The 72,089-nt window shown below is 32.5% G+C and overlaps 3 protein-coding genes across 3 annotated transcripts; 2 read left to right on the forward strand and 1 right to left on the reverse strand.

Moving 5' to 3' along the window:
- Nucleotides 1-22,591: 22,591 nt before the first annotated feature.
- Nucleotides 22,592-29,829, forward strand: LOC18036685 (probable LRR receptor-like serine/threonine-protein kinase At3g47570). The gene is made up of 9 exons (XM_006427014.2): nt 22,592-22,601; nt 22,713-22,784; nt 22,884-22,955; nt 23,353-23,424; nt 24,863-24,934; nt 25,034-25,105; nt 27,114-29,105; nt 29,236-29,534; nt 29,791-29,829. Exons 1-9 carry the CDS (start codon nt 22,592-22,594, stop codon nt 29,827-29,829), a joined length of 2,700 nt encoding a protein of 899 aa, XP_006427077.2.
- A 153-nt stretch (nt 29,830-29,982) lies between these two features.
- Nucleotides 29,983-32,865, reverse strand: LOC112096891 (sericin-1-like). The gene is made up of 2 exons (XM_024181098.1): nt 32,568-32,865; nt 29,983-30,008 (listed from the first exon to the last, which is right to left on the reverse strand). Exons 1-2 carry the CDS (start codon nt 32,863-32,865, stop codon nt 29,983-29,985), a joined length of 324 nt encoding a protein of 107 aa, XP_024036866.1.
- Nucleotides 32,866-63,146: 30,281 nt separating this feature from the next.
- Nucleotides 63,147-70,610, forward strand: LOC18036579 (probable LRR receptor-like serine/threonine-protein kinase At3g47570). Its single transcript, XM_024181100.1, has 7 exons — nt 63,147-63,714; nt 63,865-63,921; nt 64,333-64,404; nt 65,839-65,910; nt 66,010-66,081; nt 68,110-70,101; nt 70,231-70,610. The coding sequence occupies exons 1-7, from the start codon at nt 63,147-63,149 to the stop codon at nt 70,608-70,610; spliced, it is 3,213 nt and encodes a 1,070-aa protein (XP_024036868.1).
- Nucleotides 70,611-72,089: the final 1,479 nt, after the last annotated feature.

The following is a 72,089-nucleotide window of genomic DNA, read 5'->3' on the forward strand; positions in this document are numbered from 1 at the left end:
GTTTTGTTGTTGTTCTTACTCATGTTTGTTTCTCTATTTCTTTAATTTGCATGCATGTATTTTTCGTTCTCTTTTATGTTTTTGTTGGTTTGTATGTAGTTTGCTTTTAGGGGTAAGGTTGATTATGTCCTCCCCTAATTAGACGTATCTTTTTTATGTTTATTCAATAAAGCTTCTATAATACTATCAAGGTTCATCAAAAGAAAATTTTTAATTAATTTTCTTTTCTTTGACAGGTGATGAAATTCTAATCTTCATAGTGAATAACTTCAATAATAGAGTGTAAGAGTATTAGTAGTTATGGTTGTTTTTTGAACCTGGAGTCAAGAGCAATTTAACAGCAACAAACAAGTCTCTTGTATTGTAGGCAAAATTCTTTTCATTAATCTTATTTGTCTACATGTTCTCCTATTTTCTCCATTAATCTTCGCTCAAGGTTTCATGCTTCCTCTTTGATAAAGGAAAATATTACTTGCGAATATTTCAATTTGACATAAGAGACTGTTTTGCCAACCATTTGATAAAATGGATATGAGTGGAGCTTTCAATCATTACCTCCACCAAAATACTTACAACGCCAGTTTTAAATTTTATTTTTTAAAATACATTCAGTTTAATTTACAAAAAATAAATCCATTTGTTAAAATTAATTTTTTTCTCAGAAATTTCAACCTAAAAATATATTTCTTTTAAATTTTTAATTATAAAATACATACAAGTTCTAAACTATTATATTATTTTCTTCTTATTATATAGTTTATATCTCCATAACTCTAAACTCCTATAATTTTTTTTAAAATGTGTTTAATTTAAAATATAAATATAAAATATAAAATGGAGTGGGTATAAAAAAACTTGTTAAAAGAATAATTCATTTAAGTATTTAACTGAATTGAAATTAAAATAAGAAATAAATTAATTTATTTTTTATTAGTTAAGTAATTTTCAATTGAAAAAGAGCTGTATGAGTAATATTATTGAAATATGATTAAAATTCTTATGAATTAAATATTTTCGTATAAATACTAGTGATGATTACAGAGAAAGGGCGAGGAACCAAAGAAAACTTGAATATAAATACGTCAGGTAATGTGGCTTTTATTTGGAATGAAGAAGCCAATACTTGGACCGAGTTTAGCATCACTGATTTTTATAATTTTCAGGACTAAGTAAATTATCTCAATTTTAAAAAAATATAATTACAATTATTGATCGAACACCACTAATTCCAACAATTTATCCAAAAATATCTTCGACTTTCAAGGAATTAATGTAGAACGAATGGCCAAGTTTTTCAACTTTTTAGATATTTAATATATGTCATGTTTTAACTTAGTACGAGAAGAAAATTATAGAATATTTTTTTTTTGAATTAGTGGAATTATTTTACAATAAAACTATCACAATCACACTTAAAAATATTCTTTAAATTTTCACTATTTCTACTGTTATTCTTTAAACTATTTTCTAAACAAAGCATGGAGGGTCACTTATCTAAATATGTTTTTTGTGCTTTCACTTCACTTGATTCATCTTGTCCCTCTTTTATAGCTTCTATTAAAAAAAAAAATACGGTCAACAGTACACACGGTTTGTACACGGTGAACAGTAAAGCGATTTGAACAGTAACGCAATTTGAACAGTAATGAGGTTTGAATAGTAACACGATTTGAACAATGCTATACGGTTGGCTATAAATAGAGATAAGAGTTTAGAGCTTGATGCTTCCCAATTTGAGAGAAGTAGAGAGCATTGTAAGTGAGCTCTTTGAGAAATTTGAGAGAGCTTCCATTTGAGTGTTCTAGTGAGGTTTCATTTAGGTGTATTGGGGTTGTAGGTTTTGTGAGTTTTTCCCACTTTGTAAATTCCCATTTGTTAGTGAAATTATCTTCCAGTCTTTGCCCGTGGACGTAGGCATTATGCAGAACCACGTAAATTATTGTGTCCTATTTTCTTTGCATTTGTTTACACCATATTTATATTTCTCCAAAAGTCACAGTTACCAAAATATTGGTAATTGCTCAACCCCACGCTTCCGTAACAATTGGTATCAGAGCCGAAGGTTCATGTTTGGGGCATACGACTGTTCACGTATAAGGAATTATTCACAGATATAGTATTGTTCAAGTATATGAAGAAAAGCCTTGAAAATAGGCTTTATATGAAGAAGAAACTCTTTCGATTCACATATGCACTTGGCATGTCAATGAATGACCATGTAAACTCATTCAATAAGATATTAGCATATTTGCTAAATCTGGATGAGAGATTTGAAGATGAAGATAAGGCACTGTTGTTGTTAAATTCCCTACCTGATGAATATGATCATCTCACCACCACTTTACTTCATGGAAAGGACAGTGTCACATTTGATGTTGTATGCAGTGCATTGTACAACTCTGAGACAAGAAAGAAAGACAGAAAGGATCACAGAGATACAGTTGCAAAAGCATTGACAGCGAAAGGTCGTTCACAAAGCCGTAAACCTAGAAAAAGAAGCAAGTCTAAAGGGAGGCCTGCTAAAGATGAATGTGCTTTTTGTTGCGAGAAAGAGCATTGGAAAAAGAATTGTCCTAAGTTACAAAAGGTCAAGGCTAATTCCGATGCATGTGTAGTAGAGCATGGTGAAGATTCAGACTTTAGTCTAGTTGGCATGACGTTGATATGTCATTCAAATGAGTGGATTTTGGATTCTGGTTGTACCTATCATATGTGTCCTAACGAGGGCTGGTTTCTAACTTCAAAGAGTTGGACGGTGGAGTTGTTTTTACGGGCAATGACAATGCTTGTAAAACCATGGGAATAGATACAATCCAATTAAAGAATTATGATGGTTCAATCCAAGTCTTGACGGATGTTCGCTACGTACCAAGTTTGAATAAAAATCTTATCTCATTAGGAGTCCTAGAATCTAAAGGGCTCACAATTACTTTGAGCGATGGATTGTTGAAGGTAGTAGCTAGTGCACTGACAGTGATGAAAGGCACAAGAAGAAATAACTTGTACTATTTTCAAGGGAGTATAGTTATTGGATCAGCATCAACAGTTTCTGGAAAAGATGCATATTCAGAAGCAACCAAGTTATGGCATATGCGTTTGGGACATGTTGGTGAAAAAGCTTTGCAGACTCTGGTGAAGCAAGGCTTATTGAAAGGTGCAAATTCTTGCAAATTGAAATTTTGTGAACATTGTGTTCTAGGCAAGCAGACAAGGGAAAAGTTTGGTTCGGTAATTCATGATATAAAAAGAATTCTGAACTATGTTGACAGTGATGTATGTGGACCTACCAAAACAGCTTCTTTAGGAGGTATGCATTATTTTGTTACTTTTGTTGATGATTATTCAAGAAAATGTGGGTGTATTTGATGAAGAATAAGAATGAAGTTTTGGGCATATTTCTAAAATGAAAGAATATGATCGAGACTCAGACTGGTCGAAAGGTCAAAAGACTTCGGTCAGATAATGGTGGTGAGTACAAGAATGATCAATTTCTACAAATATGCCAAGATGAGGGCATTGTGCGACACTTTACTGTTCGAGATACATCACAACAGAATGGGGTGGCAGAAAGCATGAACTGAACTATACTGGAGAATGTTCAGTGTACGTTGTCCAATGCTGGATTGGGCAAAGAGTTTTGGGCTGAGACAGTTGTATATGCGTGCCATTTGATCAATCGTTTGCCATCAACTGCAATTGAGGGCAAAACACCCATAGAGATGTGGATTGGTAATCCTGCTACTGATTATGATTCTTTACATGTTTTTAGTTCCACTGCTTATTATCATTTAAAGGAATCTAAGTTAGACCCAAGAGCAAAGAAAGTATTGTTCGTGGGTATAACTGGTAGAGTAAAAGGATACCGTCTTTGGTGTCCTATTAGGAAAAATATTATCTTCAGCAAAGATGTAACTTTTACTGAATCAGCCATGTTGAAACAAAAAGATTCTCAAGAAGATGACAAGACCAGTAGCACTTTGCAGCAGGTGGAGTTTGAAAAAATTAAATCCGATCCAGCTGATGTCGATGAGACGAATAGTGATTCCCCATCGACTGAAGATGATGAAGAGGTTCTGACCCAGGAACCTTCACAACAACAAGAGTTAATTGCATATAGAAGGTCACACACAGAGATTTGCAGACCTGCTCGCTTTGTTGATATGGTGGCCTATGCACTTCCAATTATAGATGATGATGTTCCTTCCACTTACAGAGAAGCAGTAAGTAACCTAGAAAGTATACAGTGGAAGAAAGCAATGAATGAAGAAATGCAGTCTCTTTACAAAAATGAAACTTGGGAGTTAGATGCACTGCCCAAGGAAAAGAAGGCAATTGGGTGCAAATGGGTATATGCGAAAAAGGAAGGATTTCCTTGTAAAAATGAAATTCGATACAAGGCTAGATTGGTAGCGAATGGTTATGCTCAGAAGGAAGGAATAAACTACAATGAAGTATTTTCTCTAGTTGTGAAACACTCGTTTATTTGAATTTTGGTAGCCATGGTTGCGTAATTTGATCTTGAACTAGTTCAGCTTGATGTAATAACTACATTTTTACAGGGTGATTTGGAAGAGAAAATTTACATGACTCAGCCAGATGGATTCAAGGTTGCTGGAAAAGAAAATTGGGTTTGCAAATTAACCAAGTTAGTGGCAGCAATCAAGTTTGAGCATTGTCTAAACTTAACCAATATCTTATAAGTTTGAAAGCAGACGGAGAAGGCAGAGACTGGAGGATGGTTTGTTGATAGTCGGCTCAGATTTTAAAAAAATTTCGCCGAGGTAGAGAATTGTTAAAAATAAAAAATAAAAAAAATACAATCAACAGTACACACAGTTTGTACACGGTGAACAGTAACGCGGTTTGAATAGTTTTTTTTTTTAAATTAGTGGAATTATTTTACAATAAAACTATCACAATCACACTTAAAAATATTCTTTAAATTTTCACTATTTCTACTATTATTCTTTAAACTCTTTTATGAATAGAGCATGGAGGGTCACTTATCTAAATATGTTTTATACGCTTTCACTTCACTTGATTCATCTTGTCCCTCTTTTATAGCTTCTGTTAAAAATAAAAAATAAAAAAAATAGGGTCAACAGTGAAGGACAACATTTGTCCATGAGGTTCCTAATAACGCAACTTTTGCACAGTAAAATTAAAACAGATGGCGGAAGCTCTAGAAACCTCAGATCGACTTCATTCAAAAACGAAAATCAAGAGGAAAGATTGAAGTTTAATTAACTCACTTGTAGTTTAAAAAAAGACTTCGTGAAGTAGGAGAAAATGACTGAAAACAGTAAGCTACGAACACTGTCCAGAAAATAGAGCTCTGCACGAACAGCTTCTGTTTTGCCACGATCTGAGATCCTTTAAGCACCCCAATTGTGATGCCTCTAGTCATTCCACACATAGAAATGTTCTAGGAGTTCATAGGATTTGGAATCTCGAAATTTCGTTTAGAAATGAGAGAGATAATGAAGAAACATGAATGCTAGTTCATGATGATTCATTCCACCAAATAAAGCCACCATTATCTCCAATAATGGCACCAAACATTATCATGTGCTAGACCCACCCACTTAGCCATTATTTATTGAAAGTGATCTTATCATTTCAATATTTTATTTAATCAAATAAATAAATAGCTAAATTAATTAATTTCGTAATTAATTAATTAATCTCATTTTGATCAAATCAAATGGTTGAATGTGGGCTTCTTTTGTGACATGTTCTAATGCTTTCTCTTAATCCATATTAGATCCAATAAAAGCCCAAAATTCTAAACCCAAAATTGGTCTAGAAGTCCATAATCATATATGAACCAGAACATCATTTTACGTGCTCGATATTACATAATGTTTAATTGAGGATTTATGAAATTTATTTTGTTCCTTAAACTATTTATGGAACATCTAAATTTCTATCTTAAATCATATTTAAGATATATTTATATATATATTCATTCTCAATGAATTATAATATAAATATTAATTTTCCTAAAATTAGGAAATTTAACTTCTCATTTTCTAGTAACTCCTTTTTCATTTCTATTTGGTGTGTGACCTTTTAGGTTCTTAGTTATAAGGTAGTAGAACTATTTTAATGATAACTCTTTATTCATTAAATGATGCTAAACTCTTTAGTCATCAATTAGAAATTTTCTAATGACCTTAAGATGCATTGCTAATACGCTTTACCAATATTAATCTTAAGGTTTCTACAAGTCATGAGTGACACCTAGCAGTATATCACAACTATCCAAATAACAAGAATTGTTGGATCTATAGAACCTATTCCATTGTATCTCTATGTCTTGGTCTCTTCATCATCCATGTCCAAAGAAAAACACGGCATATGGTTTATTATGTTAAGCAGTTATGCTTTATCTCAAAATAAATCTAAATGAACTTGGCATGAAAATATAATTTGAACTCCTTCAAATATATTTCACCTTGGCCAAGGATTTCTCATGCCAATTCATATTATCTCATAGGGACATCCTTTTTGTATATTACAAAGTGATGAATTCCATATTGGCCATACACTTGTCTTCATACATAGCCAACCATGACAGCTATTGCTAGATCTCTTCCTTGATTAGGAATCAATCATTATGCTTTCACATATAAGAGATGTCTATGTATAAGACATCTGTTATGCCTCAGGTCTAAAGACCATTACTAAACATAGTGTCTATTACAATGTATAATAAGCCATTAACACTCAAAACCATATGGCTTACTATATTTGGTCAAGTTCAGTAAACTCGTTCTCTCAACAAGTACCTATGTATTTGACTTGACATCTCATGTCAATGATATGAAACTCACCATCTATTTTAGTATCACATACCATAAGGAGTCATAACACAAACTGGTGTTTATAGGAATTTATAATGTCCAATCATAAATCCACCACTAGGAACTATTTTAGAAGTATAGTACAAAGGATGCACGTTTCATATTCTCAACAAACTCGAGAATGTGTTCCTTAACTATTTTACTTCTTGGACTATATTCATTAAATTAAATTTATGAATGTTGATAACTTTGCCATTTTATAAATATCAAAATGCTATTCAAATACAATAATTCCCTAAACAAACAAACACCATTCGATTGGCCTTTAGGGCATATTACTAAGAAACAGTACACACGGTTTGTACACAGTGAACAGTAATGCGGTTTGAATAGTAACGTGGTTTGAACAGTGCTATACGGTTGGCTATAAATAGAAATGAGAGTTTAGAGCTTGATGCATCCCAATTTGAGAGAAGTAGAGACCATTGTAAGTGATCTCTTTGAGAAATTTGAGAGAGCTTCCATTTGAGTGTTCTAGTGAGGTTTCATTTGGGTGTATTGGGGTTGTGGGTTTTGTGAGTTTTTTCCACTTTGTAAATTCCCATTTGTTAGTGAAATTATCTTCCAGTCTTTGCCCGTGGACGTAGGCATTATGCAGAACCACGTAAATTATTGTGTCCTATTTTCTTTATATTTGTTTACACCACATTTATATTTCTCTAAAAGTCGCAGTTACCAGAATATTGGTAATTGCTCAACCCCGCGCTTCCGCAACAACTTCTAGCTCGTGTAGGCTGATAGAACCTGCAACTCGTATTGTACGTTTCTATTACTTTCTCTTCCATTTTCCCAACTCCCAAACACCATCAATCCTTGATGTTATAGAGTATTAGCTCTCTATTTCTACAAACATAGAGCTACTGTTCGTACTTTAGATCTTCATATGGTTGGTTAACTATTGTTTGAATATTAAAATTAATTTGTTAAATAAATAAAGAAAACAAGAGACAATTGCCATATATATTCCATATTAATCAATCACCGTTCGATTGTCTCCACTTCCATTGACTCTAATGATTCATGCTTTCATGAAGTGAAGCTCTTAACACTCTGTTATGATCCGCAAGAGAGAGGAAAAACATAATTTTATTTTTTGATTCCTGACACGCGCAAATAGGGATGGCAACCAAACCCGGACTCGGATCGGACCCGGACTGAACCCAGAAAATCTGATCCGGGTTCAAACCGCGCCGGAAAAATTTTTATGTGGAATCCGGATAGATTTTTCAGAACTCGCATACTTCTGGGTCTGAATCCGGTTTCAGGTGAACCCGCAAATCCGGAACCCGAATCCGGATATTATTTATTTTAATATTAATTTTTTTAAAATTATTAAATATAAATAGAAAAATTAAAAAAAAAACCCTAGCCCTCTCAATCTCTCATTCGTTCATTCCTCTCTCAAATCTCAATCTCTCTCACTCGTTCCTCTCTCGATCTCTCACTCTCTTCAACTTCTCCTCTCAATCTCTCATCTATTCGACTGTTCCTCTCTCAATCTCTCTCACCCGTTTCTCACTCAATCTCTCTCACTCTCTCTTCAACTCTCTTGTAATTTCTCTTCTTCAAATCAGATCCTTCACGGCGTGGCTGTCATCACCTTCACGGTCTGCCTGTGTTTGTTTCATCACTCATCAGCATCAGCATCAGCATCACTCGTCTCATCTCTCACTCTGTCGCGGCCAGCAAAAGGGGGTGGATTTCGCGGCTGTGTTCTGTGGCATGTGGGGGTGGATTTCGCAGCTTTTGTATTTGTTTTAGAACCTGGAGTTGAAGTTATATGTTTTGTATTTGAAATTTTGTTGAACTAAACTAAAGCAATCTGGATTCTAGAAGCAATTTGGTTCTGGTTTGTGTAACTGTGTTCTTTTTTTTTCCCTTTTTTCCAGCAACTAAAAAATACTAATTTTTGAAGCGAATCTTCGACAATCAAAGAACAGGGTTGTGGATTTGCTTGTCTCGTATCCTTTAATTATTGTTCGGTTCTGAAAATAATTGTAATTTTAAGGATTTTCGATTATCTGGTTTTTTTTTAAGTGCAATTTCCCCTAGTTACAGTTTCAGAGTGAAGGGTTAATTGCAATTTCGAATTTTTTTATAAAATCTAAATTAAAAATGATTGATGGACCGTTTTCTTTGGAGAACTCACTGAAGTGCGGAGAGAGAATGAAAAGTGGGTGCATGGAGTGTGTGGGAAGGCTTGGGTGTAATTGAGATTTTGGTATGAGATAAAATAATCTAAGAATATGGTTGTAATAATTTTTCATACAGTGAAATTATTTTATCTTCTTGTCCTTGACGGCTGTAGCTTTTTACTTTAGAGTTTTTTAAATAAATCTTATTTTGTGTGATTGGTGTATTATCTATCTTTTTTATTTATTTATTATGTTTGACATATTGCTAGCAAAGGTATTGGGTGGGAACAAAAAAATTCCCAACAATTACCAATTGTTTTATAACTTTGTTATGAACAGAGCATGAAGGGACTCACTTATCTAGTAATTTTTTTTTTTTATGCTTTCGCTTCATTTGATTTCGTCTTGTCCTTCTCCTTTATAAAAGTTGTAAATGTTGTAGTATCGAGCTCATCACAAATATCATATTATGGCTAAGGAAGGAAGACAGTTCATTGGCTGCACTCAAGTGTATCAGTGTATTTGGATTCTAGACTGTTAGATGGTTGTTACAGATGTAAGGCCGTTGCTGTGTAAAGTATCCCATGCTGGCAAGTGCGCTATAACAGATTGCGGAGCTGGCACTAATTATTTTAAACTAATATTAGTAATTGGTCTAGAGTGATATGATTTATTCTATTAATAGCTCATTTGAGCTTTGAACCGGTAACGTGTATTGTACTTTTCTGTTACTTCGAATAAAGACAACCTGTAAGTGTGCTGTAACGTGCATTGTTCTTTTTTCTTTCACTTTCTCTTCCATTTTCCCGACTCTCAAACACCGTCAATCCTTGATTTTCTAGAGTATTAGCTGTCTATTTCTACAAACATAGAACTGCTGTTTGTTTGTTTCCAGAAACAATATGCTCCATCCCGTGGTCTCTTCATTTATTGGCTTGTTACTTGTGAACAGGAGGGCTAAATAAAGGGCAAATAAGATGCTGGGCCAATAGGCCCGACGTCACAGATCTTGAATTGATTGTCTCTTCTTTTCTCCACAAATCTTTGCTTAATTTTTATGTTCCCTCAACTTTATTTTCCCCTATTGTGCTAAAATTATTTTTTTTGATACTCTATGCAAAAATTATGATAAAAATGAATTAGTTTAGAACATCAATAAATTTTGATTACGCTATAGATAAGGACAATTACACTTACATCACTCTTATTTAGTTGAATTACTAATAAAATAATAAAATATGATTCTTAACCCTTGCAATTAAATGCTGGTGTTATTTGGTTTAGTTATAACGCCATGCAACAGGTCGTCTTGGTGGGTTCAAATTAATGTACGATCATTCTCAATTTTTAATAATTCGTAATTAAAAATTCCTATATCACAATTAGAATTTGCAAACATGCCAAAGTGAGTTAAATCAAACCTATAAATTCGAGGTCTACCACATGATGAATGCAATTAAAACATCCTCACTGGTCGCTAATTGATTAGTTGTTATTTTTTCAATTTCATTTTATATATCTTTGAAACTTCTAGTTTCCTAACATGTTATTCGCAATTCGTGTAAATTATTATTTTTTAGATATTAGAGCAACAACCAGTATAAAAATAAAATGCACTCTTCTAATGGAAATTTTTCTAGATGCTTCAATGGCAGAATCTCATTGGTCTATAACTTTCACACCTTAGATTCAAGATTCAATTTCAAACCAACGCCGAACAAACAGTATAAACCTTAATAAGTCTGTGGGTGTAGCCCAACAAACTTACTTCCGGCTCACCGAATAATCATCTCTTACGTTACGGCCATGGGACATTGGAATTGGATCAAACCACCGGAATGCACAGCAAAATTAACCCGAATAAACTAAATTAGATCCAACCAATTGAATAGGTTTGGTGTCACTCAGAAAACAAATAAATATATAAAACAACACAATTATCACACAGCTAAATAACACATTTAACATCAATTATCATCACTGAAAAGCACTAATGATATTTGATCTGTCTTTACTCAAACAGTTTCACTGGCACTATTATTGTAATGATTATTTAATGCCGTTCATTCCAGCTCGGTTTGGCTGTTAACTTTATTTAGTTATTTATGAGGGGATTCATTTCTCACCTGAAGCTAGAAATTTACGGATCCCTGGTGTTTGTTGATAGTGCCTTACATGATTACAAAAATGAACAATTTTTTTTTTTTTTTTTGGGGCCAATTGCAGTTTTGATAACAACTAAAATCTGTGTGGTCCGGTTACCACAAAGCCTTGCCCCAGATCTCTGCCATTTTCTCCTCCGCCTCCATTTGGGGAAATTACGACTTACTTTTTGCAAGTTTTTCTTGAAATATTTATTTTGAGAAGAAAACCAACAATACATTTTATGATTTGGGCTGTTTCAAAGATCTTCGCTTGATGTCTCTGCTACTGGTTTTCAGCAGAGTGCCCAAAAATAATCAGTGCACGCACTGTAGGCTCTATTATTATCAGTAAAAAGCATTAGTGATATTTTGGGATCGACTTTTTTATTTGGGAGTGGAAGGATGCTTGAGAGAGTAGAGTGGTGCATCTTGTTCAAACATGCACCGTAGAGAAATTAGTTTAGGCTCTAACCATTGTAATAGTAGAGAAAAAAAATTAATTAAGAGTAATTTTATGACCTTTTAGAAATGAGTGAATTAAAATAATAAATTATAATTTGATAATTATCTTAATTAAAAAATGGGTGTTGAAATAAAATTAGTGAATTTAAATAGCCTGCCCAAAATCCAAACTCGCATACCAATAATTTTCTAATTTTACATAAAGTTTTTCTATATGTTTGATAAAATTTGATTCTCAATTGGTCTAATGGAGAAACAACCAGCCAAAAAATAAAATGAATGCGATTACATGGAAATTTGAAAAGAGCAGTAGATGACATTTATGTGCAAGCAAAATGCAACATTGCATTCTGTTTGTGGGATCCTGGAAAAAATAAAAGAAAGAAAACAGAGTAATATTTTTCTTTACGCCTGGCAGATTCTCGTTGGTTCATTTTTCTTTACGCCTTAGATTCTATGATTCAATTTCAATCAAATACGACAAACAAAAGAAGCCTTTAAGCCTGCAGCTGAAATAGATGGTACTTTAATTTTCAGCTGAACATATACATGGTAAGATTATTATTATTGAGCTTGATGAGGCTATAGAAAATTCAATATCGAGATCAGATAAGGGTCCAATAAATTATAAAAATATTGCAGCTCAAAGCCCATATGATCATGGGCCAGGCCACTACTTGCTCATACTTTGAATCAAAATTAGTGACGTTGGAAGCTGAAAGGGGCAAATGATGAAATGGGGTTCATCATATACTATGCCCAACGGGATAAGATCATCATTTAATTGCCTCCTCCTCTTGTCGATAGATATTTGCCGAATTTTTCTATTTAAAAAATATTATATTGGTTAATATAATTAGAAGTTTTACAAAATATAAGTATAATTTAAAAAAAAATTATATTTGTTAATCTAAATTTTCCATTTGGTGGTTGTGTTTGAAAAATTTTTTAGGTATATTCGGATATACTTTCTCATTATTTATTGATTTTGGACATTTAGACATACTAGTATTCAGTAGTCTTAGGTAATTAGCTAAGAAGTATACGTGACAAAGTATAACACGTGAAAAAATACACAACAAAATTATCAACAATTTCCCATTGACTTAGTCAACTCTCCATTGATTTCATTGACTTGGTCAACTTATGATCTAACTCAACAACTTGAAAATTAAATTATGCTAGTAATTCCGTAAAATTAAAATTTATCTCCCAAAATTGATAAATACTATGTCACTTTGTCAAATTACTTAGGATAAAAGTTATGTGGCTAAAAACTTTTTAAGATGAGTTGTATGCTAATTGAGAAGGACAAGACACAAAAGAATTCAATGAATGCTATATCACGCAACAATACTTGACTTTTTGTCTAAAAAAGGACTAAAGAAACATGCCAAGCAACAAATAAAAAGTTGATAGGCACTATTTAAATAGTATTAATATGGCAACAAAAAACATGCGAGCAAAGTAGACTATTCCTTTATTCTATAAATAGCTCATTTGAGCTTAGAACCTTTAAAGTGTGTCGTACGTTTCTCTTACTTCCAATAAAGATTTTCTCTATTCCCTTTTCTTCCACTTTCTCTTCCATTTTCACGATCCCCAAACACCATCAATCCATGATTTTCTAGAGTATTAGCTGTCTATTTCTACAAACATAGAATTGCTGTTTTAAGAAACAAAGTAGTCTGTCCTGTCACCCATGATTGCCTCTTTCTTTTCTCCACAAATTTTTGGTTAATTTTTATGTTCCCTCAACTTTTTTCCCCTTTAGCACCAAAATTCATTTTTGATACTTTATGCAAAAATTATGATGAAAATGAGTCACTTTAGAACATCAATAATTTTTTTTTACATCCAAGATAACGACAATTACACTTAGATCACTCTTACTTAGTTGAATTATATATGTAATAATGTTGCCTTAACAAAATATGATTCTTGATCGTTGTAATTACGAGCTGGTATTCTTTGGTTTTAGTAGTAGGGCTTATAACGCTGTGCAACAGTTATTGGTGGGTTCGAATTATTATACGATCATTCTAAATTCTTTACGGTACGTAATTAAAAATTCCTATATCACAATTAGAACTTACAAACAAGTCAAAGTGAGTTAAATCAAACGTATAAATTCGAGGTCTATTACAAACTTCTAAAAAAGATTTTCTCTGTTCTTTTTTCTTTCACTTTCTCTTCCATTTTGACAATCCCCAAACACTGCCAATCCTTGATTTTTTTAGTATTAGCTGTCAATTTCTACAAACACAGAACTGCTGTTTGTTTGTCTAATTACTTTCAAGAAACAAAACTGTTTGTCATGTGGTCTCTTCGTTTATTGGCTTGTGAGCAAATAAGATATTGGTTTAACAAAATCTAACCCGTCAGTATTCCATATCACATGATTAACGTATTTAAAAAATCTTAGCTGTTCCGTTGCTTGTTTTACAATTCTTTTATATATCTTTGAAACTTTCTGCTTCCTGACACATCATATTGTTCTCAATTCATCTAAATTATTTTTTTCTTTAAACACTGCAGCAACAACCGGTATAAAATAGAATGAACTCATTTTTCTCTTAACAAACTTAAAAGGTATTCCCCATCCCACGTGTCCCCAAATCTTCGTATTTCCAAACAAACCCCTGCCAAATAGAGAAGAGGATGGCTTTTATTGCAAACTGTATGAGCGTTATGGCCATGCATGGGACATTGGATCAAAATCAAACCAATGGATTGTAAAGCAAAATTACCGATTAAAAATTCAACCAATTGAATCGGTTTGGTGTCACTTAAAAAATAAACAATATATAAAACAACACAATTATCATTTTAATGAGCCACTGTTAAATTCATTCAGTCAGTATTTTTCTTTTCCCATTTTCAATGAATGCTTAATATAGAAAACAATCTGTCCCATTGAACACTGTTTAAATCATTCCCTAATTTGTTTAACACGCAAAGAATATTCTTATTCGGCTCGGCAGCCAATCCGTTAAAATTTGTTAAAATTTATTTAAGTGATGACTGTGATATGACTCGATCAATCGTTTAATTTGTATAATTTATAAAAATTTGAGCTTCAAGTAATGTAGATAGAATGGTTAATTATTTTAATATTCAGATAAATTGATATATGTCATTATATTATGAGTGGATGAAATATCCAATAGAAAAAAAAATGTTTGTATTCGTCATTTTTAGTGGGAATCTATTTAGTGTAACTTATCCATAAAAATGGTTGCCGACTTATCTTGTTTCTCATTTTGTTTAATTTTCATAAATTTGACTCACGATTAATTGTGAGTGAAGATTTTTTAGGAAAAAAATCTGGTCTTCTATTTATTTTGTAGGATTTAAAAGATTAAAAAACTTTAATACATATAATTTTATGTTCGAAACTAAATACTCGTAGCATTGCTGCTTCTATAAATAACTCATTTGCGCTTCCAACTTGTTATTTGTATTTTACGTTTTTGTTTCTCTTCATAACGATTTTATTTTTTTTCTTTTTTCCATTCACTTTTTCTTCCATTTTCCCGACTCCCAAACACCACTAATCCTTGATTTTCTAGAGTATTAACTGTCCGTTGGGTTAAGGATCGACAAAAATGTTATAACCTATAAAGCATGGATAATTAATTAATGGGAATGCACCTCTCATCTTTACCATTCTCTTTGTCATTGTCAGAATTCAGCTGTTTATTAATAAAGTGAATAAATTTATCTTTTAATAATATGTTTCTTGGCTGTTTTTTGTGTATTTTTGTGTGCAAATAGCATTATTCATTAGTAATTAGTTTGGAGTAGCTCATTTTAGCTTAGCTCATTTTATGTTTCTGTTAATCTTTAATAAAGATTTTCTCTTTTTTTTTTTTTTTTTTTCCTTTCACTTTCTCTTCCATTTTCCCCGACTCCCAAACACCACCAATCCTTGATTTTCCAGAGTATTAGCTCTCTATTTCGACAAACGCATAACTGTTGTTTGTCTAACTACTTTCAAGAAATAACGCAGTCTGTGGTTTATTGACTTGCGAACGGGGCTAATTAGTCACGGTCCGATTGTCTGACTTCTCCATTGACTCGGTCAATTCACGACCTTGACCTGCACAGTTGATACAAACGGACTTCTCCATTTGAGGTGCACAAAACTTTCTTGAGTCATTTTGTTTGGTGATGATGAATTGGATGTCAGTTCATGAGTTTCATGATGAAGAGGACCAAAAACATTATTTTATTATTTAAAGAAGACTAACGATTATTTCGATGGTCATTTTATTATTTTTTTAAAAATATCCAAATGGTGAAATTTTAAAGAATTAAGGTGCTTGACTTCTTTACACAGAATTACAAAGCAAAACAATTAAGAAATTAAATACTCGTCATCCAAGTGAGAAGAGATTGGGTTGTTGACACATTAAATAAAAGAAAAATCAATTAAAAGCACAACAATTCAATAATTTCATTCTCAATCATATCAAAAATAAAATTTACTGTACATTGTTGCTCGGTTCTGTAAAAAAAAAAAAATTATTAGGGATTTGCAGTTTTTTTTAGTGTAATTTTCGTTAATTACAGTTTGGTCTGAAGGGTTAAGCACATGGATCATAATCATATTATGGCCTAAGGAAGGAGCACAGTATTGGCTGCACTCAGTTTACAGAATATTTTGGGATTCAAAAAAATATGTTTTATGTATTAAAAAAGATTAAAAAAGAGTCTGCTACCTGTAACTATGTTTTATGTTTCTATTACTTTCTAATAAAGATTTTCTCTGTTTTTGTTTTTTTTTTTTTTTCCCCTTTTACCTTCTCTTCCATTTTTTTCCCCTAAGGAAGGAGCACAGTTCATTGGCTGCACTCAGTTTACAGAATATTTTGGGATTCAAGACTTTAGGTTGTTCCGGATGCAACTTGCAAAGGCTGTTGCTGTGTAACTGTATGCCATGCTGGCAAGTGTGCTATAACAGATTGTAAACTAATTAGTACTGGAAAATCCTATTTGCACAAAAAATTGCACAAAATAAAGAGAATGAGAATACTTGTGCAAAAAAAATAAGATTAATAAAGTGAATAAATTTATCTTTTAATAAAATATTTCTAGTCTTTTAGTGTTTTCGTGTATTTTTGTGTACGTGCAAATAACATTACTCACGAGTAATTATGTTTTACGTTTCTATTATTTTCTAATAAAGATTTTATCTGTTTTTGTTTTTTTCCCCCTTTTACCTTCTCTTCCATTTTTCCAACACCCAAACACTACTAATCCTTGTTTTTGGTTTTTTTTCCCCCTTTGGTCTAACTGCTTTCATGAAACAACATACTCTGCGGTTAAAATTAATTGATCATTTTATTTGCTGATAATGAATTGGTTGTCAAGTCATGAGTTTGATGATGCACAGGACGAAAAATGTTATTTTATTATTTAAAATATGACTAACAATTATGTTGATGGCCATTTTATTATTTAAAATATGCAAATGGAATCTTACCGAACTTTAGTGCTTGACTTCTTCATACAGTGCTTGACTTCTTTGTACAGAATTATAAAGTGAAAGAAATTACGAAATTAAATACTTTTCATGCGAGTGGGGGAGATTGGGAAGCGATTACATTACATAAAAGAAAAATAATATAAAAGTACAATAATAATCATCGATGCAAAAATTCTGTAAATTTATGAAATAACTATTGATTTCACTTTGGTAATTACTTTTTAAAAGTAACGTAAACATTTTTATTTTATTTGCATTCGAGCTTTCTTTCTTTTTCGCTGGCCTTTACACTTGACCGTATTTCATGGGGCATATTCAATCTGAATCCTCTGCAAGTTTGTGGCAGTTTGGTTAGTAACGAACTTTTGTAGAATTGCATGAAGATGACGCTTTTATAGACATTTTTTCTTTTTTCTTTTTTTCTTCAGTAAACATATTAAAAATTTAGTTTTTGTCATCATGACTATAACAGTAAAATGAAAATAGTACTCATTTCGACGATAGACAAAAATGTTGTACTCATCCCGATTAATGGGCCACTGATTTCGTCTTCTTAAAAAATTATTATTGCAGTGAGGTAATTGGATCAAAGATGGACGATTTCCATATTTGCCTAACCTAAGTGATAAGAATTTTCATATGAGACATAATCTGATTTATTTTGCTTGACTGTATTCCAAGAGACAGTCATATCTACTAAATGAAACAAATCTTGCTTTTCTAGAGAAATAATGCAACATGCAATTATGCATAAAGGTACGCATCCATGTGAGAAAGTTGACGAAAGCTTCTTTTTCAGTATTGGAAGTGCAATCCACAGCGGAACATTGGATAAAACCAATGGAATGTAAAGCAAAATTACCGATTAAACTAAATTGAAAATCCAACTAGTTGGATCAGTTCAGTGTCACTCAAATATATATATATATAACAACACAATTATCATATTAATGAGGCACTGTTAAATTTGAATATTTTTTTTTTCATTTTTAATGAATGCTTAATATGACAAACAATTTGTTCCATTGAGCACTGTTTAAGTCATTAAATGAAGATGAATACTTCTATACAAAACAATTATTCTCTTATTTATCTGACACACAAAGAACTTTCTTGCTCAGCTCGGCGGCCAATCCTTTAAAGTTTGTTAAAATTGAGTTAATTGATGAACGAGACATAACCCGATAAATCGTTTAATTTGTGTAATTGATAAAAATTTGAACTTCAAATAATATAGATAGAATGATTAATTTTTTTTCAATATTTAAATAATTGATATATGTCATGTTACAATGAGTGAAAGAATGAAGTGTCTGATAGAAAACACAATGTTTATGTTTGTATCAAAAATTTTAAGTGCGAATCTATTTAGTGTATAGGATATATATAAAAATAGTTACCAACTTCTCTTGTTTCTCATTTTGTTTAATTTTCATAATTTGACTAAGGATTAATTATGAGTCAACGGTTTATTAGAAAAATATGATCTTCCATTTACTATTAAAGATTAGCGTGATTTAATTATTTAATGGTCGTTCAATTTTATTGGTTACCAAATTCTCTAGGATCGCATGTAGATTATACTTTTATATATAAAAACAAACACTGTCAACAAGCATTAATGTCATTTGACGCATGAAAGACAATTAGTCCCATTTTTTGTCCTGTTTACTTGAACACCACTAATTCCACTAATTCCAACAATTTATCCAAAAAAATTAGTTACTCTTCTTTTTTTTCTTTTTTTTCCGATCTGTTAATGAATGCTCCTACTCCTATCGGTTCTATATCCAACTCGACCTCGGAAGCTAATTCGCGTTGCTATTCCTACTTTTCTTGTTATACTACTTAATGGCACTGGTGAAGCCTCGAATTATCAAACAAAAAGCAAAAATAGTTCAATATATGTTGTCCCACTGAGCATTGTTAAATTCATACGATAAAATGAGCACTTATATTAAAAAAACAATCAGTCTCATTACGTGCTCTTTCATTGACATAGGCAATTTGCTATCTAACTTGTGGCACTTTTATGAATTTTCAAGACGGGTGAATTTTTCAAATTTAAAAGAAAAAAAATACAGAAATGTAATTTCAATTTATCCAAAAATTTGAGTTTCAAGGAATACAGCATTTATTATATGTCATGTTAATATAGAGAAGAAAATTTTAAAAACTTCTTTTTGGATGAATAAAAGTATTTTCTGATAAATATTTCACAATCATATTTAAAAAATTTCACTCCTCTTGGTGCATAATTTAAGAATTTAACATTATAAATTAATCTTTTTAATCAAAGTAATAACCTCTCCTCGGTCTGCAAATGCTAAAATTTAATATTATATCCATTGACGATATTTGCTCCAAATTCACGAAAATAAAATTTCTAACAGAATTATGAAATTCGTTACTAGAAATTTGTATAAAAGTTGTGAGAATAGAGGGTTTGATCATAGGAAATTAATATATCCCTATCCGATGCAAAAATGATTGTAAAGAAAAACAAAAGTCACGGGCTTATTTAGAAAAAAGAAAAAATTACATTCCAATTTCCAGTTATTAACAAAGGATAGGCTTTGGTTGACTGAGGTCAGCCTTAACGCACACCGGTCTTTTTCTCCTCTACATCCTTAGAAATTTTGGTTTCACTAAAAATACTCGGTATATAGCAAACTTATAAGTGTTCTTGCATTACCAATCCAACTAAGCACACTGTCACGGGATGAGTGTTTTGCGCAGCTAACCCGTGCGGCACTTAGACAACTTTGCCGAATGTTGCTAAGTAAGCCTAGAGATTCTCGAACAAGAGAAGAGAGCAATTGAGCCAAAGAAACTTGTATTACACAAAGAGAGATTACAATGCTTGTTGGATACAAATGCTTAATGCCATCCCATATTTATAGGGGAGGCTTTGCCTAACTTTGCCTAACTTCACCTAACTTCACCTAACTTTGCCAAACTTGGTCAAACTCTAGAGTATTTTACAATTTCCTAGCTATTTGCATGTGCTGGAATTGTATAAAGTATTCTAGAATATTTACATGTTCACATGTGCTAGAGTTGCCTAGAACCTTCCGGAATTGGGCCAAGCTAGCACTCTTGGCCTTGTGTTGGCTCTCTAGCCCGAAATTGTGGGCAATTGGGCTAGCGAATTGGGCGGTCCGCAACAACACGCTTACAATATAAATACTCTCATCTCATGGAAAGAGTTCATTCTTTCAGGATGATGAGCAGATTTCTCTTACTCCGTTGTTTGATTCTTATTTCCTTATTTATCGCGGCAGCAGCAGCCAACACAAGTTCTACTATCACAGACCGAGATGCTCTGTTAGCCCTGAAAGCTCACATAACTCATGATCCGACCAATTTCTTGGCCAAGAATTGGAACACAAGTACTCCTGTCTGTAATTGGATAGGTGTCGCTTGTGATGTCCATAGCCATAGAGTCATAGTCTTGAATATTTCAAGCTTAAATCTCACAGGCACCATCCCTTCTCAACTTGGGAATCTTTCTTCTCTGCAATCACTCAATCTCAGTTTTAATCGACTTTCTGGTTCCATTCCCTCCGCCATCTTCACCATGTCTACACTGAAAAATGTTACCTTCCGTGAAAATCAGCTCTCTGGGCAAATTCCGACAAATATTTGTAGTAATCTTCCTTTTCTTGAATTTCTTTCTTTGACCGGAAACATGTTTCATGGAGGAATACCGTCCGCTCTATCAAAGTGCACATATTTGCAAAAATTAAGTTTGTCATACAATGATTTGTCGGGGGTCATACCTAAAGAAATCGGCAAGTTGACCAAACTCAAGCATTTATATCTTGGCTTTAACAGACTCCAAGGTGGTTTAATTATGAAAATTGTTGCATAAGTTGTAGTATGAATAATGTTCCATAATACAGTTTGCACACGTTGATTAATTTGCAGGAGAAATTCCTCGAGAGTTTGGCAATCTTACGGAATTGGAGTGGTTGGCGTTGGCAGGCAACAATCTCCAAGGCATGATTTTAAACTTTTTGAAATTTTATTTTAGCTATGCTTGCTTCTGTATTCATTCGCTTGTTCTTTGATTATGCGATGATTTATTGTTTTTCTTTCAGATAGAGATAAAGCTCCATGTCTCCCCTCACTCATTTCATTCTTTAATTTATGCAGATAAAAATTAAAAAAATGTTTTGTAATTTTCTTTTGTCATATTGCAACTTCCGTTTTGAAGCTCCCAATTAAGTCGATGAAAATGAATGATGTTTTATTCTTATTCTTGTCAGCCTAATTCGTATATAATTGAAGAGTAAATTGTTATTACGATATTCGTCGGCCAATAAATTCTTCTTTTTTTCCCCCAAATATGAGTGATCAAATTGTTTGCGCATATATAAATGTACTTAATTTGCAGGAGGTATTCCACGGGAATTGGGGAATCTTACAAAATTGGAGAGGTTACAACTGTTCGAGAATAACTTGACCGATAACTTTCTATACAATATATATACGAGACATCTTCCGCTTTTTATTAGAAATTATAAATTCAAGTGAAATCTTAATTAAAAGATTTCAAGTCTCTCATTACATATTCTCACATGAGGATGTGTCGTTACCATTATCTAACATTATTCCGTTTTTTATTAGAAATTAGTTTGTGTTAATTCAAAATTCTGTAGCATTTAAAAAAAATTAAAAACACGTGGAATAAATTGTTAATCTTTCTTCTTTACTGAATTTGGATTTCTCAAAAATAATCTTGACAAGTATGCTTCACTAATGATACACATGTGTGACAACTTCATAAAATATTTTACAGGGAATCACTAATTATGTTTAAATAATTAGAGATGTCAGCAGTGATACATAATTTCTTAACAAGCACCATACTAAAAGAAATCAACAATTTTATTAATCTTAAGGAGTTACATCTTCAATGCAATTATAACATAAATTTTTAGTCATCAATCGCATAATATTTTATCTTAACGGATGATGTTCAGTCTTGGAATTTATAATATCTTGAAGGTTAGTAGCTTTGAAAATAAGAAATTGTTCATTTGCTAAAAAGTTAACTTAGTATTTTAGTTTTTCAATTGAAAATTTTGAAAAAAGTGTTGAGAACTGGCCCTCCTTATAAATATGAAAAATAGGCTAGAAGAAATTATTTTACTGAAATAAGAGTTAAAAAGAGAGGAGAAGTACAGTACTCATGACTTAGGTTTGCTGTGTGAGCTTATTCTACTTGGGCTTTGGGCTTGATTACGCCCGTTATAATAATAGGCTTTTACTTTCACCACACATGATGATTTCTTAACCTTCCCAATTAGGTTATAGCAATTTATATATAAATAACTAAAGCATACTAAAGCTAGCATTGATGTATGGATGAATGGTGTAAAAAGTGTATCTGTTTTCATGTATTATTTATTCTCTAAAACATATCTGAATACAATTCTTTCAAAATACTAAGGAAATAGCACATGAAATCGGAAATATTTTATTGCGATGAAAATTCGTATATTCATTGTCGTAGAACATATAAAATAGACTATAAATTTATTATTCTTTGAAACAAACCTGATTATAATTCCTTCAAAATTAAGTTTGTCATTAAATGATTTCTCAGGAGCCCTACCAAAAGAAATCGGGAATTTGACCAAACTCAAGGAATTATCTCTTAACCATAACAGGCTCCAAGGTGCGCATGATCACAGAGTTTAATTATGAAAATTGTTGGATAAGTTGTAGTATGAATAATGTTCCATAATACAGTTTACACACGATGATTAATTTGCAGGCGAAATTCCTCGAGAGTTTGGCAATCTTGCCGAATTGGAGCTGATGTGGTTATCAGAAAACAATCTCCAAGGTATGATTTTAAACTTATTGCAATTTTATTCTAGCCTCTGCTTGCTTCTGTATTCATTCGTTTGTTCATTAATTATGCTGTGATTAATTGTTTTTCTTTCAGATAGAGATAAAGCTCCATGTCTCTCCTCACTCATTTCATTCTTTAATTTATGCAGATAAAAATTAAAAAAAAAATGTTTTGTAATTTTCTTTTGTCATATTGCCACTTCCGTTTTGAAGCTCCCAATAAGTCGATGAAAATGAATGATGTTTCATTCTTATTCTTGTCAGCCTAATTCTTATATAAATGAAGAGTAAATTGTTATTACGATATTCGTCAGCCAATAATTTTTTTTTTTCCCCCAAATATGAGTGATCAAATTGTTTGCGCATATATAAATGTACTTAATTTGCAGGAGGTATTCCACGGGAATTGGGAAATCTTACAAAATTGGAGATATTACATCTGTGGAAGAATAACTTGACCGGTAACTTTCTTTACAATATATATACGAGCCATCTTCCGCTTCTTAATTAATAGATTTCAAGTCTCTCATTATAAATTCTCATATGAGGATGTGTCGTTACCTCTATCTAACATTATTCCGTTTTTTATTAGAAATTAGTTTGTGTTAATTCAAAATTCTGTAGCATTTAAGGAAATTAAGAACACGTGGAATAAATCGTCAATCTTTCTTCTTTACTGAATTTGGATTTCTCAAAAATTATCTCAACAAGTATGCCTCACTAATGATATGCATGTGTGACAACTTCATAAAATATTTTACATGAAATCACTAATTATCTTTAAATAATCAGATATGCCATCACTGATACATAATGTCTTAACAAGCATCATACCAAAAGAAATCAACAATTTTATTAATCTTAAAGAGTTACATCTTCACTGCAATTATAACATAAATTTTTAGTCATATCGCATAATATTTTATCTTAACGGATGATGTTCAGTCTTTGAAAATAAGAAATTGTTCATGTGCTAAAAAGTTAACTTAGTATTTAAAGTTTTCCAATTGAAAATTTTGAAAAAAGCGTTGAGAACTGGCGCTCCATAGTATTTCAGCGGATAAATATGAAAAATAGGCTAGAAGAAATTATTTTACTGAAATAAGAGTTAAAAAGAGAGGAGAAGTACAGTATTCATGACTTCGGCTTTTTGTGTGTGCTTATTCTACTTGGGCTTTGGGCTTGATTACGCCCGTTATAATAATAGGCTTTTACTTTCACCACCCAATTAGGTTATAGCAATTTATATATAAATAACTAAAGCATGCTTAATGTCACGGGACGAGAGGTTTCGAACCCGTGCGGCACTCTCGCATCCCATACTACGAGAGTAAGCCTAGTGGAAATGGCACAATGTCGACTGGTTTCGCCCTGCCTTGGGTTCATCAGGAGAACGGCTTCAGTTCCCAACCAGTGTGCGTCAGGATTTTCTTAGACCCCTCTTCAGCATTAAGTCCTCGACTAGCGACAAGCTCCCCAAACTCAACCGGGTCGGCCTGCCTGAACTCCAAAGAGTCTAGGGCATTGTATTCCCCACACACACATTCCTGAAGCACATCTCCAACAATCAGCACAACCATCATCGACACTAGCGTACAAGCGCATATCTTGGGTGCCACGATTGCGGTCCGTGACATTAAGCTAGCATTGATGTACGGATGAGTGGCGTCAAAAGTGTATCTGTTTTTATGTATTATTTATTCTCTAAAACATATCTAAATACAATTCTTTCAAAATACCGACGAAATAGCACATGAAATCGGAAATATTTTATTGCGATGAGAATTCGTATATTCATTGTAGTAGAACATATAAAATAGAGTATAAATTTATTATTCTTTGAAACAAACCTGATTATAATTCCTTCAAAATTAAGTTTGTCATTAAATGATTTCTCAGGAGCCCTACCAAAAGAAATCGGGAATTTGACCAAACTCAAGCATTTATCTCTTGACCATAACAGGCTCCAAGGTGCGCATGATTACAGAGTTTAATTATGAAAATTGTTGCATAAGTTGTAGTATGAATAATGTTCCATAATACAGTTTACACACGATGATTAATTTGCAGGCGAAATTCCTCGAGAGTTTGGCAATCTTGCCGAATTGGAGCTGTTGTCGTTATATGAAAACAAACTCCAAGGTATGATTTTAAACTTTTTGCAATTCTTATATTGTTGAAGAATTAATTGTTATTATGACATTTTGAGATTAATTGTCATAGGAGGATGTGTTGTTATTACTATTTAACATTATCTCGTTTTTTATTAGAAATTAGTCTGTGTTTATGCAAAAAAATTTAGCTTCTAAAAAAAGTATAAAAACACATGGAATAAATCGAAAATCTTTCTTCATTACTGAATTTGGATTTCTCAAAAACTACCATGATAGTTATGTTAGTGTCTTACTAATGATATGCATGTGTGACAGCTTCATAAATTATTTTACATGGAGGATTGGAGATCTTAGATATGTCTGAAAATTTTTTAACTGGTATCACTCCATCTATCTACAAATTGCTTTTCTCTATTAAATTTTGCTGTGTACTTATTTTGCTTGGGCTTCGGGCTTGATTACACACGGTTGAACACTTACATCCCCCGACATAGGCTTTTAGGGATGAGTGGCGTTAAATGTTTATCTACTTTTATGTATTATTATTCTTTGAAACAAATCTGATTATAATTCTTTTAAAATACAGATTAAATAGCACGTGAAATCGGAAAATATTTTACTGCGATAAGAATTCATATATTCATTGTACTAGCACATATAAAATAGACTATAAATTTAGTTCCAAAATACATTCTTATCTTCATATAAATTTTACATTATTAATTTAAATTAATATTAAAATATGTTGTTTCTTTCACTATGTTATTTTATTTACACAATGATGTGACTATTGGAATTAATAATACTTTTAATTATTTTGTAAAAATATAAATTTAATACTTTGTTAACATTTTATCTACATATAATAATTAAACTGAAACTTGTATTTAAAAAATTCTAGTTACGCATATTCATTTCATGACATAAAGTGTATATTTATGCTAATTTACCATTATCAAAAAAATGCTTTGAGACAAATAATCTAATTTAAATTCTATATTTAAAATAATTGCATTTATTATATTTTGAAAAAAATTTATTTGCAATTATTTTAAATCGTTGGATTCAATTTTTCGTTGTTATTAAAGTCAAATGGTATAAATGTATAATAGTCAAAAACATATTTGTATGATCATTTTTCAATGTATAAATTTTCTTAGTTAGTAGGAAAATTAGAAATTGTTGATTTACTCATAAATAAATTTAATGTTTAGCATTTCAATTTTGGAAAATTTGAGCTACACGTTGATAACTTTGAATCGGTCGAGCCGAGTTTCTCTTCCTTGACCCACGGACCCATTGAAAGTTCTATTCGAATTGAGTTTCCCGGTGCTTATAAAAAGCATTTCTTTTCCTTGTCGCAGTAATTTATTCACAAATGAGTTGATTAGCATCGAAGTTACCTGAGAGTCTGAGACTATGTTAATAGGAGAAATTTGAAAAGAAATTATTTTACTGAACTAATTTATTTTATCTTGCTGTAACTGAAATACTACTTTTTTTTTGGGGCTATCACTGGGGCTTGATTTACTTTAATAGTAGCAGCCACCCACTCAGGCGTTTTTTACTTCTCACCACACAATTTGATCTTTTAATTTGTTTTAACCACAAAATCTATCTATTTCTCACCTATTGCTTACTTAAATTGCATACATATTTTACCTACTAATTTTTATAAATATTAGTCAAATATATTTTATTACGTTTCTCTCGTAACTACTCCAAATGTGTACTATTAATACTTAACCCTCCCTTTTAATTTACCGTGCAATCTATCTATCACTTAAGTCACATATATATTTTACCCCAAAAAATATAAAAATAAAAGAAAAAGAATATGCGTAGCAATTTGCATATAACTAACAAAGCATTGACGGTGTGTAGCTTTCAATACTTCACGAGTGGCTTTTCTTGTGTGTTAGTACTTGTAATAATTGTGTAGCGTATAAATGACATTTTATTATTAAAGTGCGTCCATTTTTAGATATTACTTATTATTTGAAAAATAATCTGAATATAATTCTTTTAAAATGCAGGGGAGATACCGCTTGAAATCGGTAATCTCCGAAATTTGAAGGACTTGATCCTTAGTGAAAACAAATTAGTTGGTATTGTCCCATTTGCAATCTTTAATGTGTCAACGCTCAAATTACTTCAGCTTCAAAATAATTCTCTCTTGGGATGTCTTTCGTCCATCGCAAACGTCCGACTACCAAATCTTGAAGAGCTTGATTTGTGGGCTAATAATTTCAGTGGCACAATTCCTCATTTCATCTTTAATACTTCTAAGCTCTCTAGACTAGATTTGAACAGCAACTCATTCTCCGGTTTTATTCCCAACACATTTGACAACTTAAGAAACCTTGAGTGGCTTAGTTTACGAGATAATTATTTGACATCTTCAACTCCAAAATTGAGCTTTTTATCCTCGTTGTCAAATTGCAATTCTTTAAGATTTATTGACTTATCAGATAATCCACTGGATGGCATTCTTCCTAAGACGTCTATCGGTAATCTTTCTCATTCTTTGAAAGAATTTTACATGTCCAATTGTAATGTTAGTGGCGGCATCCCTGAAGAGATCAGCAACTTGACCCACTTGACAACCATTATTTTAGGAGGCAATAAATTGAATGGATCAATTCCGATTACTCTCGGCAAATTACAAAAGCTTCAAGGTTTGGGTCTTGGAGATAACAAATTAGAAGGATCAATCCCAGACGATATTTGTCGTTTGGCTGAACTGTATAGATTGGAGCTGGGCGGCAATAAGCTTTATGGATCAATCCCTACATGCTTCGGTAATCTGGCTTCTCTGAGGATACTGTCGTTGGGTTCCAATAAGTTAACTTCTATTCCCTTAACTTTTTGGAACCTTAAGGATATCTTGCAACTCAACTTTTCATCAAATTTTTTGACCGGCCCACTCCCATTAGAGATTGGAAATTTGAAGGTTTTGATTGTAATTGATTTTTCGATGAATAATTTTTCAGGCGTTATCTCAACAGAAATTGGAGGCTTAAAAAATCTAGAATATCTCTTCTTAGGATATAATAGATTGCGAGGATCGATTCCTGATTCATTTGGTGATTTGATAAGTTTGAAATCTTTGAATTTGTCCAATAATAATCTCTCTGGGGCTATTCCTACATCTTTAGAGAAACTCTCATATCTTGAAGACCTAAATCTTTCTTTCAACAAGCTAGAAGGAGAAATTCCTAGGGGAGGATCTTTTGCAAACTTCTCAGCTGAATCATTTGAGGGAAATGAATTATTATGTGGTTCACCCAATTTACAAGTCCCGCCATGCAAAACTAGCATCCACCATACATCATGGAAAAATTCTCTTCTCCTAGGGATTGTCTTGCCATTGAGTACTACATTATTGATAGTAGTCATTTGGTTGATCCTAAGATATCGACAGAGAGGAAAACAACCATCGAATGATGCTAATATGTCACTAGTAGCAACGTGGAGAAAATTTTCATACCTAGAACTTTGTCGAGCAACAGACGGATTCAGTGAAAACAATCTAATCGGCAGAGGAGGTTTTGGCTCTGTTTATAAGGCAAGACTTGGGAACGGGATGGAGGTTGCAGTGAAAGTTTTCAATTTGCAATGTGGAAGAGCGTTCAAGAGTTTCGATGTTGAATGTGAAATGATGAAAAGTATTCGCCATCGAAATCTTATCAAAGTTATTAGTAGTTGTTCAAATGAAGAGTTTAAAGCATTGGTATTAGAATACATGCCTCATGGAAGTTTGGAGAAGTATCTGTATTCAAGTAATTGCATTTTGGATATTTTTCAAAGATTGAACATAATGATAGATGTTGCATCAGCTTTAGAATATCTGCACTTTGGTTGTTCAGCTCTAGTAATTCATTGTGACTTAAAGCCCAGCAATGTATTGTTAGGCGATAATATGGTTGCTCATTTGAGTGATTTTGGCATCGCGAAGCTCTTAATTGGAGAAGATCAATCTATGACTCAAACGCAAACACTTGGCACAATCGGCTATATGGCACCAGGTTTGTTCAATATAAAAATTTTCTATTTCTTGTAAACTTCCTAATAAGTTATTTATGTTTCATGATCTTCATTAGATGAGGAAATTCTTATTAATGATATATCTTACTATGTAACTATTGCAATTCATAGAGTATGGAAGAGAAGGACGAGTATCCGCAAATGGAGATGTTTATAGCTTCGGGATTATGTTAATGGAAACCTTTACTGGGAAGAAACCCACAGATGAAATTTTTAACGGAGAAATGACATTAAAGCATTGGGTTAATGAACTGCTACCCATTTCCACTATGGAAGTTGTTGATGCTAATTTACTAAGGCAGGAGGACATACATTTTGCCGCAAAAGAGCAATGTGTGTCATTTATCTTCAATTTGGCTATGGCGTGCACTGTGGAATCTCCTGAGCAGAGAATCAATGCAAAAGAAATTGTAAAAAAGCTTTTAAAAATTAGAGACTCATTACTTAGAAATGTTGGAGGCATATGTATAAGACAATCAAATTTAAATTGATTCTGCCCCTCCTTAATTGCTTGCTATCCTTTTCAGAAACTTGAACGGTTATCCTTCATACAAGTTTCGTTGATATGTTTTGTTATTGCTCTTGCTCATGTTTATTTCTCTGTTTCTTTAATTTGCATGCATGTATTTTTCTTGCTCCTTTATGTTTTTGTTGGTTTGTATGTAGTTTGTTTTTGGGGGTAAGGTTGATTATGTCCTCCCCTAATTAGACGTATCCTTTTTATTTTTATTCAATAAAGCTTCTGTAATACTATCAAGGTTCATCAAAAGAAAATTTTAAATTAATTTTCTTTTCTATGTTAGATAATGAAATTCTAATCTTCATAGTGAATAACTTCAATAATAAAGTGTAAGAGTATTAGTAGTTATGGTTGTTTTCTGAACCTGGAGTCAAGAGCAATTTAACAGCAACAAACAAGTCTCTTGTATAATAGGAAAAATTCTTTTCATTAATCTTATTTGTCTACATGTTCTCCAATTTTCTCCATTAATCTTCGCTCAAGGTTTCATGCTTCCTCTTTGATAAAGGAAAATATTACTCGTGAATATTTCAAATTTTCAATTTGACATGAGCGACTGTTTGCCAGCCATTTGATAAAATGGATATGAGTGGAGTTTTCAATCATTACCTCCTCCAAAATCCTTACAACACCACTTTTTAATTTTATTTTTTATAATCCATTCAGTTTAATTTAAAAAAATAAATCCATTTGTGGAATTTAATCTTTTTCTCATAAATTTCAACCTAAAAAATATATTTCTCTTAAATTTTTATTACAAAATATTTACAAGTTCTAAACTATTAAATTATTTTCTTCTTATTATATAGTTTATATCTCCATAACTCTAAACTCCTATAATTTTTTTAAAAAATATTTTTTAATTTAAAATATAAATATAAAATATAGAATGGAGTGAGAATAAAAAAACTTGTTAAAAGAATAATTCATTTAAGTATTTAACTGAATTTTAAATTAAAATAAGAAATAAATTAATTTATTTTTATTAGTTAAGTAATTTTCAATTGAAAAAAAGCTTTTAGTAATATTATTGAAATATGATTAAAATTCTTATGAATTAAACATTTCGTATAAATACTAGTGATAATTACAGAGAAAGTATGATGAAGTGAAAAAACTTAAATATAAATACTCTAGTATAATTTTACACATGCAACTTATGAACCAGTGATCTTTAGAGCATCATAAAATTGTTTTAACACAATTAATTGGTTTGAAAAATTGCCAATAATGTCTACAATGGGATTTAAAAGATTAAACTACATATATAAGACATGATATCATTTAAGACGACTTACAGATTATGAGAAATATTTTGATCTTCCAAATATTTAAAATGTCAATTAGACTGAGTCTATGCAATGAAAATTTCAAATAAAAAATAAACCCTTTATCTTCTTTTAATCATAAGTGTGATCTTAATCATTAAAGTCATTTAATGTCCATTACTTATTCATTTTTTTAATTACCTAAATGACATTGAAAACTCTACTCAATATTAATTCATTCAAATGTTTTGTTTTAAGGTAATCGGAAACTGCAAATGAAACAAATGCTTGAAATCACAAACGGCCTAAAATTAGATTTTCATTTTTCAATGTTGCAGTGACTTTGATGTTGATATTGAAATTTTATTTGTAACTTATATAAAGGCCTCAATTTTATCATAATTGGTTAGTAAGGCTACGTAGGGACCATCGATAAATTTTGGGATTGGATTATATTTTTGGAACTAAAAATTTAATTTCATCCTATGTTATGTTTGGCTGTTAGGACTAGCAACTTACTCTAAAATTATTGAAATTATTGATGTTTTATATTATAATCTTTTCATTACAACTTTAAACATTATTGGTAACTTAAATCATTTTTTAAATTAAATATAAAAATTAATTTAATTAAATATAAAAATCATTTAAATTAAATATAAAAATCATTTAAATTAAATATTAACATTAATTCATAATTTTTTACCTAGAATTTTATATTATATTAAATACTAAAATTCTATTCGATAATGTATTATCATTTATTTAATAAATGTTTAGTATGTTATATTATTATTTAAATTAATTTTTTATTTACATATAAACATAAATTATTATTTACTAATTTAAATTTATTATAATTAGTTAAATAATAAAACATAAATGATTATATTGAAAATATAAATAGTATTCTAATGTATTATAGTCTAAATCTTACCCCTATGAGATTATTTTATACACCTTTTATTATATTAACCACATTTATAATGCAGTGCAATGTAACAAAAAATTATAACCAAATATGAGTTAGCATGAAAATAATATTTTAGTGCAATATAATACAATGTAATGTAAGCTAACAAATGGATATTTAATGGAAGCAAAAATTGCATATGGCTTGTGGGTCTCTTAAAAGACAATGAATAAACCAATATGATACACTGATTCTGTCATCTTTAATGGTGTCTTTACTAAATGGGAATCAGAATAAGTTAGAATTGGAATGAGCTTGAATCGAAATAAGGAATTAGAATAAAAATGAATTGTTTATTTAATTTGTATGAATCAGAATCGGAATAAATTTTACTCAAATTAATATGTTTATTTTCTCTTAAAATTATAATGCACTATTACAAGTTACTAAAAAATCATTTGGTAATTGTTGTCTCTACTACCACTACTACTACCACAACTACTACTACTACTACCACTACTACCACTACTACTACCACTACTACTAGTACTACTACTACTACCACGACTACTACTACTACCACGACTACTACTACTACCACGACTACTACTACTACCACGACTACTACTACTACCACGACTACTACTACTACTACTACTACCACTACTACTACCACTACTACTACTACTACCACTACTACTACTACTACCACTACCACTACTACTACTACTACTACTACTACCACTACTACTACTACTACCACCACTACTACCACTACTACGACCACTACTACCACTACTACCACTACTACCACTACTACTACTACTACTACTACTACCACTACTACTACTACTACCACTACCACTACCACTACTACTACTACTACCACTATTACCACCACTACTACTACTACTACTACTACCACTACCACTACTACTACCACTACTACTACTACTACTACTACTACCACTACTACCACTACCACCACTACCACCACTACCACTACTACCACTACTACTACTACTACTACAGTCTCTCATTTTCTATTTCTAATTTGATGTGGGTCTTACTATTTGGATTCCAATTCTTATATTTATTTGTGAGACAAAATTATGGTGCAACTGTAGTACCATTGGATTCAGCTACAGTTATCATCATGACTTGATATAATGATTAAAAGTAATTGTGGTACATTTATTTATGAAGTAAAATGATGTTAATAATTTCGATTTCCAATTCGAGAAGTAAACACATCATAATATTTTTTTAGATGCTTCTATGCCATAATCTCATTGGTCCATTTTTCTTCACGCCTTAGATTCAACTTCAAGATTCAAGATTCAAGATTCAATTTGAAGCAAACACAACTACAAAACAAATATAATAAGCGTTAATAAGCCTGTGGCTGACTGGCTGTGGCCAAGCAAATGTACTACCTCATAGTGATTAGTGACCGTATCATATCTTATTATCTTACGCCAGAAGCTAAACAATGTTCCCATTCCACGTGTCACTCTCTGACCAATCCCCGAACTTTCTTCATATTTCCAAAGAAACCCTCACCAAGTCAAGATAATTACCTTCACTCTACTCATATAAATACTGTCCTCCATTCGACTGATGTCTGATGACGACATATCCTTAGTCTTTATTTAAAAGGGGAAATTATAAAAAATTCTCCTCGTTCCCTGAAAATCTAGGGTTTCTCAAGAATCGCTAAACCTAGGTCCCAATCCTTCAAAATCTCAATTTAAACTCTCTAGGGTTTCAATTGTCGAGCATTCGCTTCAAAATTTAGTATTTTTTAGGGGATTTTGCTTGTCTCGTATCCTTCAATTGTTGTTCGGTTCTGAAAATAATTTGGAATTTTAGGGATTTTCAGATTATTTGGTTTTGCTTGAGCGCAATTTCCTCTAGTTACGGTTTCAGTTTGAAGGGTTAAGTGCGATTTCGAATATTTTTATAAAATTAAAATTAAAATTCATAAAACGATTGGGCGTTTAATAATTAATTGATGGCTAGCGATACTACAACGGCGGCCGCAGCTGCGGAAGAAGCAGAGGCGGTGGAGGAGTATGATAGCGATCCAGATGAAGTGAAACGCTCTCTTGCGATGCGCAGAAGGGAAGCCAGCGATGAGGAGGTTGAGGAGGATAAAGATTCAGAGCTTCCAATAGTTCAAAGTGTCCACATTCCTGCGGGAAGCCGAGGCTGTGGATGAGTATGAGAGCGATCCAGATGAAGTGAAACACTCTCTCATTATGCGCAGAAGGGAAACAAGCGAGGATGATGAGGAGGAGACATAATTTGAGCGTCGAATGAATTGAAGGGTCCAGATTCACTCTTACATTGAATCTGATGGCCAAGGTGGTGCTCCAGCTGAGTATGATGATGAAGAAGAAGAAGAGGAACATGACAGAGAATTAGAAGAAGAAGATGAAGAAGGGGATGTTTATGAGGCTGTAGAGGAAGAAGAAGTTTATGAAGAAGAGGAGAGGAATGATGGGGCTGTTAAAGTCAAAGGAATAGAGGGTAATGATGCATGAGGAGTACGGAGGGTGCAGTGGAAGTGAGTAAAGGGAATAATGATAATCGCAATGGTGCTAAAAGAATGATGCAGCAGAGGAGGGAATGGAGGAAGAGAAGAAGGAGAGTAATGAGCCTTTTGCACAGCAGCTGGGGCTTTTTATATGGGACAATGTTGCAGGTCGACACAGGTATTATTTGATTTGAGTGACAATTTATAAATAGCTAATAGCTATGGGACAATGTTGCAGGTCGACACAGGTATTATTTGATTTGAGTGACAATTTATAAATAGCTAATAGCTTTACTTTCATTAGGGCTTGTCAATTAATCCAGTCTCAAGTTTTGGTGCTGTATAATGATTGTTTGCTGGAATCTGTGTAGAAGGCTTTTGGCCTAGTAGGTTGAAAGGAGAGAAAGTTCTCAAATAAACATCTGTGCTTTGTGGAATATAATTAATAGGTACAAAGCATACTAAATTACTTGACAGATAGATGCCGAGCTAATCATGGGCTATGATAGCATTATCCGTGCTTTCTGTATTTTTAATAGGGCTTGTCTATTTCAAAGTGTGTAGTGTAGAATTTTTGGGTTTAGTTTGAGTGATGAAGTGTTAGATAGGTTTCTGTTTGGCATAGTTAAGTGGTTAATACGAGCTATTGAAGCAAATATGGAGTAGGATATCTAGTTTTGGGTTTGGTCTTAGTTTGAAGATGGCTACTGATTATGCAGCTAGGTACGTATTAGTGTTTGTGGATTGCTAAATGCTTTCTGTCAAATGTGAGTAGATTATTACTTGAAGTGCATGGATCTTACACTTAATTAATTATATATCCATTTGTAATGTTCAAAATGATCATGTACTATTGCTTAAAATTATGTTTTCAAGCCATGGTTGTAATGTGTCTCTAAATTCAGTAATACAAGTTCTGTCAATTGCTGTCGGATGGCAGTGACTTGAATAGTTTAATGTTCATTTGCAGACAAAATTTGAGAAAGAAAACTAAAAATTTCTGTGCGTTCTGCTGGAAATTTAATTAGCTTCATTTGAGCATTAATTGCTGGCATTATCTCTTAGATTTCTCTTGCATTGAATGAATGGATGAGTGCTAATCCATGCAAAGACTCCCATGCATACACAATGAATGCTTCATCAAAGGTATGGTAAAATGTCAACACGCTTGGCCCAAATTATCAAGCTGGTGTGGTGGCTGCTAGATTTGTTCATCCGGATTTTGGACCATTTTCATTGACAATGAGAAAAGCTGCAAGATCTGTAAATCGGAAACTCATTGAAGTGCCAAAAGAGAGATGGAAGTGAATAACAAGAGAGTTAGTGAAGAGAGGGTGCAGTGATTGTGTGGGAAGCTTTGGGTTTACTTGGGGTTTGGATGTGAGATAAAATAATTTGAGAGAGAGGTTGTAACAATTTTTCGGTAATAGAGTTTTTCAGGTAACTCTTGTGTTGTGTGATTAGAGTATTCTCTATTGTATTTTGTTTTTTGTTATTTATTTGACGTATTGCTAGCGGAGATCTTGGGTGGGAACCAAAAATTCCCAACAATTGTCAATTGTTTTAAACTCTATTTCGAACAGAGCATGAAGGGATTCACTTATCTGATTATGTCTTTTATGCTTTAACTTCACTTGATTTCATCTTGTCTGTCACCTTTATTAAAGTTGTATATGTTGGGAGTATTAGGTTCATCACAGGGATCATATTATGGCTAAGGAAGGGGCACAGTTTATCAGCTGCACTCAAGTGTAGCAGAGTATTTGGATTCAAGACTGTTAGAAGGTTGTTACAATGCAAGGCTGTTGCTGTGTAACTGTATGCCATTCTCGCAAGTGCACTCTTAACAGATTGCTGAGGTGGCACCGGATGTTTTTAGCTAATATTAGTTATTGGTCTAGAGTGTTCTGATTTATTCTATAAATAGCTCATTCGAGCTTAGAACCTTTATAGTGTATCATAGGTTTCTGTTTCTTCTAATAACGATTTTCTCTATTCCTTTTTCTTTCACTTTCTCTTTCATTTTCATGATCCCCAAACACCATCAATCCATGATTTTCTAGAGTATTAGTTGTCTATTTCTACAAACATAGAATTGTTGTTTTAAGAAACAAAGTACTCTGTCCTGTCACCCGCGGTCTTCTTGTTTATCGACTTGTGAACAGGGCTAAATAAACGGCAAATAAGATATTGGGTCAATGGGTCTAACGTGACAAGATATTGAATTATTGCCCTTTTCTTGTCTCCACAAATTTTTGGTAAATTTTTAGGTTCCCTCAACTTTTTTCTCCTTTAGCACTAAAATTCATTTTTGATACTTTATGCAAAAATTATGATGAAAATGAGTCACTTTAGAACATCAATAAATTTTTATTTTTACATCCAAGATGACGATAGTTACACTTAGATCACTCTCATTTAGTTGAATTATATAGGTAATAAAGTTGGCTTAACAAAATATGATTCTTAACTGTTGTAATTAAGGGCTAGTATTCTTTGGTTTTAGTTGTAGGGTTTATAATGCTGTGGCTCAGTTCTTGGTGGGTTCGAATTATTAGACGATCATTCTCAATCCTTTACGATTCATAATTAAAAATTCCTATATCACAATTAGAACTTACAAACAAGTCAAAGTGGGTTAAATCTTATGTATAAATTTGAGGTCTATTACAAACTTTTAAAAAAGATTTTTACCATATAAAAAAATACTATTCCAAAAAAAATTGAAAATCCAACCAATTGAATCGGTTCAGTGTCACTCAAAATGTGTGTGTGTGTGTGTGTAAAACAACACAATTATCATATTAATGAGGCACTGTTAAATTCATTCAATGAATATTTTTCTTTTTCATTTTCAATGAATGCTTAAAATGACAAACAATCGCTTGTTTTACAATTCTTTTATATATCTTTGAAACTTTCAGCTTCCCAACACATCATATTGTTCTCAATTCGTCTAAATTATTATTATTTTTTTTTCAAACACTGCAGCAACAACCAGTATAAAATAGAATAAACTCATTTAATGGAAATTTTCCTAGAGGCTTTCATGGCAGAATCTCATTGGTCTATTTCTCTTCGCACCTTAGGTTCCTCTAACAAACCTACCTCTTAACTCTCATGTCCGAATTTAAACTTAAAAGATGTTCCCCGTCCCACGTGTCCCCAAATATTTGTATTTCCAAACAAACCCCTGCCAACTAAGTCAAGTGATAGGATGGCTTTTATTACAAACTGTATGAACGTTATGGCCATGGGACATTGGATAAAACTAATGGAATGTAAAGCAAAATTACCGATTAAACTAAATTGAAAATCCAACCAATTGAATCGGTTCAGTGTCACTCAAAATATGTGTGTGGTGGTGTGTGTAAAACAACACAATTATCATATTAATGAGGCACTATTAAATTCATTCAGCGAATATTTTTCTTTTTCATTTTCAATGAATGCTTAATATGACAAACAATCTGTCCCATTGAGCACTGTTTAAGTCATTCAATGAAAATGAATACTTCTATAACAAAACAATAATTCCCTTTTTTATTTGACACGCAAAGAATTTTCTTGCTCAGCTCGGCGGCCAATCCTTTAAAATTTGTTAAAATTCAGTTAATTGATGAACGAGACATAACCCAATAAATCGTTTAATTTGTATAATTGATAAAAATTTGAACTTCAAATAAAATAGATAGAATGATTAATTTTTTTCATATTTAGATAATTGATATATGTCATGTTACTATGAGTAAAAGAATGAAGTGTATGATAGAAAACATAATGTTTATGTTTGTATTAAAAATTTTAAGTGCAAATCTATTTAGTGTAGGTTAGACATAAAAATAATTACCAACTTGTCTTGTTTCTCATTTTGTTTAATTTTCCTAATTTGAATAACTATTAATTATGAGTCAAGGGTTTATTGCAAAAATATGGTCTTCCATTTACTATAAAAAGATTAGCGTGATTTAATTATTTTTCTTTTTGCTTGGTGTCTGTAAAATTATGAATACTTTGGTAAATAAGATAATTATAAATACCATTTTGAAAACCCATGGCCATGGTTGTGATGTATCTTTATCAATCACGGATACAAAAATTAATCAAAATTATCGATTGATTACTTTTTATACTTTGACTTCACTTAATACAGCTTCTTCCTCTTTTAACTGTATGCCATGCCGGCAAGTGTATTGTACAGATTACTGAGCTAGCACCGATAACTAAGCTAATTATTAGGAATCAATCTAGAGCGTACCTGTAAATACAATAGGTTGCTTAGGTGGCACCAATATATTAACTTTATGCCGTGTTTCTGGTGTGTCTTCACAAATTCACCGATAAAAATTAATTTCTACCAATATTACCAAATGATTGTATTTTACGTTTCTATTTACTTGTAATAAAGATCTTCCATGTGTATATAAGTGTTGATTTTTAACTGATAGCTGATAGCTGTATTTTCATGGTCATTCAATTTTATTGGGTACAAAATTCTCTAGGATTGCATGTACATTATACTTTTATATACATATTTTCTTCTTTCTCATTCGTTTTCTGGGTGAACATATTATTTTCGTCATCATCTCTATAACAATCAAGTAAAAATAGTCCTCATTTAAAGTATTGGCAGCAATGTTATACTCAATATAACGTATAAAGCACGCATAATTTACTCAATGGGGTAGCTGCTAGTACCTTCTTTAGAAGAGAATTATTGCGGCAAGGTAATTGGAAGCTCAAAGAGTTTCCGTATTAGCCGAATCTAAGCGATAAGTGTTTCCATGTGAGCCATAATTTGGGAAAAAGACCAATTCGAGTTAAAGATCAGAAAACAAACAGTGTCAACAAGCATTAATGTCATTTGATGCATGAAAGACAATTAATCCCATTTTTTGTCCTGTTTACTTGGCTTGGGCAATTTGCCGTCAACTTTTCTCATCCACGTCAGGTAATGTGGGTTTTATTTGGTATGAAAAAGCCAATGCTTTACGATAAAACTATCACACGCATATTATCCATCTGTAATGTTCAAATGACACTCAAGTATTACCCAAATTAGCCTTTCAAAAATTCATTTTCAAAAACCCATGGTTGTGATGTGTCTCTATAAATTAAGATCTATCTGTTACTAACTGTTTTAACTCTATTCTGAACAGAGCTTGAAAGGGTACATTCACTTATCTAGTTATGTTTTTTAGGCTCTCACTTTACTTGATTCACTTTATCCCTCTTTTGAAACAATTGTTCACTGGCTGCACTCAGTTGACAGAATATTTTGGGATTCAAGACTGTTGGTTGTTACGGATGCAACTTGCAAGGCTGTTGCCATGCTGGCAAGTGTGCTGCTATAACAGATTGTTGAGATGGCACCAAAGATTGTAAACTAATTAGTACTGGAAAATCATGAGTTTGATGATGAAGAGGACGAAAAATATTATTTTATTATTTAAAAATAAGACTATCAATTATTTCCATGGTCATCTTATTTTTTTTTAATTAATTGGCCTAAATATTGTATTTTTTGTCAGGAGTCTTGCAATGCTGCGTAGCACCGTAAGTAAGAAGAAACGTGTCTAAGGTTGCCACGTGTTGTCTCAACATCTGTGTGAAAACCGAATTAACCAGTTTGCGTTCGACAACAAAGGAAAATGCTTCTTGTTGCTGACCGATTGCTAAGTATTTCAATACCTCCACCAAAATCTTTATAACACCCTTTTTAATTTTATTTCTGAAGAGTAATGATGTAGTCATAAATTCTTGTACAAACTTATTTTGTACAAACTGACGTGGCATGATAAGATTGGTTGAATTAAATATCACTTGACCCACATGATTTGTTTTTATTATTTTATATTTTCATTCAACCAATGAATTAATGACACGTTAGTTTGTATACAATAAGTTTGTACAAAAGTTTGTGGCTGTATCATTACTCTTTTCTAAAATACACTTAGTTTAAAAAAAAAAAGAGCTTTATGAGAAATTTTCAGTGTGTCAAAAGGCCTACTTAATGGACTGGATCCCGACTCATTAATTTTATAACCCGACTTACAATCCGACTCATTATTCACAGAGATTAATTTTCTATTGCTTAAGGCACAATATTTACTAAGCAATTTATCGGCAATAAAACATGTATATTATAGTGGTTTGTAATAAAATTGGAAGAAGACATCACGTACGAATTGGATTTATCCCATGAAATTTGATTAACGAAAGTGTATGAAAATCTATAAAGAAAATAGTAAAAACAATTGTTGTGTAAATGTTGTATAGGTGATATATTACTTTTATAATCCATCAAGGTACATTTGATTTTAATGATGAAACAAATACAAATAAATCCATGTATGTCAATGCTAGATGGTTCCATATTAAACTTGTGAAGTATAGAAAATAAGCGAGATTCGTAAAAAAATATTTTAGATAATACCACTGAAAAGTTATAAAAAATATTTAAAAAAAAGAAATACATACTTGAGACACCAAGACTGATACGCACAAACTCACACATTTACATATTAATTGAGGGAAAAAAATAATATTCTGAGTAATATTGTTGACATATGATTAAAATTCTTTTTAATGAAACATTTTCGTATAAATACTAGTGATATTTGTAGAGAAAGTAGAATGAAGTGAAAAAAAAACCTTGAATATAAATGCTCCAATATAATTTTTCCCATGCCAATTATGAACTAGTGAACTTTAAAGCATCATAAAATTGTTTCAACATAAGTAATTAGTTTGAAAAATTGCCAATGTGGGAACGAAAAGATTATACTATACAAGACACGATATTATTTAAGACAACTTGTAAATTATGGGAAATATATCGATCTTACAAATAATATTTAATAAGTACAAATTTCAAATTAAATAATAAATCCTTAATTTCCCTTTAATCAAAATTATGATCTTAATAATTAAAGTCATTCAATCTTAATCACTTTTTCATTGTTTTAAACTATCTAAATGACATCGAAAACTCTACTCAATATGGGATTTTTATTTAATTATTTAATAATATACTACTATCTAATAAATCATTAATTTCCTTTTATTCGAATTTAATAATATACATAATTTGAGCGTCGAATGAATTGAAGGGTCCAGATTCACTCTTACATTGAATCTGATGGCCAAGGTGGTACTCCAGCTGAGTATGATGATGATGAAGAAGAAGAAGAGGAACATGACAGAGAATTAGAAGAAGAAGATGAAGAAGGGGATGTTTATGAGGCTGTAGAGGAAGAAGAAGTTTTTGAAGAAGAGGAGAGGAATGATGGGGCGGTTAAAGTCAAAGGAATAGAGGGTAATGATGCATGAGGAGTATGGAGGGTGCAGTGGAAGTGAGTAAAGGGAATAATGATAATGGCTAACGAAGGACCACAGCTCATTGGCTGCACTCATGTGTAGCAAAGTATTTGGACTCAAGACTGTTAGAAGGTCGTTACAGACGCAAGACTGCTGCTGTGTAACGGTATGCCATGCTGGCAAGTGGGGCACCAAATATTGTGAGCCAGTATTCGTAATTAGTGTAGAGTGTTCTGATTTATTCTATAAGTAGCTCATTCGTGCTTAAAACCTACATGTATTGTATGTTTCTATCGGTAATTTGATTACCTTTCCGTACTTTATCAATCATTGAATGATTTTACTGGTTTAATTGCTTGATTGTTTGAGTATAATCGGTAATTTGATCGTCTGTCAGCAAGTGATTTACAATTCACTCTCCAATTTTCATTAATTTAGTGTAGCAAAGCTTTAACTAGATAGGTAGATAACGTGGTCATGAAAACTTGATTAAGAGTTTAGTGCAATCAAATCTACTTTAATGATTATTTAATGCACGGAGATTTAACATCAATTATCATCACGTTATTCTAACAACGAGATTGCAGAGCTTGGATCTTTACTCGAACAGTTTCAATTCCTGTATGATCATTTCCCCAACTATTATTTGAATAATTATTTAATGCCGTTCATTCCAGCTCTGTTTGGCTGTTAACTTTATTTTGTTATTTATGAGGAGATTCATTTCTCACCTGAAGCTAGAAATTTACGGATCAATGACTTTTTATTTTTTCTTTTATATGATAGCTTGCAATCCCTGGTGTCTGTTGATAGTGCCTTACATGAATACAAAAATGAACAATTTTTTTTTTTTTGGGGCCAATTGCAGTTTTGATAACAACTAAAATCTGTGTGGTCCAGTTACCACAGAGCCTTGCCCAAGATCCCTGCCATTTTCTCCTCCACCTCCATTTGGGGAAATTACTACTTACTTTTTGCAAGTTTTTCTTGAAATATTTATTTTGAGAAGAAAACCAACAATACATTTTATGATTTGGGCTCTTTCAAAGATCTTCGCTTGATGTCTCCGCTACTGGTTTTCAGTAGAGTGCCCAAAAATAATCAGTGCACGCACTATAGGCTCTATTATTATCAGTAAAAAGCACTAATGATATAATGGGATCGACCTTTTTATTTGGGAGTGGAAGGATGCTTGAAAGAGTAGAGTGGTGCATCTTGTTCAAACATGCACCGTAGAGCCAATTCCATTTTATGAAATAGGAGTTAGACTGAACAACGTTATGTCTTCGTTATCATTTCAGAAGGAAACAAATCAAACAATGCCGAAATTGAGTGCCCACACATTTTCATGCCCAAATTGAGTGCTGGAATGGTGGTCAAATCTCGAACGAAGACAGATCTATCAAACTCCAAATCTCGAACAAGGAATTAAATCTGAAGTTTACGCGCAAACAAACTGAAATCTGAAGTTTGCTGAAGTTAAGGGACAAGAGCGCAAAACAGAAACTCTGTCCACTACTGATGATATAACAACGAACCTTTGTTTTTTTTTTTAAAAAATAATAATAATAATACAACGAACCTTTTTTTTTAAAAAAAAAAAAAGAGTAACAAAATATCATTGGACAAATGAAAATATTTTTTCATGTCGTTCAGATAACTGATTGATAAAGTATCATTAGACAAATGAACCTTTGTTACCTAATTCAGCCTTGTTTTCTTTGAACCAGCGCCTGATTCACAAGACTCCAGTAATTTGGCTTTTGATCAACTGATTGATAAATGTTCAATTTCTTTGGTGATAAATGTGTATGTGAAGCAGGCAGCAGGGCATGACTGTGGAAAAGAGAAGATTTTAGTGAAAGGCGAGACTCAGATAATTCTACGCGTTTTGGCTGATTTATATAATTCGTGAAATTTTATTTCCATCTGTTACAAGACAAACTGAAGCATAACTCAAAGAAAAGTATTCTACTTCTTGCGGCAATCTTGCCTTCATTCAGACTATGAACCATTTCCTTTCACCAAGTTCTTCCTAAACATTGAATAAGTTTCATGGTTGGACATAGTTAGCTTCTGTATCTTTCGGTGCATTTTGGTACTATCAAGTGACAGCCGTAAATATGATTGCATTATTGGGAAATTTTACGATTTGATGGTTCCCCACGTTATTGCCGAGAAAGTCCTCATGTCAGAAGCTGCGGTTCTTTTCATCAGCCTGAACCCGAACCTGTCGCTATGGATAATTCAGGTTTTTGTCATCAACTATATCATCTTTTTCACTGTTTTGAAACTCTTAATATTAAACTTCAGTAAACTTCAGATTTCAGTTTGTTTGCTGGAAACTTGTATGGTGACAAGGATACTTGCAAGGATAATGAGATAGTTTTTTGTGTGAGTGAATTTTGAGAGCTTGAGTGTTCTGGGATTTGCAATTGCAATCATCCTCTGTTTCTGGTGATTTCTTCTCCTGCTCTGTCTTTATTTGCTCTCTAATTGAAAAGCATAAAGTATTTCAATCAAATTCTGTACCAGGAATACTTTAAAGTTACTGATACTTTATTTCCATCTGTTTGCATTGATAACTTGGCGGCATATGTACTAGTTAAAAAACAAACAGAAGTAGAGTTCAGGAAAAAGCTTCTTCGGCCACCATATTTGAAAATGAAACCATTTCCTGGAAGCAGTTGGCAGCAAATTCGTATAAAGTGTAGACAATTATTAGCAGAAAGGTGATTCACAATTTCATTTTTTTAAAAATGAAATTATTTGTTAAGTTGGAGCTGATACTGTTAGAAGGCCAATGAGCTAACCTATGACACTGCTTGCCTAGTTTGCAGGAGGTCAAGGCTCAAAAGAAGCACTGAATTTTAAAAGTCATGCAATAATTCTTAGGGCCATATGTCAATTCATGTAAGTTTGAATAAGTTTAATGGTGGAACGCTTTTAGCTCCTTTTCCTTTCGTGCATTTTGGGGTGCTATCAAGTGACCGCCGTATGTATGGCTGCATATAGCTGCTTCTGGGAAATTTGAGGATTTGATGGCTGCCCGTATTATTGTCTTAAATTAGATGTGATAAACTGTTGCTTAGAGATTCTGTTGCCGAGACTTTGCTCACATCAGAAGCTGTGGAACCTGAACCCTTCTCTAGATATCATCTTTTTCATTGTTTTAAAACTCTCAGGATTAAACTTAAGTAAATTTGTTCGGTTGGCTATATAATCAGGTCAAGTATATTGGGCAGGCAAATGTCAAAACTGTTGTGTGCGAAATGCGGAATCAAGTGCACCAAATAATTACAGAAAAATAAAGAACACAAGAATTTACGTGGTTCGATAATTAAACCTACATCCACGGAGGCAAGAAAGAATAATTGTTTATTTAACAATTAATAGAGTACAATATTTGAGTAACGAATCTCACTTCCTAAAAACCCAAATATACCCAGTACTCTCACACTCTGCAGGAAAGATAAATTCCCCAGACACACTTCTCTCACTTCTCTCAAAAGCTTAGAAACTTATAAGCTTTAACAATTTTGGGATGATTTCAAATGAATGAAATCCTTAGCTATTTATAGGAGAAATGAATTACTATGCTAAGAATAAAATAATTAAAAATTATTTTATTTTTAATTATTATTATTTTTCAAATCCATCCCCCGTTCTTTCTTTTCGACTTTACAAAATCAACAAATTGTTGGTGCACCAACAATTTGTTGACTTCAACAAATTTGCACCAATAATTTGTTGACTTCAACAAATCTCCACCTCGACGAAATTTTTTCAAATCTGAGCCGACTACCAACGAGCCATCATCCCCAAAGTGGCTGCATCTCTATGACTGCCTACGTACCCAAAATTTGAGATCAAGTCAACCGTAGTTCAAAAAATTCCCGAAGGACATATCTTAACACAATCGAAGGATTTGAATTAATTTCAAGCAATGTTGAAACTTAACTCCAGAAACTACCTTCGTCAACATATCTGATGGATTATCTTTAATATCAATCTTTCTCAACAACACAACACCGCTCTCGATGATCTCTCTCACATAATGATATTTCACATCTATGTGCTTCGTTCGAGCGTGATATGTTTGATTCTTCGCAAGGAATATCGCACTTTGATTATCACAGAAGACCGCAATGTTCTCCTGAATTACTCCCAAATCACCTAACAAGCCTTTCAACTAGATAGCTTCTTTTACAGCTTCAGTTGCTGCCGTGTACTCTGCTTCTGTAGTGGACAAAGCAATTGTCGATTGTAGAATTGACCTCCAGCTAACCGGACCTCCACCCAATGTAAATACGTAGCCCGTTGTTGATCTTTACCTATCAAGATCTCCAGCGAAATCAGAATCACAATACCCAACACATTGTTGACCACAATCCTTCTTGAACAATAACCCAACATCAACTATCCCATACAGATATCGGAGAATCCACTTTACTGCAAGCCAGTGACTTTTACCCGGATTGTGCATGTATCTACTAACCATGCTTACTGCTTGAGATATATCTAGCCTTGTACATACCATAGCATACATAAGACTACCCACAGCACTAGCATATGGAACACGAGCCATGTAATCGCGTTACTCTTGAGATTTAGGACATGAAGAAGAGCTTAATTTGAAATGAGGAGCTAGAGGTGTACATACCGGTTTAGTTTTGTCATCCATACCGAATCTTTCTAGCACTTTCTTCAAATAAGACTTTTGAGTCAACCATACACTCCCATTCTTCTTGTCTCTACAAATCTCCATCCCAAGTATTTTCTGTGCATCACCCAAGTCTTTCATCTCGAACTCAGAAGCCAGCTGCTTCTTTAATCTTTCGATCTCATCTCTATTCTTCGAAGCTATAAGCATATCGTCGACATAGAGTAGCAAATAAATGAAAGCTCCATCTGGCAGTCTTCTAAAGTAAACACAATGATCGTGTTCACTTCTGGTGAATTTCTGCCCTTGTATAAATTGATCAAATCTTTTGTACCACTGCCTTGGCGATTGCTTCAGTCCGTACAAAGATTTAATCAACCTCCACACATGATTCTCCTTTCCAACAACTCTGAAACCACAAGGCTGAATCATATAGATTTCCTCCTCCAAATCTCCATGTAAGAACGTTGTCTTAACATCTAACTGAGCCAACTCTAACTCATACTCTGCAACTAAGGCAAGTAGGATACGAATGGAAGTATGTTTTACAACTGGAGAGAAAACTTCATTGTAGTCAATACCTTCCTTTTGAGCAAAACCTTTTGCCACGAGCCTTGTCTTGTATCGAGGAGTTGTTTGATACGGAGATCCTTGCTTTTTTGTGTAGACCCATTTATTGCCAATAGCCCTTTTCCCCTTTGGTAACTTTACAAGTTCCCAAGTCTGATTTTGATGGAGAGATTTCATCTCTTCCTCCATGGCTAGCTTCCACTGATCACTTTCACTGCTGCGTAATGCTTCACCGAAAGTGTTGGGGATGTCATCATCAATAACTGGAAGTGCATAGGCTACCACCATATCTTTAGTAAGTCATCCGGGTTTCTTTATCTCTCTTCTTGGCCTCCTTGTTGCTATAAAATTATCATCATCTACATCATCAATTGTTTCTTCATTTTGTGGGACATCAAAAGAAACAACCTCTTCTTCAACTCTAGGTGTCACCTCCATAGTTGAACTATTCTTTGATGTAGAACTAACTGGTACATATGGAGTTGCATCAAACTCCACCCGCTGCAATACCTCTGTGGTCTTGTTCTCCATCTGCTGAGAACTTGAAGCTTTTATCATTGAAGCTTCATCAAATGTGACATCTCTACTACACACAAACTTTTTGTCTTCGAGATCCCAAAACTTGAAGCCCTTTACTCCACCTTTGAATCCCATAAAGATAGCTTTTCTAGCACGAGGATCCAGTTTACCATTTTTGACATGATAATAAGCTGGACACCCGAATATACGAAGAGAATCATAGTCTTGTGCATGCTTTCCAGACCACATTTTCATAGGAGTTTTACCTCCAATTGCAGCAGAAGGCAACCGGTTTACCAAGTGACTTGCGTAGCTCACAGCTTCAACCCAAAACTTTTTTTCTAAACCAGCATTAGATAACATACACCGTACCTTCTCCAGTAAAGTACGATTCATACGCTCAGCCACACCGTTCTGTTGCGGAGTATATCTCATCGTGAAATGTCTTTTAATACCCTCGTTCTGGCATACTTGCAAGAACAGATCAGAAGTATATTCACCCCCATTATCAGATCGCAATACTTTGATCTTTCTGCCAGTTTGAGTCTCCACTAATTTCTTCCATTTCACGAAAATCTCTAGAACTTCATCCTTTGCTCGCATGGTGTACACCCACACACGTCTAGAGAAATCATCAATAAATGTAGCAAAATAATGGCTTCCACCAATTGATGCAGTCTTGGTTGGTCCCCATACATCACTATGAACATATTCAAGGATCTCACGAGTATCGTGATTAGTTGTACCAAACTTGACCCTTGTTTTCTTGCCTACTACACAATGCTCACAGAAATTTAATTTACAAGTTTTGGTACCTTTTAAGAGTCCATGCCTCATCAGAGTTTGCAAGGACTTCTCTCCTGCATGTCCCAGTCGTACATGCCATAGCTTGGTGGTGTCAATGTGCATCTCAACAACATTTGCTTCATCAGTTGTATCTCCCTTCAAATAGTACAGATTGTGATGCCGAACCCCTTGCAGAATCACCATAGCCCCATGTGTAAACTTCATTGTGCCATCTTCAATGGTAACTTTGTAACCTTTAGCTTCCAAAGCACCCACAGAAATTAGATTTTTCTTCATCTCTGTAACAAATCTAACCTCTTTAAGTTCTCTGACCATTCCATCAAACATTTTAAGCCGAATTGTTCCTATCTCTATTGTGAGATAAGGTTAATCATTCCCCATCACAACTACACCGAATTCTAGATTACGAAAATCTGTAAACCATTCCTTAATAGAACACAAATGATAGGTTGCTCCAGTATCAAGTATCCACTAGCTCGAACTAGCTACGTATGCTACAGGAGTAATACTTAGTGAATAATCAGAGCCCTCATCTTTCCGTGCCATGTTTGCTGCTGCTGGTTTCTTCCCATCTCTCTTTTGAGCCTTTAGACAATCTTTCCTCCAATGGTCATTTTCATGACAAAAGGCACACTCATCTCGAGCTATATTTCTGCTTCTCGATTTGGATCGAGAATTCTTTCCACCACGCTTCTTCTGTTTCTCCATCGCCCAATCTCTGCTCACCAAAGCTTCAGACGATGCTCGTTCAGAATTTTTATCATTATTCCGAATCTCTAAGCTAGTCAATGCTGTGCAAACATCTTTAAAGACGATCTCACTCTTCCCATATATCAAAGTAGTCACAAAATGGCTATATTCCTCTAGTAGTGAGTGTAACAGAATCATAGCCTTGACTTCATCCTTAATATCTTCATTAAGATTCTTCAAATCAGCAAGTAAATTTTCAAATCTTGAAATATGATCGTGCATTGACACCCTAGGCTTCATTCGAAAACCATATACTTGGCTCATTGCATGAAGGCGATTTTCAGGACTTTTCACCAGGTACTTCTCCTCCAATGTACGCCACAAAGTCACCGCACACTCCTCATCTTTCACCAAGTATTTCACCTCCTTGGTCAAACAAGATCTGATCTGACCATATGTTTTTTCATTCATACGATCATAAATTTCTTCATTATACAAGTGTCTTTTATTTTTCAAAACAACATCGAGATCGATTTGAATAAGGGCATCCATAACTTCGTGCCTCCACATGCCGAAGTTGATTTTCCCATCAAACTTTTCAACATCGATCTTCTGGCCTCCTACAACAGGTGCTGAATAGCGATTTGACAAATCTCGCCTCCCACCTGAAGTGTCTCCTGAAATAGTGTCGGTAGATCTCTCCCTAATTCTGGAAGTTTCACCTTCTACCATTTTCTCAACGAACTATTTCCACTTGAAAAACAGTCTCTATGATGTTAATTTCGTGTGAATAAATGCACCAGGAAAGTTCCCAGGAAACTGGACGGGAACTCGATCTTAATTAAAAACTAGAATCCTTAGACTCTTATCGCCTTTTTTGACAGAACTTTCCTAGACATGCAAAAATACACACTACTTACAATAGATTGTCTCCCAAGTACAAATGGCCGTCTCTACCGTATTCATGAATAGTACCGTATGTGAACAGTACCGTATACGGGAATAATACCGTATACGTGAACAGTACCATATCCCCCCAAGTACGAACCGTCGGCTCTGATACCACTTGTTGTGAGTGAAATGCGGAATCAAGTGCACCAAATAATTACAGAAAAATAAAGGACACAAGAATTTACGTGGTTCGGTAATTAAACCTACATCCACGGAGGCAAGAAAGAATAATTGTTTATTTAACAATTAATATAGTACAATATTTGAGTAACGAATCTCACTTCCCAGAAACCCAAATATACCCAGTACTCTCACACTCTACAAGAAAGATAAATTCCCCAGACACACTTCTCTCACTTCTCTTAAAAGCTTAGAAACTTATAAGCTTAACAATTTTGGGATGATTTCAAATGAATGAAATCCTTAGCTATTTATAGGAGAAATGAATTACTATGCTAAGAATAAAATAATTAAATTATTATTATTTTTCAAATCCATCCCCCATTCTTTCTTTTCAGCTTTACAAAATCAACAAATTGTTGGTGCAATTTATAGAAGAAATGAATTACTATGCTAAGAATAAAATAATTAAAAATATAATTTTTAATTATTATTATTTTTCAAATCCATCCCCCATTCTTTCTTTTCAGCTTTACAAAATCAACAAATTGTTGGTGCACCAACAATTTGTTGACTTCAACAAATTTGCACCAACAATTTGTTGACTTCAACAAGAACTTGGTTTATTCGACATTTAAGATTCTTGGCAAAGCTGCATGGAGTGAATTTTGGGAGCTTGAGAGTGAAAGAAGTTAGAGAATGTATTAGGATTTGGGTTTATTAGGAAGTTATGTATTTCATTATCAGTTTTTTTTTCTTTTGTAAAAAGTAAGGGTGGGCCAAATCCAAATAGTTTTTATTTTCCTCTTCTCTCCCTTGAGGCTCGAACCGGGGTGGTAATTAGCAGAGAAGTATACGTGCCAAAAATCTAACACATGAAAAAATACACAATGAAATTATCTACAATTTTCCATTGACTTAGTCAACTCTTCATTGATTTCATTGACTTGGTCAACTTATAATCTAACTTAACAACTTGAAAATTAAATTATGCTAGTAATTCTGTAAAATTAAAATTTATCTCCACCAAATGGTTGTGGCTCAGTTGGCGATGCATCTTGTTCAAACATGCACTGAACAACGTTATGTCTTCGTTATCATTTCAGAAGGAAACAAATCAAATGCAGCAATTGATGTAGGAGTTGCTGTTGGCGCTGCTATATTTTTTACGGACTCTCATACCATGGAAAAACTCAGCTTTAAAGAATGGTATGATGCTTTGATATATGAAGTAATTGGTATATATTTTGTACCTTCCATACATTTTGCTTTGTTAATGTTATTATTTGATAACATGTTTGTCGAGTTGCACAGTGTCTAGAATTTTGAGATTAAGAAGAGTCTAAATGCTATACAAATACACTCCTTTCATTTTATACAACTTTGATTGATCAAGTTGTATCTCTTTGATAATATGTTCTATATCCTTTCATTTTAAACTTCAATAGAGTTGCTATCTATTTAACTTTGGCAAGTCAGAGAGAGGACTGTCCAATTAAAATTAAGTTCCAAGTGCCAATCCCACCATTGTCGGCTCATGTTTGCCAAATTCAAATTTGAAAATCTCACCAAGTTAGTATGATGATGTTGTGGGATTGTCTCGCCTAAGTTTTTAGCCTCATGACCTCCTTTATTAGAAAAAGTCTTAAGTGTTCTTACTCAATTATAGAATCATAATTTTACTTCAATAGAAGCCATAATTATTAAAATATATTCTTTGGATTAATTACTTATTTGATGTTGCTCTCTCTACCTTCATCTCCTTCTTTATGAAAAATTTATTGTAATACATGGGAGTATATATTGCATTGAATAAAATGAAATTCTTCAAAAATTAACAAATTCAGCTTTATTATAATCTAAAACAAAGTAAATAGAATAATACCCATCATGTAAAAATAAAAAATAAAATTTTTTATACCACTTGGAATTTATTTTAAATGTTTTGGTCAAATCTAAGAAGCCCAAACTTTGAACAATGATAATAAGTAAAAACTAATAATCTTATAATAAAAAGTAAGAAAAAAATAAAGTTGATTTAGCAGCTAAGAATAAAAAAAGAAAAATAGAAAGAGAGAGAAATTAGTTTAGGCTTTAACCATGGTTATAGTAGAGAAAAAAAATTAATTAAGAGTAATTTTATGACTTTTTAGAAATGAGTGAATTAAAATAATAAATTATAATTTGATAATTATCTTAATTAAAAAATGGGTGTTGAAATAAAATTAGTGAATTTAAATAGCCCGCCCAAAATCCAAACTCACATACCAATAATTTTCTAATTTACATAAAATTTTTCTATATGTTTGATAAAATTTGATTCGCAATTGGTCTAATGGAGAAACAACCAGCAAAAAAATAAAATGAATGCAATTACATGGAAATTTGAAAAGAGCAGTAGATGACATTTATGTGCAAGCAAAATGCAAAATTGCATTCTGTTTGTGGGATCCTGGAAAAAATAAAAGAAAGAAAACAGAGTAAGACGCTGAGACTGGGGGCTTTAATATTTTTCTAGATGCTTCCATGGCAGATTCTCGTTGGTTCATTTTTCTTTACGCCTTAGATTCTAATCATTCTATGATTCAATTTCAATCAAATACGACAAACAAAAGAAGCTTTTAAGCCTGCAGCTGAAATAGATGGCACTTTAATTTTCAGCTGAGAATCAAATGAAATAGATGGTAAGATTATTATTATTGAGCTTGATAACTGATAAGGCTATAGAAAATTCAATATCCAGATCGGATAAGGATCCAATAAATTATAAAATATTGCGGCTCAAAGCCCATATGATCATGGGCCACCACTTGCTCATGCTTTGAACCAAAATTTTCTAATGAAGTGAGGTTGGAAGCTAAAAGGGGCAAGTAATGAAATGGGGTTCATCATATATTGAGCCCAACGGGACAAGATCATCATTTAATTCCCTCCTCTTGTCGATAGATATTTGCCGAATTTTTTCATTTAAAAAATATTATATTGGTTAATAGAATTTGAAGTTTTACAAAATATAAGTTTAATTTTAAAAAATTATATTTTCTAATTTAAAATTTTCATTTGGTGGTTGTGTTTGAAAAAATTTTTAGGTATACTCGGACATACTCTCTTATTATTCATTGAATTTGGGCATTTAAACATATTAGTATGCAGTATTTTTAGGTAATTAGCAGAGAAGTATACGTGACAAAAATATAACATGTGAAACAATACACAATGAAATTATCTACAATTTTCCATTGACTTAGTCAACTCTTCATTAATTTCATTGACTTGATCAACTCATGATCTAACTTGACAACTTAAAAATTAAATTATGCTAGTAATTCCGTAAAATTAAAATTTATCTCTCAAAATTGATAAATATTGTGTCACTTTGTCAAATTACTTAGGGTAAAAGCTCTGTGGCTAAAACCTTTTAAGATTAGATGTATGCTAATTGAGAAGGACAAGACACAAAACACAAAAGAATCAATGAATGCCACATCATGTAACACTAACACTACTTACTCTTAACAAATTCTTACAAACGTGATTCATGAAATTAACTTGACCTTTTGTCTAAAAAAGGCCTAAAGAAACATGCCAAGCAACAAATAAAGTAGTCCAAACGTGATTCATGAAACTTGATAGGCACTATCTAAATAGTATTAATATGGCAACCAAAAACATGCGCACAAAGTAGACTTTCTTGGACGATCCATGCCAATCAGCAAATAAAGTAGTCCAAACGTGATTCGTGAAACTTGACTTCTTGTCTAAAAAGGCCTAAAGAAACAAGACCAAAAGTTCCATGCAATAGCAATATGGTGGCCACAATGCACTTTTTAAGCCATTTTTCAAAACTAAGTTTCTTCGTTTCACATGCACTATTCAAGCAATTTAACATTTTCTCCTTCCCCTGAAAGCTATTGGAGAAAAATTAGTTTCTTAAATTTTAATAAAAACTTTTAGAACCGATCTCATACAATAGATAAGAATTCTTACTCTGGAAATCATACCTTGAAAATCTGAGAAGATGTACAATCTTTGTTTTTTTTCCGTTGAACTGATTTAGGCTCCCAGATCACGATTTGTCACCACCACACCTGTTAGATCATGATCCGTCACCACCACGCCTGTTAGATCACGATCTGTCACCACCATGCTTGTTAAATCACGATTTGTCACTAAAGATCTTCCAAGTTATGACTCAGATTTGATCTGCACTTGACGTGTGGGCACCTTTATCACTACTAAAGCAACTAGCAAGAGAAAATTTTTCTCTCAAAATTAAAGAGAAAAATTCTTTTTCTCTAAATTGTATAATACGACTCTATCTTTTTTCTTTAAAGAAAATAAGTCTTTTTATATCTCCCTTTAGTGAAAACGCTACGCTCCAAATAATAAAAACCAAAAGTCATTTTACTTGCTTTTTCTATAGGGGGCCCACCTTATTAAATAACATAAGGTCCCTTACACACAAGCATATTAAATGGAGCCTCCCACTAAATGATATATTTAGATTTTTTACCCAAATAGCTAGTTATCTTGCTTATTAATTTAGTAGTGGTGCAGTCAATTAAATGAGCTAACATGTGGATCATTTGGAAACATATAATAGTGGCTACAATAATTAGGCTTGTAATTAAACTAACCCAATCATTTAATTCTAAATCTACTCCACTAAAAGATTGGAACTGACCTCCATAATTGTATACTCGAATAATAATTCGTCCCAAACCACATTGATTTTTTTACTGCATAATCCTTTGTACCACATCGTTAATTAAATCAATATCTCAATTGTCCAATCAATTTAATTATATCTTGTTCTTTGATACTTACTAGTTTTCTCTAATGATCATTTTCAGCATACTAAATATGTTGACACACTCTGGCCAGAGAATTTTATGATCAAGTGCCGAAAACCCATTAAGAGATGTATTGTACAAATTCTATATTGTTAATCTATAACTCCAATACTCATAATTGCTCCCACCAAGATACCGGGTAATCTTGACTACAAGTGTGTGTCGTGCCCATTGGTAACTGAAATAAAAATCAATTACAATCATGAAATTATAACTAACTCAAGATTAAAATTATAGTAAAATCAATGCCTATGAGATTTAATAAGTCTGACAGTCATTTCAAGGTTAATTAAATCTTATATGTGATCCAATTCAATGTAGTCAAACTACATCAGTAAATTCATGCATGATTAAGACAAATCATTCAATGAATTTACTACAGTCTAAACATAAATAGAACACTCAACTATATTTATTAACTGCAAACTTAATTTATTTAATTATAAGATAACTTGTATTTATGTCTTCTGTGAATCCATATAATAATCACATAAATACATATAATATGATTAAACAGATCTTATTCAATATATTTATGCAATTGAAAATATCTCAAATATTTTATTAATCAGAAAATTAATTTACTTTAAAAGATCACATAATCCCAACAAAATTAAATTGATACTCAGCAAGACCACGTCACAATGCATCACTTTTGGAAAGTAATTTAGCAATTTCCAATGCCTTAGCTGATTAATGGCTTGACCATGTGACGATTGGTCCACATTATGCACATAGCAAGATCAAAGAAAATATCACAGCTAGCTCGACGACTACTAGCCAAAATAAGAAGACAATGACGGCCAGTTACAAACTCTTTACGAAGGAAATATGAATATCCCTCCTAATCACTTTCTTATATTATCATTATTTTGTACATATAACAGAACACGTTCTCTCTTGTAAAGAAGTCAAGAAAACGGTTTTAGTTTTCATATCAATAATGGAATCCAAAATCTTTCACAGCTTGCTTCTCCTTTGGACGCTTGAAAGACTTTCTTACCTGGCTAAAACTGTGAAAATTGTTCAAACTAATTTGATTGAAAACTTTCTGACACTATAATGTATTATGTATATGAAGGCTACATTAAAATGTGGAATAAAAATGAGTGCTTATATTAAAAAACAATCAGTCTCATTGCGTCCTCTTTCATTGACATAGGTAATTTGCGGTCAACTCGTGGCACTCTTATTGACACGCAAAGAACTTACATGAGGAGTTGTTTGATTTTATGTTTCAAATTAAGTACCATAGCATTACTACTTCTATAAATAACTCATTTGAGCTTCGAGCCTGTTATTTGTATTTTACGTTTTTGTTTCTCTTCATAAAGATTTTTTTTTTCCATTCTCTTTTTCTTCCACTTTCTCGACTCCCAAACACCACCAGTCTTTGATTTTCCTAGAGTATTAACTGTCCGTTTACACGAACATAGACCGACTGTTTGTCTAATTACTGTCAAGAAACAGCATACTCTGTCTCGGGGTCTCTTCGTTTATTGACTTCTCACTTGTGAACGGGCTTATTAAAGGGCGTTCCTTCCTTCAAGAAAGAATGCCAAGAAAGTACCATCCATTAGACACGTTAAGAATTATTTTACATTAAAAATGATAATAATCATAATAATCGGTTTAGTGCTACCCCGTTATTAGGTCATGAGTGTCCGATTGTCTTCGCTTTCATTGACTTCGCAACTGTGAATTCTAAGCCGAGTTAAGGATTGACAAAATGTTATAACCCATAAAGCACGGATAATTAATTAATGGGCCACTGATTTCTTCTTTAAAGGCTAATTCTTGGGAAAGATCAGAAAGTTCTCAAATAAAAATTCGGCTTTGTGGAAATTAAATTAAAAGCAATTAAGCATTATAAATTACTTAACAGCTTAATCGAGTTTGGTTTTGAAAAATATATCTTTAGATCTCTTGTAATTAAAGATAATTATCATATTACCGTCTCAAATGGACCGATTTCAATCAAATGAAATCTAGAAAATTGAGCAGCTCATTGATGTATTTGGTCGAACTTGTGTCAGAGTCTTCGTTTTAGAAGAGTGCACAGCAGCTGCCAGGTCCACTTGGCAGTTGGCACGCCAAAAATTTTCTGTTGACCAATAATTTTGAAAGGGATATTATTAATTTACTATCAAATATTTTCGAACACATCACTTTACTATCAAAATTTTTTGACAATAATTTTTTGTCACTTAATATTTCAATTTTTATCATTTTATCATCAAAAAATAGTAAATGCATGCTTAGTGTAAGTTATCCATAAAAATGGTTGTTGAATTGTCTTGTTTCTCATTTGGTTTAATTTTCATAAATTCGACTCACACAATTCAATTATGTGTGAAGAGTTTTTTTTGGGAAAAATCTGGTCTTCCATTTACTAGAATCAGGTCTGAATGATTTTATTATTTTTCTTTTGTTTGAAATATACGTGGAAAATGTTGAACACTTTGTAGGATTTAGAAGAATTTGAAAGTTTGAATGCATATAGTTTACTATCCATCAGATAATGCATATTCTGTATTTTATGAAATCAAAGCTGGTTGATTGAGAAATGGACCTTATTACATGTCATAAGATTTTACAGTGCTTTCTAATGGAGCAAAATAAAATGATTCTTACCTGGACAGAAAATTAGAAACGAAAAGGAGGGTTACTGATCCACAGAGTTGTTATTTACGAGAAGCACATAGATATTGCACTTAATTTATTATCCATCTGTATTGTTTAGATGACACTGAAGTATTACCTAAATTAGCCTTTCAAAACTTCATTTTCAAAAATCTATGGTTGTGATGCGTCTCTATAAACTCACTCGTACAAATTCTATCTTTTAGTATTTTTGTGTATTTTTGTGCACGTACAAGTAGCATTACATGTCATTAGCAATTAGTCTAGAGTGTTCTGATTTTTTCTAATAAGTAGCATTACATGTCATAAGATTTTTTCTGATTTTTTTTCACATATTCAATTTCTCTTCCATTTTCCCGACTCCCAAACACCACCTATCCTCGGTTTTCTAGAGTATCAGCTATCTCTATCTACAAACACAAAACTGCTATTTACTTTCAAGAAACAACGTATTCTGTGGCTTATTGACGCGCACGGGGCTAATTGTCTCCTCTTTCATTGACTCTGTCAATTCATGACTTTGACGCGCACGGTAGCTGCTAACTGCCTTCGCCATTGGACGTGCAAAACACTTTCTTGAGTCGGGTTAAAATTAATTGATCATTTTATTTGGTGATAATGACTTAGTTGTCAAGTCATGAGTTTGATGATGAGGAGGACGAAAAATATTATTTTATTATTTAAAGTAAGACTATCAATTATTTCCAGAGTGCTGATAGATGCCCCGGGTCAAACCCCGGGTCAAGCCCCGAATCTTTAATAAAACGACGCCGTTTTGTTAATTTTTTGGGTCGTTTCAATTTTTTTTTGAAACAACGTCGTTTTGCTTGAGCATTCTAGCTCTGTATCAAACTCATCTTTCTCTTGTAATAAAGAAACAGAAAAAACTCATCTTTCTCTTTCGATTTTTCACTTCACCACATAACCCAACTACATAACCCCAACTGCAAAATCCCTCAAGCTGTTATCTTCCTTCTGCATAAACGATCTTTCTCTTTCAGTCTTGTTATGCCAAAACACTAGAAAGAAATATCATGTACCTGCAGAATTGAATAAATAATTGAACAAGGGAGGCTGGCAGATTTAGTTAAAGCGTGATGTCCAAAGTGACAGTTCCACATATGGCAAACTTCCCAAAGGATTGCTAGTTCCATCCCATTATAATTTGAAAACAATGATTATGTAGTTGAAAACAGATTTAGTTTTTATATAATATGTTGAGTCGAAAATTGCAATTTATTACTTACAATTACTAATCTCTGTCACTGGTGGCAGTGGTGATGGTAGTGGCGGTGGTTGGCTGTCGGTGGTGGTTGTTTCAGTGGCTGCGTACGCATGGATTCTGGATTCTGGATGGTGGATTGAGGACTTTGAATGGCTGTGCTGCACTTAATCGATAAAGAAAAGGGGCTTGGCAAAACGGTGTGTTTCATTTTCGGGGTCTGACCTGGGATTTGACCCGAGACAAACATCATTTTCCTTATTTCCATGGTCATCTTATTTTCTAAAATAACTAAATGGAATCTTACAGAATTAGAGTGCTTGACTTCTTCATACAGTGCTTGACTTCTTTTTACAGAATTATAAAGTGAAAAAAGAAATTAAGAAATTAAATACTTTTCATGCGAGTGGAGAAGATTGGGTAGCGATTACATTAAATAAATAATAATAATTTAAAAGTACAGCACTTTAATAATCTGATTCCCAATCATATCGGTATAAAAAATTCTGTAGATTTATTGAATAACTATTGATTTTACTTTTGTAATTTCTTTCTAAAAGTAAGGTAAACATTTTTATTTTCTTTGCATTCGAGCTTTCTTTCTTTTGCGCTGGCCTTCACACTCTTGACCGTATTTCATGGGGCACATTCAATCTCAATCTTCTGCAAGTTTGTGGCAGTTTTTTTAATTACGAACTTTTGTAGGATTTTATGGAGATGATACTTTTATATACATTTTTCTTTTCTTTTTTTCTTCCGTGAACAAATTAAAAATTTATTTTTTGTCATCATGACTAGTGAAGTAGTAGAATTGAATTACTTATAATTAAAAGAACTAAAAACAACTAAAATTGGAAATAACACTAATTTTATTAATGAAAATAATTATACAAAATATTAAAAACATACCTGGAAATCAAGATTACAAGGAGATGGAGAGAATTTGAGAAGAAGAGAGTTGTAGAGAGATGATTAAAATATAAAAATGAGGCTCTATTTATAGAAAAATAAACTCATAATCCAGTGCTTTGCAGTCCATCATAGGCTTCATGCATGTGCTCCTCACAACCCTTAGATCAAGATCCAATGGCTGGTCAAACTTCAAAAGTCAACATCACACATGGCATCATTTGACTCGTCCGATTTGCCCAAAGAACGGTTGAGATTTGGCGGGTTAATGGGTGGATCGGGTCGACCCGAATACAAAGATTCGGATCCTCCAACTTGCTTCACCAACCATTGCCACGTGGCACAATCATAGCCATTGAATCATGAACAGTTGAGATTTAGTCAAGATTGTCAGTTATCCCATGCACTCATATCTATTGTAAGCTCATTTCATCATCCAATCAGTGCTCGGTCAACAGGAAAAGTCAACTTTTTTTACGCAAGCCTAATTTTAAGCCGATCTTGACTGATCTTAAGGTTTTCGGACCTCCGGAATCCAAATTTGACCTCCGTTTATCTGTTTGGAGCCTCGAAGTACGTGAAATTAATATTTTTCCTAATAAACACATAAAAATACACAAAATTAAATATATTTAAAACATAATTAATAATTCATAATATATTACATAAACACAAATATAAATTATAACATAAGCATAAAATAACATATTATCGCTTGATAATTAAACAATTTTTAATACTAATCAACTCCAAAAGACACGTTAATTTAGAGTCTTCAAATAAGATTTATTTCCCACTCTTCAATATTGCCGAGTGAGTTTCTCACTCTTCTGTTAATATTTTATTATTATTTATTGAAAAGATAAGACTGCAATAATTATTATTTATGTTTCCTTTAAAAAACATAACAGCAATTCAATTTGATAGTAGGAAAGATTTAATTAAAATAATATTAACTTATTCTTATTTGATGAGTCTTTGGGAGGAGATTATATTTTTCTATACACTTATTTGCCACATCAGTAAGCAAATTAAAATTTGAAGAATAAAATCTTAAAAGTCTTTTGGAGATGCTCTTAGTAGGCCGTTACAGATGCCATACTAGCAAGCGTGCTATGACTGATTGCTATTTGCACGTAAAATTTGCCCAAAACAAATAGAATGAGAATACTTGTACGAAAGGACAAGATTAATAAAGTGAATAAATTTTACCTTTTAGTGAATGCTTCTTGTCTTTTAGAGTTTTAGTGCATTTTCGTGTGTAATTTTATGTGCAAATAGCATTACTCATTAGTAATTAGTCTAGAGTGTTCTAATTTCTTCTAATAAGTAGCTGATTTGAGCTTAAGACTTGTATTTTAAGTTTTTACTACTTTCTAATAAAGATTTTCTCTGTTCTTTTTTACTTTCACTTTCTCTTCCATTTTCCCGACTCCCAAACACCACCAATCCTTGATTTTCTAGAGTACGGCTATGCAGTTCTACAAACACGAAACTGCTGTTGGTCCAATTACTTTCAAGAAACAACGTACTCTGTGGTTTATTGACTTGTGACATGGGCAAATTAGTCACGGTCCGATTCTCTCCTCTTCCACTGACTCTGTCAATTCATGACTTTGGCACACAGTAGAAGCCAGCTGCCTGCTCCATTTGACGTGCAAAAAACTTTCTTGAGTCGGGCTAAAATCGATTAATTATTTTGTTTGGTGATGATGAGTTAGTTGTCAATTCATGAGTTTGATGCAGTGAAACACTTAACGCTCTCTTGTGATGAGTAGGAGAAAAGCCAGCGATGATGAAGAGGACTAAAAACATTATTTTGTTATTTACAATAAGGCTATCAATTATATATTCCAAAATAATTGGGTTTGGATGGTCATTTTGTTTTCTAAAATATCCAAATGGAAACAGAATTTATAAAGTGGGAAAATCAAGAAATTAAATACTCTTCATATAGTGGAAGGAGATTTGGTTGCCGTTATACTAAATAAAAGAAAAATAAAGTAAAATAACAATACTTTAATAATCTCATTCCCAATCGTACCGGAAATAAAATTTTCTGTATATTTATGAAATAATTACTGATTGGTGCAAGAGATTGGTGGGACTCATTTGATTCAAGAAAAACAATCAGTCTCATTTGATACGCAAAGAGCTTTTCTACTCTGTAGCCAATATTTTGATGAATGTGACGTTACTGGTTTGTATAATTTGTTGGATATTATCTCAATTTTACTTCTGTAGGTTTGTGGTTTGTATATTATCTCAATTTTTAAAAAAATGTAATTGCAATTATCAAACACGACTAATCCCAACAATTTATCCAAAAAATTTTGTTTCAAGAAATGTAGCATTTATGATAGAATGGCTAATTTTTTCAATCGACTTTCTGGACAAATGATAATTTTTTGATAGAAATATTACTTACTTATTACAGGAAGAAAATTATAGAATAATTTTTTGAATTAATAGTATTACTTTACGATAACACTATCACAATATAATTTTTTTTAAAAAATAAAGTTATTCTTTAAATTTCGCACTACTATTCCTACTTTTCTTGTTATACTACTTAATGGCACTGGTGAAGCCTCGAATTATCAAACAAAAGGCAAAAATAGTTCAATATCTGCTGTCCCACTGAGCATTGTTAAATTCATACGATAAAATGAGTACTTATATTAAAAAAACAATCGGTCTCATTACGTGCTCTTTCATTGACATAGGCAAGTTGCGGTCAACTTATGGCACTTTTATGAATTTTCAAGACTGGTGAATTTTTCAAATTTCAAAGAAAAAAATACAGAAATGTAATTTCAATTTATCCAAAAATTTGAGTTTCACGGAATATAGCATTTGTTATATGTCATGTTAACATAGAGAAGAAAATTTTAAAAACTTCTTTTTGGATGAATAAAAGTATTTTCTGATAAATATTTCGCAATCATATTTAAAAAATTTCACTCCTCTTGGTACATAATTTAAGAATTTAACATTATAAATTAATCTTTTTAACCAAAGTAATAATCTCTCCTCGGGTCTGCAAATGCTAAAATTTAATATTATATCTGTTGATGATATTTGCTCCAAATTCACGAAAATAAAATTTCGAACAGAATTATGAAATTCGTTACTAGAAATTTGTATAAAAGTTGTGAGAATAGAAGGTTTGATCATAGGAAATTAATATATCCTTATCCGATGCAAAAATGATTGTAAAGAAAAACAAAAGTCACGGGCTTATTTAGAAGAAAAGAAAAAATTACATTCCATTTTCCAGTTATTAAAGTAATTCTAAAATCGCTAGGATCACAAAGGATAGGCTTTCGTTGACTGAGGTCAGCCTTAACGCATGCCGGTCTTTTTCTCCTCTACATTCTTAAAAATTTTGGTTTCACTATAAATACTCGGTATATAGCAAACTTATAAGTGTTCTTGCATTACCAATCCAACTAAGCACACGCTTACAATATAAATACTCTCATCTCATGGAAAGAGTTCATTCTCTCAGGATGATGAGCAGATTTCTCTTACTCCATTGTTTGATTCTTATTTCCTTATTTATCGCGGCAGCAGCAGCCAACACAAGTTCTACTATCACAGACCGAGATGGTTTGTTAGCCCTGAAAGCTCACATAACTCATGATCCGACCAATTTCTTGGCTAAGAATTGGAACACAAGTACTCCTGTCTGTAATTGGACAGGTGTCGCTTGTGATGTCCATAGCCATAGAGTCACAGTCTTGAATATTTCAAGCTTAAATCTCACAGGCACCATCCCTTCTCAACTTGGGAATCTTTCTTCTCTGCAATCACTCAATCTCAGTTTTAATCGACTTTCTGGTTCCATTCCCTCCGCCATCTTCACCATGTATACACTGAAAAATGTTAGCTTCCATGAAAATCAGCTCTCTGGGCAAATTCCTGCAAATATTTGCAGTAGTCTTCCTTTTCTTGAATTTTTTTCTTTGTCCAAAAACATGTTCCATGGCGGAATACCGTCCACTCTATCAAATTGCACATATTTAAGAATCTTAAGTCTGGCATACAATGATTTCTCGGGAGCCGTACCTAGAGAAATCGGTAATTCGACCAAACTTAAGATATTATATCTTGGCCGTAACAGACTCCAAGGTGCGCATGATCACGAAGTTTAATTATGAAAATTGTTGCATAAGTTGTAGTATGAATAATGTTCCATAATACAGTTTACACACGTTGATTAATTTGCAGGAGAAATTCCTCGAGAGTTTTGCAATCTTACGGAATTGGAGCAGATGTCGTTGGCAGGCAACAATCTCCATGGCATGATTTTAAACTTTTTGCTATTTTATTTTAGCTATGCTTGCTTCTGTATTCATTCGCTTGTTCTTTGATTATGCGATGGTTTATTGTTTTTCTTTCAGATAGAGATAAAGCTCCATGTCTCCCCTCACTCATTTCATTCTTTAAATTATGCAGATAAAAAAAAAAGAATGTTCTGTAATTTTCTTTTGTCATATTACCACTTCCATTTTGAAGCTTCCAATTAAGTCGATGAAAATAAATGATGTTTCATTCTTATTCTTGTCAGCCTAATTCTTATATAATTGAAGAGTAAATTGTTATTACGATATTCGTCGGCCAATAAATTCTTCTTTTTTTCCCCCAAATATGAGTGATCAAATTGTTTGCGCATATATAAATGTACTTAATTTGCAGGAGGTATTCCACGGGAATTGGGGAATCTTACAAAATTGGAGAGGTTACAACTGTTCGAGAATAACTTGACCGGTAACTTTCTTTACAATATATGTACGAGACATCTTCCGCTTTTTATTAGAAATTATAAATTCAAGTTAAATCTTAATTAAAAGATTTCAAGTCTCTCATTACATATTCTCACATGAGGATGTGTCGTTACCATTATCTAACATTATTCCGTTTTTTATTAGAAATTAGTTTGTGTTAATTCGTGGAATAAATCGTCAATCTTTCTTCTTTACTGAATTTGGATTTCTCAAAAATTATCTCAACAAGTATGCCTCACTAATGATATGCATGTGTGACAACTTCATAAAATATTTTACATGAAATCACTAATTATCTTTAAATAATCAGATATGCCATCACTGATACATAATGTCTTAACAAGCATCATACCAAAAGAAATCAACAATTTTATTAATCTTAAAGAGTTACATCTTCACTGCAATTATAACATAAATTTTTAGTCATATCGCATAATATTTTATCTTAACGGATGATGTTCAGTCTTTGAAAATAAGAAATTGTTCATGTGCTAAAAAGTTAACTTAGTATTTAAAGTTTTCCAATTGAAAATTTTGAAAAAAGCGTTGAGAACTGGCGCTCCATAGTATTTCAGCGGATAAATATGAAAAATAGGCTAGAAGAAATTATTTTACTGAAATAAGAGTTAAAAAGAGAGGAGAAGTACAGTATTCATGACTTCGGCTTTTTGTGTGTGCTTATTCTACTTGGGCTTTGGGCTTGATTACGCCCGTTATAATAATAGGCTTTTACTTTCACCACCCAATTAGGTTATAGCAATTTATATATAAATAACTAAAGCATGCTTAATGTCACGGGACGAGAGGTTTCGAACCCGTGCGGCACTCTCGCATCCCATACTACGAGAGTAAGCCTAGTGGAAATGGCACAATGTCGACTGGTTTCGCCCTGCCTTGGGTTCATCAGGAGAACGGCTTCAGTTCCCAACCAGTGTGCGTCAGGATTTTCTTAGACCCCTCTTCAGCATTAAGTCCTCGACTAGCGACAAGCTCCCCAAACTCAACCGGGTCGGCCTGCCTGAACTCCAAAGAGTCTAGGGCATTGTATTCCCCACACACACATTCCTGAAGCACATCTCCAACAATCAGCACAACCATCATCGACACTAGCGTACAAGCGCATATCTTGGGTGCCACGATTGCGGTCCGTGACATTAAGCTAGCATTGATGTACGGATGAGTGGCGTCAAAAGTGTATCTGTTTTTATGTATTATTTATTCTCTAAAACATATCTAAATACAATTCTTTCAAAATACCGACGAAATAGCACATGAAATCGGAAATATTTTATTGCGATGAGAATTCGTATATTCATTGTAGTAGAACATATAAAATAGAGTATAAATTTATTATTCTTTGAAACAAACCTGATTATAATTCCTTCAAAATTAAGTTTGTCATTAAATGATTTCTCAGGAGCCCTACCAAAAGAAATCGGGAATTTGACCAAACTCAAGCATTTATCTCTTGACCATAACAGGCTCCAAGGTGCGCATGATTACAGAGTTTAATTATGAAAATTGTTGCATAAGTTGTAGTATGAATAATGTTCCATAATACAGTTTACACACGATGATTAATTTGCAGGCGAAATTCCTCGAGAGTTTGGCAATCTTGCCGAATTGGAGCTGTTGTCGTTATATGAAAACAAACTCCAAGGTATGATTTTAAACTTTTTGCAATTCTTATATTGTTGAAGAATTAATTGTTATTATGACATTTTGAGATTAATTGTCATAGGAGGATGTGTTGTTATTACTATTTAACATTATCTCGTTTTTTATTAGAAATTAGTCTGTGTTTATGCAAAAAAATTTAGCTTCTAAAAAAAGTATAAAAACACATGGAATAAATCGAAAATCTTTCTTCATTACTGAATTTGGATTTCTCAAAAACTACCATGATAGTTATGTTAGTGTCTTACTAATGATATGCATGTGTGACAGCTTCATAAATTATTTTACATGGAAAATATGAAAAATAGACTTGAAAAAAAATTATTTTACTGAAATAATAGTTAAAAAGAGTGGAGAAATACAATACTCATGACTTAGGCTTGCTGTGTACTTATTTTGCTTGGGCTTCGGGCTTGATTACACACGGTTGAACACTTACATCCCCCGACATAGGCTTTTAGGGATGAGTGGCGTTAAATGTTTATCTACTTTTATGTATTATTATTCTTTGAAACAAATCTGATTATAATTCTTTTAAAATACAGATTAAATAGCACGTGAAATCGGAAAATATTTTACTGCGATAAGAATTCATATATTCATTGTACTAGCACATATAAAATAGACTATAAATTTATTTCCAAAATACATTCTTATCTTCATATAAATTTTACATTATTAATTTAAATTAATATTAAAATATGTTGTTTCTTTCACTATGTTATTTTATTTACACAATGATGTGACTATTGGAATTAATAATACTTTTAATTATTTTGTAAAAATATAAATTTAATACTTTGTTAACATTTTATCTACATATAATAATTAAACTGAAACTTGTATTTAAAAAATTCTAGTTACGCATATTCATTTCATGACATAAAGTGTATATTTATGCTAATTTACCATTATCAAAAAAATGCTTTGAGACAAATAATCTAATTTATATTTTTATATTTAAAATACTTGCATTTATTATATTTTGAAAAAAATTTATTTGCAATTATTTTAAACCGTTGGATTCAAATTTTCATTATTATTAAAGTCAAATGGTATAAATGTATAATAGTCAAAAACATATTTGTATGATCATTTTTCAATGTATAAATTTTCTTAGTTAGTAGGAAAATTAGAAATTGTTGATTTACTCATAAATAAATTTAATGTTTAGCATTTCAATTTTGGAAAATTTGAGCTACACGTTGATAACTTTGAATCGGTCGAGCCGAGTTTCACTTCCTTGATCCATGGACCAATTGAAAGTTCTATTCGAACTGAGTTTCCTGGTGCTTATAAAAAGCATTTCTTTTCCTTATCGCAGTAATTTATTCACAAATGAGTTGATTAGCATCGAAGTTACCTGAGAGTCTGAGACTATGTTAATAGGAGAAATTTGAAAAGAAATTATTTTACTGAACTAATTTATTTTATCTTGCTGTAACTGAAATACTACTTTTTTTTTGGGGCTATCACTGGGGCTTGATTTACTTTAATAGTAGCAGCCACCGACTTAGTCATTTTTTACTTCTCACCACACAATTTGATCTTTTAATTCGTTTTAACCACATAATCTATCTATCTATTTCTCACCTATTGCTTACTTAAAACGCATACATATTTTACCTACTAATTTTTACAAATATTAATCAAATATATTTTATTACGTTTCTCTCGTAACTGCTCCAAATGTGTACAATTAATACTTAACCCTCCCTTTTAATTTATTGTGCAATCTATCTATCACTTAAGTCACATATATATTTTACCTATATTTTACCCTAAAAAATATAAAAATAAAAGAAAAAGAATATGTGTAGCAATTTGCATATAACTAACAAAGCATTGACGGTGTGTAGCCTTTCAAAACTTCACGACTAGCTTTTCTTGTGTGTTAGTACTTGTAATAATTGTGTAGTGTATAAATGACATTTTATTATTAAAGTGTGTCCATTTTTAGATATTACTTATTATTTGAAAAATAAACTGAATATAATCATTTAAAATACAGGGGAGATACCACTTGAAATCGGTAATCTCCAAAATCTGGAGGAGTTGGGCCTTGGTCAAAACAAATTAATTGGTACTGTCCCAGTTGCAATCTTTAATGTGTCAACACTCAAATTTCTTGAGCTTCAAGATAATTCTCTCTCGGGAAGTCTTTCGTCCATCGTAGATGTCCGACTACCAAATCTTGAAAAGCTTCTTTTGTGGGGTAATAATTTTAGTGGCACAATTCCTCATTTCATCTTTAATGCTTCTAAGCTCTCTATACTAGAGTTATCACAGAACTCATTCGCCGATTTTATTCCCAACACATTTGGCAACTTACGAAACCTTCAGCGGCTGAAATTATATGATAATTATTTGACATCTTCAACTCCAGAGTTGAGCTTTCTATTCTCGTTGTCAAATTGCAAGTCTTTAACACATCTTTCCTTATCAAATAATCCACTAGATGGCATTCTTCCAAGGACGTCTGTCGGTAATCTTTCTCATTCTTTGAAAGAATTTTACATGTCCAATTGTAATGTTAGTGGCGGCATCCCTGAAGAGATCACCAACTTGACCAACTTGACAACCATTTTTTTTGGGGGCAATAAATTGAATGGATCAATTCCGATTACTCTCGGAAAATTACAGAAGCTTCAAGGTTTGGGTCTTGAAGATAACAAATTAGAAGGATCAATCCCAGACAATATTTGTCGTTTGACTGAACTGTATGAGTTGGAGTTGGGTGGCAATAAGCTTTCTGGATCAATCCCTGCATGCTTCAATAATCTGGCTTCTCTGAGGATACTGTCGTTGGGTTCCAATGAGTTAAATTCTATTCCCTTAACTTTTTGGAACCTTAAGGATATCTTGCAACTCAATTGTTCATCAAATTTTTTTACTGGCCCACTCCCATCGGAGATTGGAAATTTGAAGGTTTTGGTTGGAATTGATTTTTCGATGAATAATTTTTCAGGCGTTATCCCAACAGAAATTGGAGGCCTAAAAAATCTAGAATATCTCTTCTTAGGATATAACAGATTGCAAGGATCAATTCCTAATTCATTTGGTGACTTGATAAGTTTGAAATCCTTGAATTTGTCTAATAATAATCTCTCTGGAGTTATTCCTGCATCTTTAGAGAAACTCTCATATCTTGAAGATCTAAATCTTTCTTTCAACAAGCTGGAAGGAGAAATTCCTACGGGAGGATCTTTTGGAAACTTTTCAGCTGAATCATTTGAGGGAAATGAATTATTATGTGGTTCACCCAATTTACAAGTCCCGCCATGCAAAACTAGCATCCACCGCACATCATGGAAAAATTCTCTTCTCCTCGGGATTGTCTTGCCATTGAGTACTACATTTATGATGGTAGTCATTTTGTTGATCCTAAGATATCGACAGAGAGGAAAACGGCCATCGAATGATGCTAGTATGCCACTAGTAGCAATGTGGAGAACGTTTTCATACCTAGAACTCTGTCAAGCAACAGACGAATTCAGTGAAAACAATCTAATCGGCAAAGGGGGTTTTGGCTCTGTTTATAAGGCGAGACTTGGGGATGGGATGGAGGTTGCAGTGAAAGTTTTCAATTTGCAATGTGGAAGAGCATTGAAGAGTTTCAATGTTGAATGTGAAATGATGAAAAGTATTCGTCATCGAAACCTTATCAAAGTTATTAGCAGTTGTTCAAATGAAGAGTTTAAAGCGTTGGTATTAGAATACATGCCTCATGGAAGTTTGGAGAAGTATCTGTATTCAAGTAACTGCATTTTGGATATTTTTCAAAGATTGAACATAATGATAGATGTTGCATCAGCTTTGGAATATCTGCACTTTGGTTATTCAGCTCCAATAATTCATTGTGACTTAAAGCCCAGCAATGTATTATTAGATGATAATATGGTTGCTCATTTGAGTGATTTTAGCATCGCAAAATTGTTAGTTGGAGAAGATCAATCTATGACTCAAACACAAACATTTGCCACAATAGGCTATATGGCACCAGGTTTGTCAATATAAAAATTTTCTATTTCTTGTAAACTTCCTAATAAGTTATTTATGTTTCATGATCTTCATTAGATGAGGAAATTCTTATTAATGATATATCTTACTATGTAACTATTGCAATTCATAGAGTATGGAAGAGAAGGACGAGTATCCGCAAATGGAGATGTTTATAGTTTCGGGATTATGTTAATGGAAACTTTTACTGGGAAGAAACCCACAGATGAAATTTTTAACGGAGAAATGACATTAAAGCATTGGGTTAATGATTGGCTTCCCATTTCCACTTTGGAAGTTGTTGATGCTAATTTACTAAGTCAGGAGGACATACATTTTGTCGCAAAAGAGCAATGTGTGTCATTTGTCTTCAATTTGGCTATGGCGTGCGCTGTGGAATCTCCTGAGCAGAGAATCAATGCAAAAGAAATTGTGAAAAAGCTCTTAAAAATTAGAGACTCATTACTTAGAAATGTTGGAGGCAGATGTATAAGACAATCAAATTTAAATTGATTTTGCCCCTCCTTCATTGCTTGCTATCCTTTTCAGAGACTTGAACGGTTATCCTTCATACAAGTTTTTTTGATATGTTTTGTTATTGCTCTTGCTCATGTTTATTTCTCTCTTTCTTTAATTTGCGTGCATGTATTTTTTCGTGCTCTTTTATGTTTTTGTTGATTTGTATGTAGTTTGTTTTTAGGGGTAAGGTTGATTATGTCCTCCCCTAATTAGACTATCCTTTTTTTTTATTCAATAAAGCTTCTCTAATACTATCGAGGTTCATCAAAAGAAAATTTTTAATTAATTTTCTTTTCTATGTTAGATAATGAAATTCTAATCTTCATAATGAATAACTTCAATAATAGAGTGTAAGAGTATTAGTAGTTATGGTTGTTTTCTGAACCTGGAGTCAAGAGCAATTTAACAGCAACAAACAAGTCTCTTGTATTATAGGCAAAATTCTTTTCATTAATCTTATTTGTCTACATGTTCACCTATTTTCTCCATTAATCTTCGCTGAAGGTTTCATGCTTCCTCTTTGATAAAGGAAAATATTACTTGCGAATATTTCAATTGGACATAAGTGATTGTTTTGCCAACCATTTGATAAAATGGATATGAGTGGAGCTTTCAATCATTACCTCCACCAAAATCCTTACAACGCCACTTTTAAATTTTATTTTTTAAAATACATTCAATTTAATTTATAAAAAATAAATCCATTTGTTAAAATTAATCTTTTTCTCATAAATTTCAACATAAAAAATATATTTCTTTTAAATTTTTAATTATAAAATACATACAAATTCTAAATTATTTTATTATTTTCTTCTTATTATATAGTTTATATCTCCATAACTCTAAACTCCTATAATTTTTAAAACATATTTTTTAATTTAAAATATAAATATAGAATATAGAATGGAGTGAGTATAAAAAAACTTGTTAAAAGAATAATGCATTTAAGTATTTAACTGAATTTTAAATTAAAATAAGAAATAAATTAATTTATTTTTATTAGTTAAGTAATTTTCAATTGAAAAAGAGCTTTTAGTAACATTATTGAAATATGATTAAAATTCTATGAATTAAACATTTTCGTATAAGTACTAGTGATAATTACAGAGAAAGTACGATGAAGTGAAAAAACTTAAATATAAATACTCTAGTATAATTTTACACATGCAACTTATGAACCAGTGATCTTTAGAGCATCATAAAATTGTTTTAACACAATTAATTGGTTTGAAAAATTGCCAATAATGTCTATAATGGGATTTAAAAGATTAAACTACATATTTAAGACATGATATCATTTTAGACGGCAGAAGCTAAACAATGTTCCCATTCCACGTGTCACTCTCTGACCAATCCCCGAACTTTCTTCATATTTCCAAAGAATCCCTCTTGTAAATATTCCGTATCACATGATTAATTTTTTTCAATATTTAGATAATTGATATATGTCATGTCAAGGGTTTATTGGAAAAA

Source organism: Citrus clementina, unplaced genomic scaffold, assembly GCF_000493195.1.
Source record: "Citrus clementina cultivar Clemenules unplaced genomic scaffold, Citrus_clementina_v1.0 scaffold_7, whole genome shotgun sequence".
NCBI lineage: Eukaryota > Viridiplantae > Streptophyta > Magnoliopsida > Sapindales > Rutaceae > Citrus > Citrus x clementina.

Coding starts and splice junctions, on each gene's coding strand:
- LOC18036685 (XM_006427014.2), top strand. Junction 23,425..24,862: donor GTGGAAGAATAACTTGACCG/GTAACTTTCTTT, acceptor ATGATTTCTCAG/GAGCCCTACCAAAAGAAATC. Junction 29,535..29,790: donor GAATCAATGCAAAAGAAATT/GTAAAAAAGCTT, acceptor GTTTGTATGTAG/TTTGTTTTTGGGGGTAAGGT.
- LOC112096891 (XM_024181098.1), bottom strand. CDS start 32,865: ATGAGAGACTGTAGTAGTAGTAGTAGTAGTGGTAGTAGTGGTAGTGGT. Junction 30,009..32,567: donor TGGTAGTAGTAGTAGTAGTG/GTAGTAGTAGTA, acceptor TCTTGACTCCAG/GTTCAGAAAACAACCATAAC.
- LOC18036579 (XM_024181100.1), top strand. CDS start 63,147: ATGAGCAGATTTCTCTTACTCCATTGTTTGATTCTTATTTCCTTATTT. Junction 63,922..64,332: donor GGAGCAGATGTCGTTGGCAG/GCAACAATCTCC, acceptor CTTAATTTGCAG/GAGGTATTCCACGGGAATTG. Junction 64,405..65,838: donor GTTCGAGAATAACTTGACCG/GTAACTTTCTTT, acceptor ATGATTTCTCAG/GAGCCCTACCAAAAGAAATC.